The sequence below is a fragment of the Lactuca sativa genome, chromosome 3, assembly GCF_002870075.4.
Source record: "Lactuca sativa cultivar Salinas chromosome 3, Lsat_Salinas_v11, whole genome shotgun sequence".
NCBI classification, from domain to species: Eukaryota; Viridiplantae; Streptophyta; class Magnoliopsida; order Asterales; family Asteraceae; genus Lactuca; species Lactuca sativa.
In genome coordinates, this window is record NC_056625.2 from 313201312 (window position 1) to 313273400 (window position 72089).

The window sequence follows — 72089 nt, forward strand, 5'->3', positions numbered from 1 at the left end:
TAGCTTGAAATGGTGGCCTGTATTTACCAACGGCAGGTTGATTAGAAGCAACAGATTCAGAGTTCAAGGGGTCGTTTGTTTGTTCAGAAGAACTCTCCTTGTTCTCATCCTCTGTTACTTTGCCTGCACAAGAAGTAGCAACATTAGTATCTTCAACATTAATAACTCCTCCTGACACAAATCCAGCTCGTTTTCCATATCGAAGATGTGGCTCCCTGTCAGTTTCGTCCTGTGTCATAGGGATGGATGTGTAGTTATGATTATAAGGAGGAGGTACACTATCATACCCTAGACCCTTGTTTTGATTTTCTTTGAATTTTAATTGGGTTTCATATAAGGACTCGACTGTCTGACTTGACGTAGTATAGTTTTTGAAACTGACATCAGTTTTTCCACACTTAATTTTTAAAGCGTCAAGTTCTTCAGTTACAGCAGCAAGTTGTCTCTTAACATAATCATAATTTTCACACTTGTTGCTATACTCTTCCTGAAGCTTCCTAAAGTCCTTGGTTTTTGCTTCTAATTCAGCCTTCGGGGGTTTCTGTCCTTTCCTGAGTTGATATCATTTATATCTCAGGTCCTCAACTTCCCTTTTTAATAAATCAATTTGTTCCCGAAGAAATTTAATCGTATCTTCACATGATTGAGAACATGAAACTTCACATGAATGAGAACACGACACTTCATTGACCGGAAGGTTTGCGGAACTCATTATTTTTCGACAATTCAAAGCGTTAAGTTCTTCAATTATATCAGCCAGACTAAGACGATTAAGATCTTTTGTCTTCTTGATGTCAGCCATGTCCATATCCCACGATTTCGGAAGTGCATTCAGCAGCTTTTTGTTTATCTCAGATTTGGTCAAGACGATCCCAAATATATTCATCTCAGTAGAGAGTGTAGTAAATCGCTGCAACTGAGTTTCGAGGGTTTCTCTAGGGATATAATCAAACATGTTGAAGTTTTGTCTTAACATCTCCTGACGACTCTCTTTCATGTTTTTCAATTCCCTCGTAAACCTCAAAAACCGTTAAAAGCACAACTAGAAGTTAAAATTCAAACTTAAATTTAAAAATGCCCTTTGACTATAAACCTCAAAAGTCAACCTTAAAAGTCAAATTTAAAAAGTCAAACTTAAAAGTCAAACCGAAAAGCTAAATTTGAAATTTTAAAAGTTAAACGAAAAAGTCAAAGTTTAAAGTCAAAGGTCAAACTTTAAAAGTCAAAATCAAAATTTTAAGTAAAAAGTCAAAAATAAAAATTTAAAATTTAAAAACTAAAATTTTGGTTGAAAAAGGAATTTAAAATTAAAGGAAAATCAATTTTGGGCTGAAAATGACAAAAAATGTGAAAGTTGGATGCGACTGGGAGTGTTTAAGTTTAATATTTTGGAGTTAAGTCACAAGAGGTCTGATGGTGGAGATGGAAAAGGTGCTGACTGATGATTTCAAGGTCGTGAGTTCGATCCTTGCAGCCTTCAAAGCCGTCCCCCCCCCCACCTTTTTTTTATTGAAACGCTGACAGGAGCCGCAATCAACTAAGCTGAGCCGCACCCGCTAGCCGCCGAGCCGAGGTCGCACACCGCCGCCGACCGTGAACAGTTTCCGGCCCGTAAACCCTTCAAAGACCGTAAACTCTCCTTCAAAGACCGTAAACTCTCCAGAAATCGTTGTTCTTGACGAAAAACAACGTTTTTTCACACTTTTTGCTCCAAAACTCGATCAAAAACTTGTTTTTACGAAAAATGAGAAGAACAAACCCCCCTTATTTTTGCGAGATCTATCCAGAAATGCAAAAATATCTTTAAAATAAGATCAAATAAGCTCCAGATCTGAAAAAAATGATTGATACAACCAAGCTTTGATACCAATTGTAAGTCCACAAATATGCTTGTGTATCAATCAGATCCGTTTGATGGTGCGGAATCCCAATCAAACGGATGATGTCAAATCAAATAGAAGAGAAGGAGAAGAAGATGATGAATCTTGTATGTATTGATATGAATGAAGATCCGGATACAAGATTCACACACACTAACACACACTGTTTTTTCTCTCTAAAACACCTTCAAATGCACACACTTAAGCTCATTGGTGTTCATCATCCTATTCCTCACACCCCTCACCCCTATATATAGATACACGGGAAACATGGGCCTTTAAATGGGTTTATGGTCGTAAATGGGTTTACGGCCGTAAACACCCATTGGGCCGTAAACATCTATATAATATTACATAACAAATCAATTTCCTAGAAAAGAAAAAGTATAAGCCATAATATTGAACCAACACAGCACAACGGTGATCTACACTTGCGCCCGTATAATGCTTCGAAAGGAGCAACTTTGATACTCGAGTGATAACTGTTGTTATACGAGAACTCGATCAAGGGCAAGTGGGTATCCCACGATTTTCCAAAGTCTATTACGCACGCGCGAAGCATATCTTCTAGCGTTTGGATGGTTCGTTCGCTTTGGCCATCCGTCTGTGGGTGGTAGGCAGTGCTCATATCGAGTTGTGTTCCTATAGCTTTCTGAAGCGACTGCCAAAAGCGTGAAGTAAATCTACTATCTCTATCTGAGATGATAGACACCGGTACTCCGTGGAGTCTCACAATTTCTTTGATGTAGATTCTTGTCAGGCGCTCCATCTTGTAGGATTCTTTTATTGGCAGGAAATGGGCGGATTTCGTTAGTCTATCAACTATTACCCAGATTGTGTCCAAACCGTCCGTCGTATTGGGTAGTTTGGTCACAAAATCATGGTAATCCTTTCTCATTTCCACTCAGGAATTACTGGATGCTATAGTAATCCAGAGGGCTTCTGATATTCCACCTTTACTTTAGCACAAGTGAGGCACTTGCTCACATAAATGGCAATCTCTGCCTTCATATTTGGCCACCAATAATGTTGCTTAACATCCAAGTACATTTTGTCTGAACCCGGATGGATGGAGTATCACGTCTTGTGAGCCTCATTCATGACTACCTCTCTGAATCCCCCAAGTTTAGGGACCCATATGCGGTTCATGAAGTAGTATGCTCCATCTTCCTTCACCTCCAAGTTCTTCTCCATTCCACACAGCGCTTCACTTGTCTTGTTTCCACCTTCATGGCATCTGAATGGGCCGTTCTGATTTGCGAGGTCAGGTGGGATTGGATGGTTATCGAGAGAGTTTTCACACGACGACTTGAGTATTCTTTCCAACTCAAGGCATCGGTTACTACGTTAGCCTTGCCTGGATGATACTTGATTTCTCACTCGTAGTCGTTTAGCAGTTCGACCCATCTTCGTTGCCTCATGTTTAGCTCCTTTTGATTCAAGATGTGCTGAAGACTCTTGTGGTCAGTGAAGATAGTGCACTTGGTACCGTACAGGTAGTGTCTCCAAATCTTCAGGGCGAAGACCACTACTCCCAGCTCCAGATCGTGGGTCATATAATTCACTTCGTGCATCTTTAGCTGCCGGGACGCGTAAGCTATCACCTTTTCACGCTGCATGAGTACCCAGCCTAAACCCTGATTTGACGCATCGTAGTAGACTATAAAGTCATCCGTTCCTTCGGGTAGCGATAGCACCGGCGCACTGCAGAGTGCTTGGTTCAGAGATCAAAATGCAACTTCTTGCTTGTCCGTCCATACGAAGGGTATGCTCTTTTGCGTAAGCATGGTAAGCGGTTTGGCCGTCCTAGAGAAGTTCTGGATGAATCTCCTGTAATAGCCTGCGAGACCCAGAAACTAGCGAATTTCTATGGGTGTTGTTGGGATTGCCCATCCTTCGATAGCTTGGATTTTAGAAGGATCCACATGAATTCCTTCCTGGCTAACAACATGTCCCAAAAAGTTCACGCTTCGGAGCCAAAACTCGCATTTGGAGAGTTTTGCGTACAACTTTTCGGTTCGCAGGGTTTCCAGGATTTGTCGAAGGTGTTGGTCGTGTTCTTCTTCGCTTCGGGAATATACTAGGATATCATCAATGAAAACGATTACGAAATTATCAAGAAAAGGTCGGCAGATTCGATTCATTAGGTCCATGAATGCGGCAGGAGCATTCGTTAGACCGAAGGGCATTACGACAAATTCATAATGTCCGTAACGAGTTCGGAAGGCGGTTTTTGGAATATCCTCCTCCCGGACCTTGAGTTGGTGGTATCCAGATCGCAGATCTATCTTTGAGAAGTGACTAGCTTCTTGGAGTTGGTCGAATAGGTCGTTAATTCGTGGAAGTGGATATCGGTTTTTGACAGTAAGCTTGTTAAGTTCTCTGTAGTCGATACACATCCTGAATGTACCGTTTTTCTTCTTGACAAAGAGAACTGGAGCTCCCCAAGGTAAGAAACTGGGTCGGATGAATCCTTTATCCAAAAGCTCACTGAGTTGACTGGACAACTCTTGCATCTCCGCAGGAGCCAATTTGTAGGGCGATTTGGCAATGGGGGTAGCTCCTGGTACAAGGTCAATTCGAAACTCGACTTGCCTTTCTGGGGGTATCCCCAGAAGATCATCAGGAAAAACATCTGGGAATTCACAAGCTACTGGAATGTCTTGAATGTTGACCTCTTTCTTGGATTTGTCTACTATGTGAGCTAGGAATGTTAAGTCCTTTCGTAGGTGCTTCTGCGCCTTAATGCACGAGATAAGACGAAGGTTCGTGCTGGGTTTGTCCCTGTAAACAACTAGGGTTTCGCGATTTGGAAGATGAAGGCGAACGGCCTTCTCGTGACACATAATTTCAGCATGGTGGGGGCTTAACCAATCCATGCCAATAATCACATCAAAACTCCTAATGGAAATAGGCATTAAGTTTATTTGAAATACGTGGTGATTTAAGGCTAGGGTACATCCGATATAGATTTCCCCCGTGGATTTTGTCTTCCCATTAGCGATTTCCATCGTGAAAGTTTCATGAAGCTTTTGGTTTTGTTGATTTAACAAGTGTTTTGAATTTATTGCTCACAAAACTCCGTTCTGCTCCGGTGTCAAATGGGATGCATGCATAAGTGTGGTTTAAGAGAAACGTACCAGTAACAGCAGTGGGATCCTGAACCGCTTCTCGCTGACCCATAGCTAGCATCCTTCCTGTTCCTGCGTTCCCAGAGTTGTTGGTGTTGGGGCAATTCCGACGGATATGCCATGTCCTTCCACATCTGTAGCAAGTGGGGCTTGATCCCGTGTTATTGCTGTTGTTGTTGGTGTTGTTGTTATTGTTTCCTTGTGGTTGATTTTGGGGAGGCTAGGTCCTACAATACTTTGCAGTGTGACCCTTCTGATTGCAACTGGTGCAATGCATTTCCCTGCAGTCGCCGTTATGGTGGTAGTTGCACTTGTTTCACTTTGGGAGATTCCCAGAATACTGCCTAAGAGCACTTGGATTAGCTGAGGTTGGAGCATGTGGTGTGAAGGGTACTTGAGTGGTTGCAACGTTGACCGTCACCGTTTGTTTCTTCTTTGCCGATTCCGAGCCTTGTCGCCCTTTTCTCTTGTTGTCCTTTCCTTTCTTGTTGTCATTCTCTTTCTTGCCCTCGATTTCCGCTAGCTTCTCACCCTTTTTGTTGTTGTGGTCGTACAGCTTCTTGGCCAATCTCTTGGCGCTGTCGAACATTTCAGGTTTGGCAGCGATCACATTTCCTTGGATCGGGGAGGTCAATCCCCAGATGAATCGTTCGATTTTCTTTCCTTCTGACGTAATCATGCCAGGGTACAATAATGACAGCTCGCTAAACTTTGATATGTATGCATCTATATTAGAGTTTCGGACGGTGAGATCCCACAGCTCTTGCTCTATCTTATGAATTTCGCCATGAGGGCAGTACTCAGCCATCAGCATTTCCTTCGGCTCCGTCCATGGCATCGAGTTGGCTACAGGGAGAGTCATGGCCTCTATATGTCCATTCCACCAGGTGAGAGCTTGGTCGACAAAGGTGCACGCGGAAAACTTCACTTTCAATTCCTTGAGGCATTCACATATTTCGAACACTGATTCCACCTTCTCAATCCACCTTTTTAGGGCTATCACACCACCCATGCCATTAAAGGTTCGCGACTTGGCATTGGTGAAATCCTTGTAGGAGCATGTTTTGGTCGGTCCTTGATTTATCCCGTTGTTCGAACTTCCTGCCCCTTGTCCGTTGACTCCTCCATTGTTCCCTTGGTGAATTTGTGTCATTGTTGCGGTCACCGTAGCAGACACAGCTGCTTAGAATGCAGCTGCGTCAACCTCTGGAGGGGTTGGTCCAGGGTTACCGCGAGTTGGTCGTCGAGGCATCTTTCTGTCATGGAACGGAAATATGTTGAGTGCCTACGGGTTCGTGAGATGGTGATCCTATAAACTAGGTGTGTGACACGAACTTACGCAATTTCACAATTTAGCATACAATCATGGATATATATAACACATAGCAGATTACAACATCACAGTGGAACACATAAAACTTTTCATTAATATTATCCGCATTTTTGATACATGAAAATTTTGCTTGGAAGAGCAATACATAAGTGGTGCAATTTTGGCAGCATAACGGCTCTATGAGTAGTGTAATCACTTAAACATAGAGTCGGGGTACATAGCATAGATCCTAGTGACATAGTACTAAAGACGGGTATGACTAGTCCCTCGTACGGTGAGACCTATATAGCAGGTAGTAGAGCAGGTCCTATTAGTAAGGATGACGACGACACTCAATCGTCGAGGTGACGCACCAGAAGTTCAGCCAGTTCATCCGCCTCTTGGGTGATTACCTCTACTTTTCGCTCGGCTCGCATAGCCCTTGCCTTGGCCATGATGAGTTGAAGCTTTAGGCTGATAACTGCCTCCTCGAGAGAGCGTATATAGTCTATATCCGCCCCTTGAAACATGCGGAAATTTGACGGGGCTTCCGACTGGTGAGGTCCATTACGTGCCTCCTCTACGCCCTTTTCTTCGTCTGGCTCCCGGTCCAGCTCATCATAATCGAAATCAACTATCATGTATTCGTCCTGTTCCTCTTCAGGTCCAATGTCGTGTGCCCCTCCTTGATCTACCTCTGGCTCATCCTCGATCATCCTGTGTGCTACTAGGACCTGGTGAAACTGGAGGCCCTGGTGTTCTCCTTCCATGTCGATTGAGAAGAGGCATGCGAATAACTATCGTTACTCTATGACGCTTCTATTATTGTATAGATTGATTCGTTGTTCTCTTTTTGGTGCTAAAGGGGTATGCTTTTAGGTTTTCCCTACCATCGCGATTTCCTCGGGACACGTGATAGTTGTACCTTGGAGGAAATGTAGTTGATCAGGCTACATCCTCTCCTTAATATAACCGTGAACAGTCCCGGCTTACCCGAGATGATAGCATTATCTTGTTTGGTTTGGTATTATATTCTGTTTTCTAATTCACACAGGCAAAGATGTTTTTATAGTTGTGTTTTTATTTGTTTGTTTTGTTCAGAGTTGGGTTAGTCCCTTTTTGGTTTATAGTTGCATACCAATGTGTGGTTAGATATGTTAGTTCACTATAAACAATGCTTTGATACCAACCTGTCACACCCCCAAACCAGACGGCGGAAACGTCCGAGGGCTCGCGTGACTTTAATTGAATATCATCACAATGAATATACATGAATCATAACATAAGCGTCACCACGCATCAATATATTACAACTGGAATTGTTCACATCAAGTACATTGTTTTAACACTACACATTCATAAGCTAAATAGTTTGAGTACATTTAACAACATAACATCTAACATTACTTCTTATAACTCTTCTGCTTACCTGTTACCTGAGAATACAAGTTATTCTCGAAAAACGTCAACATATGAAATGTTGGTGAGTTCATAAGCAATGTTGTGATAAAATGATTTGTGTATTTTGTAAAACCCAGAAAATCCGATATTTTCTAAAAAGACTTTTGTTTATCAAAGTGTGAAGATCCATAAGTTGATGCATGAATGATTTTAAAAACATATATATATATATATATATATATATATATATATATATATATATATATATATATATGAAGGGTATTTTGTATTATAGTTATAAAATTTCGAACGAGTAGTCTTGAGTTCCCCCGGAAAACCCGATGTTTTCCGATGTTGAAATGTATTCGTGATTACTGATTTTTGTATTGTCTTAACGAATGAATTTTGATTAATCCATATTATATATAGTCCTAATTTTGTCTATTTTGATTTCTCGTAAGCCTTAACAAACGAAGAGAAAGGGAGTATTATGTCCCACTACTATCGTAAGTACTTTAGGCTGTCGTGGATGCGAAAGACACGATGGTACAACTCGCACTTGATTACTGTGACCTTACTAGCTTTTCTAACGAGACACTTTGACCCACTAGCACATAAGAGCTATTGAAAGTCCTTTTATAAAATGTTGGGTCATTGAAGGCCCAATAACATATAAACGTAATCCCTTTGGCCGCAAAGATCATGTTGGTGGGCTTGCAAGGCCCAACAAGCATGATTTGAAACTCATAAGCCCAAAGTTTGTAGATTTACTCATTTTAGTCATCACGTATCTATTGAAGTGTTTTTAATTTGATGCTTGTTGTTTTGTATTGATTCGAAACCGGATCAATTCGTTTATAACGATATTTGGTATTAAAGGTGTATTCGTTTTCCGTTTTGTTCGCTAGTCGGGTATCTTGTATTTTGTCTTAATGAATTAATTTGTTTAAAAGTAATATTTTTACCTTCTCACTACCTTTCTTTTATAAAAATAACACTTTTAGTCATTTATATAAAAGAATTTCGTTTTTAGTCCTTAAAACATTTTTCTTGACACTTTTGTATCATAAACTTGTTGAAAAGACATATTTAACCCAAAATTTATTTTGTAAATAGATTTAGCCCTTCCAAAATGGAGTTTCTCGGTTAGAACTCCTTATTTTGCAACTTTTACAGTTTTGGCCCAAAATATAAAAAGTTTACATTTTTGATCCTTTTTGAAATTGAAAAGCATTTTTGACCTTTGAAATAGTTTTAGTTCTCTCCTTATCCCCTGTTTTGCAGAATGTTACAATTCAGCCCCTTAAAACTTCAAATTTCACCAATTTTGGGCTTATTGGGCCGAAAAGCCCAAATTTAGCCCATTAACCTAAATTTTTGCATTTTTAGTCCTTTGAAAATTCTAATATTCAGGAATTTGATTATAGAAACTGTTTTGGCTCTTTTGACCCTCAAAAAACCATGAGTTTACAGTTTTTAACCTAAGTTTTGTATTTTTGACAATTTAAGTCCTAAAATGGGTTTTATGTTGGAATATGTTCCTCATAACCTTATAAGCTATTTTTCTTGACTAGATTAGTGTAAAATAACTTAGATTATGTTTTTTTCCTTTCTCATGTCATAGATCTCGGGTTAATACCCCTTTTGGTTGCATTTTCATCACAAAAACACATAAAATCACAAACATACATGCATAAAATCACACATAGCATACATATACACAGATCTACACATTTTCTTGTATTCTCCCCCATAAAACATATGAAAACCGAAAAAATATGGGTATGAAGCTCACCTTGAGTTGTAGTTTCGGTTTTGAAGAAGAATAGAAGAGGAAATTTCGATCCTAGCAAGTCTTCTTGGAGGATCTCGAACTTAGATGCTTCTAAGGTGCAAGATCACAAGATTGAACGGATTTAGAAGAGATTTTTGGATGAAATGAAGTAGCTAGATCATGGATTTAACATCAACTTACATTAGATGATGTGTTTGTGGGAAAAATCCCCTTGAAAGCTTCCTAGATCTCGAAAAATTGGAGAGGAGTGGAGAGAGTTTCCTTTGAGAGAGTTTGAGTGAAGTGTGCGTGTGTGTGTGTGTTTGGGTTCGGTCAACTCTTTCTTTCTTTGTGGGCTTGGGCCGAGATTGGAGAGGGAAAGAGGAGATTTTTGGGCTTTTTGTCCTTAAGCGCATATTCTAGTTAAGTTAGATGATGCTTGACCCAAATAAATCAAAGTATAATTTTTATGATCTATTAGGGCTAAATTAATTTGGTTGTGACCCATTAAGGCCCAAAATATTATGTTTCATGTATATGGGTCCATTTAGGGCCCATTAGAGAGTTCTGGATTCAAGATAGACAATTTGGAAGTTTATTAGTCCATTAGGCCCAATAAGGAACTCAAATTGGGATTTCAAAGGTTTCCAATTCTTTGTTGACCATTTGTAGGGCTAGAATGTAGTATTTGATAAAGTTTTGTTGTTATAGAATGAGCATCATGCATGCTTTCATGTTATTGATTCATAGTAGTTATAAGTGTTGTAGTTACAAGGCGCCAAAATTTCTAGTTGTGATATCCTCCATCTATTCCTCTCCATAGTCGCCGACAACAACCACCATCGCCACCTCATCAACACCATCACAACAATCATTGATTTCCCTCCCAGCTTGTGTCATTCACTAGCTCTGCCAGACCCATTCAAACATCGACCAAAAGAAGAAACGAAACCATATTCATTCGTAATTACAGTAGGTATGAAACGTATGATAATAATTTACTGTTTACCGTTTTTAGCCTTGCAAAAATATAATTTTAAAGATATCGTTTATAAAAAAACAATAATCCATAATTAGTTATTTGAGCCTATTGATCATATTGGCGTCAATAACATTGGTTTATGGGCAAAATCCAATTATTCTACGAATCCCAAGGTAAACAAAGTATTGCGTATATATTAGCTACGTTGGTTTTCAAATGCCTATTGTCCATATATGGCATATTATGTGTATGATTCTTACCATTAAGTTACCACCATACAAAATTTTTAATTCATTTGGGATGCTTTTCTTGAGATACCCTAAATTTCACATTCATTTGTTGTCTTTTAATAATAGTCGTATAAATTCTGATTTTGTACTTATATTGGTATAGTTAATTACATCCTAATAAAATATTAGTAGAGGTTGTATTTTACACAGATTTTTGTGTTAAGCTTTTTCACATCTTATTCACCTCATTGGATTTAAGAGATTCAATTTTTGTGATATTTATAATCTATTTTCGCTATAAAAAAAAAAAAAAGGAGTCCAAGGGTGCCTTTCTGCAGTTCTGACAGCAATTCTGCCCGAATGAAATCTCGAATTCCAATTTCGTCATAATGGAATCTCGAATTCGAAGTGAACATAAGTAGGGAATTACCAAACACAACACATACTAGTATTTTGTAATTTCATTTAACTATCAATTTGACTATTTGGTTACTTTTTTTCGAATTATAAAAGGTGTAATATGTTTTGGGATTTTTTTTTTGTTTTGAATTTTTTTACTAAAATTTTGTTGGTTGTTGCAGTGTTGGATTGGTTATGCATTCGTCTTGATCTGTAAGCAAAACATTTTAGTTTATACTTTACTTGTATACCTTTTTTAAATTAGGCAATAACATAAACTTTTGTCTATTCTTTTGTTTGAGATTAACCTTCTTTCAATTTCACTACAGCCCACAAACTAATTGCTATGGTTCTATGCCACCGTTTTAACTAGAGTAATACATTCTTGATAATACAAATTCTTTAAGAATATTAAAAACCATTCTGCAAGAATAGTTTATTCTATAAGAATATTATTGATGTATTCTGATAGAATTGTAGTTAATTATTTGTATGTTTAATATGCAGTTGGTACAAGTGTATCACTACAAATTATTTGGCAATAAATTTCTGATAGAAATGACTTGAAGACCTGATGGGAAAGACTCATCTGTATAAAATTATTCTCATGCAATACGATTCCGACAGAATGTCAATCTCATAGAATGCTAGCATATTTTGAAGTGGCTTAGAGGTCAAACATACACAAGACATCTAGAAACGAAACAAGAAAGTGAATGAAGATTCTTTCAAGAATGTCGATATTTTTTTACAAGAGATTTCAAGAATGAATGTAGTTTATGTTCATAGTTGTATTCTTTAAGATTGAATGTAAATACTTATTCTAAACTATTAAACTTTATCTTATATAAAATTTGTATTCATTAAAAGTTATTGGTCTTGATAATATGTTTTTATAATATTATGTTCATAGTTATATATCATTCTGACAGAATTACAGAATATCATTCTAACAAAATAACATTCTGATAGAATAAAATCAGTTTATGTTTACAAATTACGTTTGAAATTGAATTAATTTGAAAAAAAAATCATATTTTTTAGATCAAAATCATTAATTATCCCATAAATCTCGATTTTTTCTTTTTTAAATTTGTCTCAATTGACTACAATGTCCTCATGCTGAAATTTGTGTGATTATATGGTACATATTGCCCTATTGTACTATCATAGACCCTCAGATCATGACTTTTGATTATATTTCTTCCGATGGTCCAGATCTGTGCATTCTGGCACACAATAGTTATTAGAAACAAAATAACCTAACCTTATATATATATATATATATATATATATATATATATATATATATATATAGTATGCCTGAAAATTTACTCATATTTAATTAATTTTGTTTTAAAATTCTATAAGAAAACTTACTTGTTTTAATAATGGTGAGCAGAGGGAAATCGTCCCGACGATGATTGTGGTCCGGCACCGCGACTTACGTCCTTATCTGCGCGCTTTACGCTAATCCAACCAATCACTGGTCTTGTCTCTGAATCATGCTTATTAAAACTTATAAATTTCTTATAGGATACTAAACCAAAATTAAATAAATTTAAAGTAAATATATCATGCATATATGATACTAAACCAAAATTAAATAAATTTGAAGTAAATATATCATGCATATATATCATGCATAACCATCCCAAAATCTTTTCTTGGCTTTGATACCATCAATAGATATGGTATATATTTCTCGAAGAAATTATCAATTAGAGATTAGAGATAATAATAAATATTAGAGATAATTATCAATTAGAAAACAAATAGTTTTGTTTTTAGATAACATATCTGCTTGTAACGAATTTTTATACTTGCTCTTATGAATCGTCTAACATCAAGAATATGATTATTGTTTAAATTTGTACCTTGATTAGTAGTTTTATAAGAATCTTTAAGATTTTGCTCAGAGTTATTTATAGATTCTTGGATTTGCTGTATTTTTAAAAGAATATTTCTATTAGGAATACAATTCATCAAGATTTTGTTAGACATAATTAAATGATTTAAGCATGAATTTGATTAATTTGATTATTAAAAACGATTACTATTTTAAAAAAAATTTCAAATCTTGTAGAATTAATAGTTAGAATAACTTGAAATGAAATTATCATAGAGAAATAAAAACAACACAACGATAAAATATTTTAGATAATACCTTCTTGAATTAGGCTTGAATTACAATCAGCTTATAAAGCTCATAATAATACTCAACTCCAAATTATTAATATTATTACTTCTGGTTTTACTGGCAGTCTTAAAGGCTGGTGGGATTTCTATATTTCACAAGAAGAAAAAGATTATATTTTATCTGCTAAGAAAACTATTATAAAACAAGAAAATAATCAACAAATACAAACGTTTGAAGATGATATGGTTAACACTTTAATTTTTGCTATTATCAAAAACTTTGTAGGAGATCCTACTACTTTTCAAGAAAAAACTTCAGAAATTTTAATGAACTTACATTGTAGAAAACTTACTGATTTTAGATGGTATAAAGATAATTATCTTGTTAAAGTTTTTTCAAGACCTGATTGTAAAGAGTCCTATTGGAAAGAACGTTTTATTGCTGGCCTTCCAAAACTCTTTGCGAAAAGAGTTAGACAAAAATTAAGAGAAAATTTTAATAATACCATCCCTTATCAAAATTTAACTTATGGAGATTTAATAAACTATATTAATAAAGAGGGATTAGCAGTTTGTGCTGATCTTAGGTTTAAAGAAAAACTCAAAAAAGATAGAATTAACAGTAAAAATGAATTGGGAAATTTTTGCCAACAATATGGTTATCAGCCCTTGAATAGTCCGTCTACTTCAAAATCTAAAGTATTTAAGAAAAGATCTTCAAAATATTTCAGGAAAAAGAAATATAATCTTCCATAAAATTATAAAAAAGGCAAAGATTACGCTTCAAAATCTAAAAAACCTTATAGACTAAATTATAAAAAATCTAAAAGAAAATCAAAAGATATTATTATTTGTCATAAATGTGGGCGTAATGGTCATACAGCTAGTAATTGTTATGCTAAGACAAAAATAAATGAGTTAAATGTCCCGACGATGATTGTGGGCGTAATGGTCATACAGCTAGTAATTGTAAGTCGCGGTGCCGGACCACAATCATCGTCGGGACGATTCCCCTCTGCTCACCATTATTAAAACAAGTAAGTTTTCTTATAGAATTTTAAAACAAAATTAATTAAAATGACAGAACAAACTTTGTCTATTGGTCAAAACCAACAAAATTTACATTTGTTATCATCACGATCTATTTTAGAGCATAGAACGAAATATAAATTTTTACATGTCGGTTTAGTCCAAATTGCTATCAAGCCTCTATTTAGAATTGGAATAGATGCCCCTGTTCTCCTTATTCTAAGAGACAAGAGACATAAAGATTTTCAAAATTCTATTTTAGCTATGGCTGAAACGAATATTGCTAACGGACCTATTTATTTCAATTGTTATCCAAATTTCTCTGTAGGATTATTTGATAAAAATATTTTAGATACTTTGGTTTTAACTATAGAAACAAAAAAATTAGAATTTAAAGATGATACAAAGCCTTTAGCAATAATTTATCGTGTTTGTTACAAAACTATGACAACTACACTTGAACCAAAAACACGTTTATCAAGTCCTAGAAATGAAACAATTATTTTTGAAGCAAATACTAACCATACCAAAGTTCATACACCGAAAAGATTAAAATGGTCTGATATAACTCAATCATGTAATTGGAACTTACAAAATGTTATTGATCCAAAACCATTAGACTCTTCAAAACAAATCTCAAATATTATTGAATATAATGATGGTTCTGTAGATATAAATTTTTCTTCCTTAAATATTTCATCATCCAGATTATCAACTTCTTTTATCCCAGAAACAGGCTCTTCAAAATCTTCGTTATTAAAGTCGAGATCTTTAAAACTAAAAACTGTTGACTATACTAATTCTATTCCCAAACCATTATATCAAGATGATCAAAATAGTGAAAATAGTCTTCCTAGTCCTACTAAATCAGATTTTATTGATGAACTTCAAAATTTTAAACAACAATTATGAGTTCTAAAATACAAATTAATTGTTCACAAAATAATAAGCTTTGGGCTAATATGTTAAAAAGGCATTGGAAGATAAATTCTAATATATGCAAAACCATTCAACATTTAGAACAAACTATAACTCATGAAAATTATAATTTATACAAACTACCTCCATATGCTAATAAATATAATAAACAAATAGAAAAAATTTCTAGGCTAAAGATAGGCATAAAAAAATACGAAAAATCAAGAAGTCATAATTTAGAATCGATAAAACATATTTCTTCAATCCTAACAAAAACAACCTGTTAAAATGAATTTCTCGAATTTAGAATATCAAGTTGATTTTGATTACTTAAAAGATATTGAGTATTATAAAGATTATAACCATAAAAAAAGAGTTTGGCACGAAGAAAATTTTTCATACTACTTAAGATTTCTCCATTTAGGCTTTTGGGAAGATTATGTTTTATCAAATAAAATTCATTCCCCTTTTTTTCAATGGTTTGAATTAATTTATGCCCCTAAACATAAAATAAATTACCCATTTAAAAATGATTCTATCACTCCCATTTTTGAGAAAAAATATAAAGATATTATTTCTAATAAAGAAATTATTGCTAATTTTCCACCAAAATGAGAAATTATTATTAACGATATGTTTATTGCAACTCCTTTAGTTCAAGCCCCAAACCAATTAACTACTGAAAATGGTCTTCAAAAAATTATTTACCAAAATAATTATGCAAATGAAACCTTATCTAGTATTACCGAGCATTTAGTTAAAATTGAAGAAAAAATTTTCAAAGATAAAAACGTTAACAAGCATGATATGGCAAGCACTAGTAATTTAAGTTTTGTTCCTTGCCAAATCGATGGTAATTTTAATCTAGGAAATACATATTTAATTAACGAATTAGAAAAAAGACTTTCAAAACTTCATATCTCAAACACTAATAATATTAATACTCTTACGAATGAAGAATCTGAAAATAGTGATATTAATAGTGAAACAAATTTTGAAACTCTTGCTCAACAATTTGATACAAATGATGACATTAATCAACTCACTAATGACTTTTCAAAACTTAATAAAATTCATCAATCAAAGCAAAGCACTTTCGGAAAAAATCCAAAACCAACCATAAGAAATTATTGGAATAGACCCTCTCTTCCAGATGTTCAACTTGAAGAACGAACTTTTCAATTTGATCGTTCTCAATATGATGGTAATTCTGTTTATGAATGGAATATTGATGGCCATTCTGAACATCAAATTATGAATATTGTACAAGAAATGACTATGGCTGCTAATGCTTATAAAGCTCATAATAATACTCAACTCCAAATTGTTAATATTATTACTTCTGGTTTTACTGGCAGTCTTAAAGGCTGGTGGGATTTCTATATTTCACAAGAAGAAAAAGATTATATTTTATCTGCTAAGAAAACTATTATAAAACAAGAAAATAATCAACAAATACAAACGTTTGAAGATGATATGGTTAACACTTTAATTTTTGCTATTATCAAAAACTTTGTAGGAGATCCTACTACTTTTCAAGAAAAAACTTCAGAAATTTTAATGAACTTACATTGTAGAAAACTTACTGATTTTAGATGGTATAAAGATAATTATCTTGTTAAAGTTTTTTCAAGACCTGATTGTAAAGAGTCCTATTGGAAAGAACGTTTTATTGCTGGCCTTCCAAAACTCTTTGCGAAAAGAGTTAGACAAAAATTAAGAGAAAATTTTAATAATACCATCCCTTATCAAAATTTAACTTATGGAGATTTAATAAACTATATTAATAAAGAGGGATTAGCAGTTTGTGCTGATCTTAGGTTTAAAGAAAAACTCAAAAAAGATAGAATTAACAGTAAAAATGAATTGGGAAATTTTTGCCAACAATATGGTTATCAGCCCTTGAATAGTCCGTCTACTTCAAAATCTAAAGTATTTAAGAAAAGATCTTCAAAATATTTCAGGAAAAAGAAATATAATCTTCCATAAAATTATAAAAAAGGCAAAGATTACGCTTCAAAATCTAAAAAACCTTATAGACTAAATTATAAAAAATCTAAAAGAAAATCAAAAGATATTATTATTTGTCATAAATGTGGGCGTAATGGTCATACAGCTAGTAATTGTTATGCTAAGACAAAAATAAATGAGTTAAATGTCCCGACGATGATTGTGGGCGTAATGGTCATACAGCTAGTAATTGTAAGTCGCGGTGCCGGACCACAATCATCGTCGGGACGATTCCCCTCTGCTCACCATTATTAAAACAAGTAAGTTTTCTTATAGAATTTTAAAACAAAATTAATTAAAATGACAGAACAAACTTTGTCTATTGGTCAAAACCAACAAAATTTACATTTGTTATCATCACGATCTATTTTAGAGCATAGAACGAAATATAAATTTTTACATGTCGGTTTAGTCCAAATTGCTATCAAGCCTCTATTTAGAATTGGAATAGATGCCCCTGTTCTCCTTATTCTAAGAGACAAGAGACATAAAGATTTTCAAAATTCTATTTTAGCTATGGCTGAAACGAATATTGCTAACGGACCTATTTATTTCAATTGTTATCCAAATTTCTCTGTAGGATTATTTGATAAAAATATTTTAGATACTTTGGTTTTAACTATAGAAACAAAAAAATTAGAATTTAAAGATGATACAAAGCCTTTAGCAATAATTTATCGTGTTTGTTACAAAACTATGACAACTACACTTGAACCAAAAACACGTTTATCAAGTCCTAGAAATGAAACAATTATTTTTGAAGCAAATACTAACCATACCAAAGTTCATACACCGAAAAGATTAAAATGGTCTGATATAACTCAATCATGTAATTGGAACTTACAAAATGTTATTGATCCAAAACCATTAGACTCTTCAAAACAAATCTCAAATATTATTGAATATAATGATGGTTCTGTAGATATAAATTTTTCTTCCTTAAATATTTCATCATCCAGATTATCAACTTCTTTTATCCCAGAAACAGGCTCTTCAAAATCTTCGTTATTAAAGTCGAGATCTTTAAAACTAAAAACTGTTGACTATACTAATTCTATTCCCAAACCATTATATCAAGATGATCAAAATAGTGAAAATAGTCTTCCTAGTCCTACTAAATCAGATTTTATTGATGAACTTCAAAATTTTAAACAACAATTATGAGTTCTAAAATACAAATTAATTGTTCACAAAATAATAAGCTTTGGGCTAATATGTTAAAAAGGCATTGGAAGATAAATTCTAATATATGCAAAACCATTCAACATTTAGAACAAACTATAACTCATGAAAATTATAATTTATACAAACTACCTCCATATGCTAATAAATATAATAAACAAATAGAAAAAATTTCTAGGCTAAAGATAGGCATAAAAAAATACGAAAAATCAAGAAGTCATAATTTAGAATCGATAAAACATATTTCTTCAATCCTAACAAAAACAACCTGTTAAAATGAATTTCTCGAATTTAGAATATCAAGTTGATTTTGATTACTTAAAAGATATTGAGTATTATAAAGATTATAACCATAAAAAAAGAGTTTGGCACGAAGAAAATTTTTCATACTACTTAAGATTTCTCCATTTAGGCTTTTGGGAAGATTATGTTTTATCAAATAAAATTCATTCCCCTTTTTTTCAATGGTTTGAATTAATTTATGCCCCTAAACATAAAATAAATTACCCATTTAAAAATGATTCTATCACTCCCATTTTTGAGAAAAAATATAAAGATATTATTTCTAATAAAGAAATTATTGCTAATTTTCCACCAAAATGAGAAATTATTATTAACGATATGTTTATTGCAACTCCTTTAGTTCAAGCCCCAAACCAATTAACTACTGAAAATGGTCTTCAAAAAATTATTTACCAAAATAATTATGCAAATGAAACCTTATCTAGTATTACCGAGCATTTAGTTAAAATTGAAGAAAAAATTTTCAAAGATAAAAACGTTAACAAGCATGATATGGCAAGCACTAGTAATTTAAGTTTTGTTCCTTGCCAAATCGATGGTAATTTTAATCTAGGAAATACATATTTAATTAACGAATTAGAAAAAAGACTTTCAAAACTTCATATCTCAAACACTAATAATATTAATACTCTTACGAATGAAGAATCTGAAAATAGTGATATTAATAGTGAAACAAATTTTGAAACTCTTGCTCAACAATTTGATACAAATGATGACATTAATCAACTCACTAATGACTTTTCAAAACTTAATAAAATTCATCAATCAAAGCAAAGCACTTTCGGAAAAAATCCAAAACCAACCATAAGAAATTATTGGAATAGACCCTCTCTTCTAGATGTTCAACTTGAAGAACGAACTTTTCAATTTGATCGTTCTCAATATGATGGTAATTCTGTTTATGAATGGAATATTGATGGCCATTCTGAACATCAAATTATGAATATTGTACAAGAAATGACTATGGCTGCTAATGCTTATAAAGCTCATAATAATACTCAACTCCAAATTGTTAATATTATTACTTCTGGTTTTACTGGCAGTCTTAAAGGCTGGTGGGATTTCTATATTTCACAAGAAGAAAAAGATTATATTTTATCTGCTAAGAAAACTATTATAAAACAAGAAAATAATCAACAAATACAAACGTTTGAAGATGATATGGTTAACACTTTAATTTTTGCTATTATCAAAAACTTTGTAGGAGATCCTACTACTTTTCAAGAAAAAACTTCAGAAATTTTAATGAACTTACATTGTAGAAAACTTACTGATTTTAGATGGTATAAAGATAATTATCTTGTTAAAGTTTTTTCAAGACCTGATTGTAAAGAGTCCTATTGGAAAGAACGTTTTATTGCTGGCCTTCCAAAACTCTTTGCGAAAAGAGTTAGACAAAAATTAAGAGAAAATTTTAATAATACCATCCCTTATCAAAATTTAACTTATGGAGATTTAATAAACTATATTAATAAAGAGGGATTAGCAGTTTGTGCTGATCTTAGGTTTAAAGAAAAACTCAAAAAAGATAGAATTAACAGTAAAAATGAATTGGGAAATTTTTGCCAACAATATGGTTATCAGCCCTTGAATAGTCCGTCTACTTCAAAATCTAAAGTATTTAAGAAAAGATCTTCAAAATATTTCAGGAAAAAGAAATATAATCTTCCATAAAATTATAAAAAAGGCAAAGATTACGCTTCAAAATCTAAAAAACCTTATAGACTAAATTATAAAAAATCTAAAAGAAAATCAAAAGATATTATTATTTGTCATAAATGTGGGCGTAATGGTCATACAGCTAGTAATTGTTATGCTAAGACAAAAATAAATGAGTTAAATGTCTCTGAAGACTTGAAAGAACAAATAAGAAAAATCATTTTAAATACTGATTCAGATTCCGATGAAAGTATTTCTGACTTTCAAACAAATGATTTAAATATTCTCGAAAATCCTACTTCAAGTTCTGAAGATTCTGATATTTGCGAGTGTATTGGTAAATGTCACTGTAACAATTTAATCAATGTAATTACTAGTAGCTCCATTAATGTTCTTTCACAAGATGATAAAGATCTTTTAAACTCTCTTGATTCTATAAAAGATAAAAATATCCAAGAATTGCTAATAAAACAGATGCTTAATAAAACTAATAACATAACTCCTGCTAATAATGAAAATTTTAATTTAAAAAATATATACGAAAGATTTACTGAAGCAAAACCAATTTCTATGCAAGAACTTCAAGAAGAATTAAAAATAGTAAAACAAGAAATAAAAGAAATAAAAAATAAAATTTTTATTTTAGAAAAGGAAAAACCTTCTACTTTCAAAAAAAATATATAAAAATTAATAACGAAGAAGAAAATAAAATTGAAAATGTAACTATTGGTACTTATAAATAATCAAGTTTCTCAAAAATGGAACACTCAAATTACTTTAGTCAAGGATAATTTTAAAATCAACTTAACTGCTTTAATTGATAGTGGTGCTTATATGAATTGTATTCAAGAAGGAATTTTTCCTACACAATTTTATGAAAAAACTACATCTAGACTTACTGGTGCCAGAGGTACAAAATTAATTGTAAATTATAAAGTTTCTGATGTTCATATTTGTAATGACAAAGATTACTGTTATAAAACTCACCTAATTTTAGTAAAAGATCTCTCTTCTCCTTTAATTCTAGGAACGCCTTTCATTACAAAACTGTATCCTTCTATGGTTCATGATGATGGTATAAGAACCAATGTCTTTGGAAAGGAAATTATATTTAAATTTTGTGAACCTCCTCTATATTCAACGATTAATGTCCTTAATTATAAAACGCAACAAGCCAAATATCTTATTAACGAAATAAATAATGTTCGAATAACTAATCAATTAAATGATAATAATATTCAAAATAAAATAACAGGTTTAAATTTAAAATTTGAAAAAAATGTTTGTTCTAATATTCCTAATGCCTTTTGGAATAGAAAGCAATATATTGTAAAACTACCATATATAAAAAAATTTTAATGAAAATGATATTCCTTCAAAATCTAGAGCCATTCACATGAATAATGAATTGGAAAGTCATTGTAAAAATGAAATTCAGGATTTAATAAATAAAAAACTGATAAGACCTTCTAAATCACCATGGTCTTGTTCAGCATTTTATGTCATGAATGCCGCAGAATTAGAAAGAGGATCACCAAGATTAGTTATCAATTATAAACCTTTAAACAAAGTTTTAGAATGGATTCGTTATCCTATTCCTAATAAACGAAATTTGCTAAAAAAGCTTTATGATTCAAAAATATTTTCAAAGTTTGATATGAAATCAGGATTTTGGCAAATACAACTTCATGAAGAAGATAAATACAAAACTGGTTTTAATGTTCCCTTTGGGCATTTTGAATGGAATGTAATGTCTTTTGGATTAAAAAATGCTCCTTCTGAATTCCAAAATATTATGAATGATATCATAACTCCTATAAGTAGTTTTGCTATTGCTTATATTGACGATGTCCTAATTTTTTCAAAATCAATTGATCAACATTTTAAACATTTAAATCAATTTCATGACTTAATTTATCAAAATGGTTTAGCTGTCTCTGCAACAAAAATGCATTTATTTAAAAATGAAAGTCGTTTTTTAGGACATGATATAGTCAAAAACACTATTAGACCTATTACAAGAAGCTTGCAATTTTCTACTAAATTTCCTGATGAAATTAAAGATAAAAAGCAACTTCAAAGATTTTTAGGATGCTTAAATTATATCCATGATTTTTTCAAAGATTTAGGGATCATATGTAAACCACTTTATAATCGATTAAAAGACAATCCTGAACCATGGACTCAAAAACATACAGATATAATTAAATATATAAAACAAAAGGTCCCTACTTTGCCATGTTTAAATTTACCTCATCCCAATGCCAAAATCATAGTTGAAACCGATGCTAGTGATATTGGATTCGGAGGAATTTTAAAACAAAAATTTGTTAACTCAACTGAAGAGCAATTGGTTCGATATTACTCTGGTGCATGGAATGATACATAGAAAAACTATTCAACTGTCAAAAAAGAAATTTTAAGCATTGTTTTATGTATTAAGAAATTTGAAGATGATTTATTTATGAAAAGTTTTTTATTAAGAATAGATTGTCAATCTGCAAAAACTATTTTGGAAAAAAAAAAATGTAAAAAATATTATTTCCAAGCAAATTTTTGCTCGTTGGCAAGCCCTCTTAGGTAACTTTGATTTCGAAATAGAATTTATAAAGGGAGAAAATAATTCGCTTCCTGACTTTCTTTCTCGAGAATTTTTGCAGGGAAAATGGGTTCGTCGTCCTCTTCCAAACATGATGACAAGAAGCCAGTCTCTCAAAATCTTGTTCCAGTCTCTCAAAAGCTAGTTCCATTTCAAAATCAAAATCGTTTTTCTCCTTTAACTCCTACTTCTAAGAATTCACAACTTTATTCTAATATCCTTCAGTCAAAGCTTGTTACTCCAACAGTTACTTCAACCGACACAATAAGCCCTTTTGCAAAACCTATAACTCCTCAAACTCAAAAATCTATTACTCCTAGCCCTTCTACAAAAACTCCTTATGTTCTTAATCCAAATTTCCTAAGAGTTCAAATTCTTGAAGATTTTCAAATCCATAAGTTACACCAAGGTTTTCATGTTCTCACAAATCATCTCTTTGGACAAGGGAAAACCTTTTATGTTGATTCGTATAAAACCCGAGAATATTATCAAGCTATTCTGCAAGAATCTGGTTCAGTCAATTTTGTTCATCGTTTTAATTCTAAAGAGGGAAACATTGATTTTAGCAAAGCTCATATTATCAAAATCATTTCTCCAGAAAGTTGGGTTCCAAACCTTCACTCTGCAAAACCTCTTATAAGTTATCCTGCTTATCCCAGATTTTCTTACTATGATTATCAAGACGCCTGGACTAAGGCATTCTTTATTCAGAATTATTCACATTCATGGTTTATCTTCTTTGATTTGAACCTCAATTGTGAATATCCAAGATGGTTTATCAATTGGTACAAATATATAGGTATTCTTCCAAATTGTTTGCCAAAAGAAATTTACGCTGGATATCTCAAATTTAAAGAATTGTTTATTCAACAAATTCCAGAATTTGAATACATGTTACAATTCACCATGATAATTAAAGTTCCATGGATAATGTCTTGGACTTTTCATTATCAAGAAGCAAAGGATTCCTCTCCTCCTTAGCTTAATCGCCAATTTCGCTCAAAATGGTGGGATAAAATGAAGATTTCCCAAGCCAGTGAACAAGCAGTAATTAAACATTATCAAGAAATATATATTCAAAAACCAGAAGTTGAAGCCACTTTTATCAACAGTCTTCCCAAAAGTGATGTGGATTGAATTGCAAGAATTAAAGATGTTGCTACCTCTTCCCCTGAAGAACTTCAAAAATTACTTCAAGAAATTCGCCAAACTCCATCAGTTTCTGACGATTCTCCAAAATCTATAAAGAATGATTTATTTGAAGACACTCAAGACCCTTTTGATGATCCTTATGAAGAATAAGAAATCATTATCCATAAATTTGATGTAATACTTTAAATGTAGGATATTTCGTTTCTTCTATTATCAAAATTTCGTTTTTCAAATACGTATGCATGTATACTATGTAGGTATTCATGTATTTATGTATAAATAATTTTTATCAAAATTATTATCAAATCTATAATCAATGATGATATGAAGACAAAAAACTTTAGAAGATGCTCTATAATGGCTTGCTTTATCAAAAGAAGATGGTCATTAATTACAAACGACAATTGTTTCAAAAGATGAATGACAACCACTTTCAAGGACAACCACTTACAAGTAATTATTTCTATTGATTGGCTATGGGTTCTTACGGTGAAAAATATCACTAGATGATTTCAAGACTTTGAAGACTCCAAGATGATTATAAATAAAGACTATCCTTTATTTGAAGACAGAAGAAAAAAATCATTCAAAAAAAAAATGTTCATCTCATGCCTAAAAAATCTCCAAGAGTCTCTCTTTCTACTAGTAGATGTTCAAAGTCTTTAGATTTTCAAATAATTCTTTCTCCAGAAGTATGTACTGATTGTAATTCAAGCCTAATTCAAGAAGGTATTATCTAAAATATTTTATCGTTGTGTTGTTTTTATTTCTCTATGATAATTTCATTTCAAGTTATTCTAACTATTAATTCTACAAGATTTGAAATTTTTGTTAAAATAGTAATCGTTTTTAATAATCAAATTAATCAAATTCATGCTTAAATCATTTAATTATGTCTAACAAAATCTTGATGAATTGTATTCCTAATAGAAATATTTTTTTAAAAATACAGCAAATCCAAGAATCTATAAATAACTCTTAGCAAAATCTTAAAGATTCTTATAAAACTACTAATCAAGGTACAAATTTAAACAATAATCATATTCTTGATGTTAGACGGTTCATAAGAGCAAGTATAAAAATTCGTTACAAGTAGATACGTTATCTAAAAACAAAACTATTTGTTTTCTAATTGATAATTATCTCTAATATTTATTATTATCTCTAATCTCTAATTGATAATTTCGTCGAGAAATATATACCATATATATATATATATATATATATATATATATATATATATATATATATATATATATATATATATATATATAGCCAGGTTATAATGTAGATAGACAACTATTGTGTGGACGTGTGGATAATGCTATTTTATAAAAATTACTAAGAGAATATGTTGTTTAGTAATATGAATACGTTCAATCTCACAAAACTATTGTTATTTTAATAGATTCTCACCAATTTTAATTTATTTTTGTTCTCATTCATCGTTTTTTATTAATTTTAATTCTTACAGAATACGACTCAATAAACATCATGATAACATTCTGACAAAATGAGAATAATTAAAAAAAAAGTGTATAATAACCTTATGGACGATTTAATTAATGAAAATGCATAATAATTAAAATAATTATATAAGATTGAACGTATCTATATTATCAAACAACATATTTTCTTTGTAATTCTCATAGAATAACATTATCCACACGTCAACACAATAGATGTAAATCCACATTTGAACCTCTCTCTCTCTCTCTCTCTCTCTCTCTCTCTCTCTCTATATATATATATATATATATATATATATATATATATATATATATATATATATATATATATATATATATATATATATATATATATATATATATATATATATATATATATATATATATATATATATATATATATAAACTGTTTCTACGGGTATTAAGCTAATGTTGAAACAAAAAGATAGGTCTCTCATGTATTTTATTCTTTCCGGAATGAAAAAAAAAGATGTACCCCCATCATAATGAACTTGTCCTTTTAATCGAATGAAATACAAGAAAAAAAAAAGATGGTTCGCTATGATTGGACGTACTCTTTTATCCTATGAAATACATAAGGGCCCATCGTTTTCTACCAACATGCAACTTGGATTGATGGATTCACATGGGGCCTAAGCCCTACTTCGGTAACTAAAAATGACAAAAACTTGATTGAGAAGTGTGAGAAGGAGATGAAGATTCAAAAAAAAATCAACGCTTAGCTCAAACAAGAAGCTACAAAGTCAAGTCTGGAAGATAGGGCTATAAACGAATCCAACGAACACAAACGGTGGTTGTTCATATTTGTTCGTTTAAGTTAGCCGAACAAATGAACGAACATGAACAGATAAATAAACGAGTTTTCTTGTTCATGTTCGTTTGTTTAACAAATTACATTGTTCATGTCCGTTTGTTTATGTTCATGAACAATTTAAATGTAAACGAACAAACATAAACAAACAAAAATACAAAAAAAAACATAATTAAACATATATGAATATATATGAACATAAATGAACATATAATATAGTAATGTAATCAAACACGGTTAAGCATATATGAACATAAAATGAACCTACATTAAAAAACATAAACGAACATAAACAAACGTAAACAAACAATATAAACGAACGTTCACGAACATAATTGAACGAACGAGACCATTGTTCATGTTCGTTCGTTTAACTAAACGAACGATAATTTATGTTCGTGTTCGTTCATTTATTAAACAAACAAACATAAACGAACTTCCTGCCGAACGGTTCATGAACGTTCAGTTCGTTTACAGCCCTAGTGATAGAGGGAGTGGAGGTCTAAAAGTTAGAATATAACACGATGGGAAGGGTAGGCAACTACAATATGTCAATTAATATGTCAACTAAGCATTAAATACGTCAGATAAGCAACCAAGTTAGTATAAGGTGTGATATGAACGAAACGTATATTTGGATGGTATTATACGTACAAAGGCTTTACTTCTCGAGTATTTTTGTATTGACAAAACTTGAATGATGTTTTTTGTACAAATTTGAAACTTAGTTACCTTTCTAAGATATTTTTCCAAGCGAGTATTATTAACGCAATCAATTTGAACAAAACGTGTAATTGGACGACATTCTACGTACAAAGGCCTTAGTTTACTGGTATGTGGTATTTTTTATACCGACTATTACTTAACTTAAATAGTACTTTTTGAACAATTTTGAAACTTAATTACTTTAATAAGTCATTAATTTATACAAATCAAGAGAAATATAATTTTGCTCACCATTAATCCTACATACATGAGGTGACCAATAGGTGGTTTACCCAAAACGAACTTTTTTGTATTATTTTTAATTTTTTTATTAACAATTAGTATATTAAATATTATTACAAAAACTATAATTACAATAGTAAGCTTACTTTTAATATAGTTATTTATGATGTATACATTAAACATATAATTTGGACACATTAGAATAAATAGATGTGTCGCTCCATGATGGAAATCGATGTTTTTATACATTTCATGGGTGACAGAAACTGAAACAACATAATTTTCATGGGACATAATATTAAATTATTAGCACATACTTTAAAAATAATAATTACTACAACAAAGTTGCATTCGTATTAATCAAGAACATAACAAGCCAATAACTTATATATACTGCATGAACAAGAACTCTGCAGGAATACTATTTCAAAAACAAACCCTAACAACTTTTATTTTCATCACAAAGAGACCATCATTCTTATGATTATGAAAATGCAAAGATATAATTAGACAAACAAAAGTGGGGAGTTTGTCTAAAAATCTTTCATTCTTGACATTTTCATAAGATCAATGGTCAATTTGCAATGAAAAAACAAGAACTATAGCTTAAAATTCGTTTTGAAAAGTTATAAACTTACATTGTATAGAGAGAGAGATATACATACTTGAAATCCATTCTTTAAATCTTCTTCTTCATTTTGTATGATTCTTGAAATTAAACCTCAACCCCATTAGACTTTGGAAAGCTAGATTTAAGATCAATTTCAGACACATCAACGGGTACTCTTGACCACCCAAAAGAATCTTTGACCTCAGTTTTTCTTCGCATAACCAGAAATGCAATTGCCAACAAACATACTGCACCAGTCAATGATAGTAAACGACTCATTTGACCATTTGACCTGTTCTTTGACTCCAACTGGTCAACACACACTTCACCATTAAGACTCCTCCATGAATTATCCATCTTAAATATCTCTAACCCGTTTAAGATACCATCAACAGCATGTGATCTGCTCAAATTTGAAGGCCCGATTTCAACTCTTATTGCATCAGAAAACTTCTCAGGGTCAACCACAAAGTCAGCATAGAAAGGTGAAGCTAGCACATAGTTTGTGAGGGTTGAAAGATCCACATTCTCATAAGCTAAATTCCCGTTTAGATACACATTGAAATATATCATTCCAAGAGAAATGCTTGCAATATCACAGAAATGTAACCTCACAAGATAGCTAAAACGCTTTTCTACAGGGAAAACCCATGTCATATTCAGTTTTGGGATTGAATCATTCAAACTAGAAATCATTCTTGCACTGTTGTACATGTTATCAGGACCAACTTCACGGCTTGCACCACCTAAATGGTACTGAATTCGACCATCAAAGTGAATTTTACTGTAACTTTTTAAAGAAGCATCAGAAAGTTTCAAGAACTTATCATCAGGAACCCAATTTCTCCATAAGGAATCATTAAAAGGAGTTACTTTTACACCACCAACATTGATCCTATACATAGTCTCATATGCGTGTCTGATATTGATCCTATCATTTTGATCAGAACTCACATACTCATCGGGAATCAAATCTTTAGGAGCAGAAATCACCTCAATCGCGTTAACAAATGCAAAACTAGATCTATCTGCTGGCATAAACCTAATCACGAGCTCATCATCATCAACCCAAATCAAAAAGTCCTTAATTATAGGGCTTCCTTTTGGGGCAGCGAAATTGTGTAATAGCACGTATCCATTAGCAGAAACATGAAATTGATCATGACAAGTACCACCAATATTCTTGAAACCGAATCTATGAAAATGAATACGTACCAGGTGCGTCCCTTTTTCTTTGATTTTGAACTTGTAATCTGAGGGTTTCGTGAAAACCCTAGCAGTGTGATAAATTGGGGACAAACTGGGATCTGGGTTCGAGTTCTTTAATCCGAATGATTTCGTTGCTGAGAGTACCGCAGACGATCCATCTTGGGTGAACGTCCGGTGGTCTAGGTCAACCACCGTGGGTTCGGTGGTGCCACAGTCGATGAGGTAGTGATCAGCGGGGGAGAAAGCGGAGACAACGGCGAGGGAAATAAGAAGAAGAGATGTAATTCGGATCGACATCGCTAGCATTTGATGATTCTGAATTGGAAAATTTAATCAAAATTTGTTGAAATTTAATCGATGTGAAGAAGAAATTTGGGGTCTTGACGCGTTGTTTAGCTTCACTGTCATTACCTGTAGACTTTTTCAACTTGAGCGGTTCTTCTACGGTGGCACCTTTTTCTCCATTTTCAAGTTTGGCCACCATAGTTTTAAACTTTACAAAATAGACACGAATTATTTTCGGTTGAATAAGAATGCGTTTAATCACTAGTTTTCTCAAAACAGATTATGATCTTTATTTCTCAACTTCTTAGATTTAAAATAATCAGTTTTAGATAAATTTGTAAGGTGGTGATAAAGAAAACGTACTATCAAAGATCAAAAAAGGACAAATGCAATAACTTGTTACATACTTTCACTTCATTTCTTCTTTTGTCAAGGACTTTAAAGTTTAATAGTAAAACAAATTATATTTTTTAAAATAGTTACATGGGTGTATCCTACAAAACTAGTCAAGTTGTAATTGGAAACCGATAATTGTTAGTTATCACTAACCAACGAGTAAAAGAAATGAGCTTATAAGTAAACTAGATATAAAAACCATGTATTATATGGGTTTATTTAAAAGAAAATTTACATATAAAATTTAAGAAGTTTGAATTTATAAGAAAAAATTTTAAAATATTGAATTATTAAAATTAAAGTGTTTTTTTTGTTTTAAATTTAAAGAAATAATTTAGATAGATAAACAAAGGAGTTAAATTAAAATTTTGAAATTGAAAAAAAAAAGTCAATTAATGAAATTGATATACATTTATTATTACATTTATTATAACTAAATATTATGTAAAATTTAATGAAATGGAAAAAAAACCACAAAATATCACATGGAAAAAAATTTAATTGAAAATAATCACAAAATAACATGTGGCTAAATCAATAAAAATGTGACATATAGCAAAAAGATTTTTATTTATTAAAGTAGATTATTAGAATAGATTTCATATTTTATCATTAAAAGACAAAAATACCCTCCATTTGTATAAATACAGAAAAAAAAATTCAAGTAAGGAGGTGTTTGGCTTATATTTTTGGGAGCCAAAAGTTTTTTTGGCAAAAGTTACAAAAAGACAGCTTTTTCTGACTTTTTCAAAAATTCATTTTTCCTTATATAAAAAATCAAAAAAGTAGCTTTTAAAATGGTGTTAGCATTCTATCTTTTCCAAAAAGAACTTTTGGCCCCTCAAAAGATAAGCCAAACACCCCCTAAAAAGATTAAAATTTACACATGTTTTATCATTAAATTTTCATTTCGTTTCCTACCAACCAACCAAAACACGTAACAAATTACAATTCCTTCATATAGAAATTCCTTTAATAGATTTCATTCATTCTACAAACATTCTGCAAACCAAAAGCCATGTAATTATCACTTTACATTCCTCAAAACTGAATCTCATTCGGTTCTGATGCCTTCGGGTACCCTTTATACTCCAATTTCATATTTAAAGTTGCACAAATAGCCCGAAATTTCAACCTTAACAATCCCATAATATCCGTTACATTCTCATTTTCAGGGTCCAAAATCGGATATTTTGACACCAATTCATCCATTTCTTTAATCTTTTTTTGAACCCGGGTCGAGAAACATGTGGGTTCAATTTGAATCACAGAGGTCCAAACATCAATGCAACCTCTATAAAACCCTAATTCTTCACCAGTTATGAACCCGGTTTTTATTCCAACTTCATGTCCATCGTCTTTTCCTGAAGCAAAACCAGTCTTGTAGCCTTCTTGATAGCCTTCGTTTAAGTGGGTGTCTTCTAAATTTAGTGAAGGACCAAATATGTCATCAAGATCCATATAGCAAGTGCTAATCTGTTGAATATGTTGAGATAAATGTGATTTACTCAAGGGTAAAATGGTCATTTACAGTTATTGAGTTATTCAAACAGTTTATTTGGTCAAAATAAAGAAACAATGTTTGTTCATATTGAGCTTACAGAAACAAGGCCTGACTTCATTTTTGATATGTTAATGGGGTGAATTGCTGAAAATAGTAGCATACTTTACCTAGCTAATACAAATCAAGTTTTTCAACAATAGAAGAGTATCAAACTTTACATGATCAATTATAATGAAAATCAGAATTATAGAATGGGTAATTAGATAAGGCTTAAGCATTTCAACAAACACTTGTAAGGCATCATCACCATACAATCTGTTGTCATTTGTCAACCATCGCACCTCAAAAAATTACCCACGATCAGAACAGAAAAAACTAAGATACTATTGCATCTAACAGATTTACAATCAAAGTACATACCAATTTTTTCAATCTAACAGATTCAAGTAAACTTTTTTAATCTAACAGATTCCAAAAAGCAGCAATCAGAACGTATGATCCACAATCAATAACATTATTCCGAAATAATCCTAGAAATCAGAAATTGAGATTCCATTTGATAGATTGACAGTCGATTTTTTCAGAACGGAGAAAACTAAAAGATGTGAAACTGAGGAGGGAACCGTACCTGTAAACTTTGTATTGAGCTTGGGACCGTAAATGTTTTGTAAGCAAATGGAAGAACCAGACGATTGACGATTGACGATTGACTGGATCGATGGCAGCGACGAAGACGAGACGAAAGAGAAAGGGTGGAACTGGAATGGATGAAGCAATGAGAGGCGTAGAGATGGAGAAGGGTATTATTGTTATTTCTTTCGGAAGCTATTCTGATTTCCTAAACCCTTTTTTCAACATATTGTTTTTTAAAAAGCAATAAATCAATAAATAAAAAGTTAAAACACAAAACTAAACACGTATTCATATCATTAGGCTGAGGAGGACCGTTCACTATTCGGATAAACCGAATTATCTAATTGGATAATTTTGATTGGATTATTTGGTTCGGATATTTGGATTTTTGGATTGGTTTTCAACAAAACCGAATTATTGTTTTGGATTTCGGATTGATTTTGGTTTATAAAATAAGAACCGAATAGTCAAAAAAACCGAATAAACATTTAATTTTTATCTATTTATAATATATATCTATAGTTTTTTTATTAATTTTGTAATTTATTTTTTTCAAATAGGAACGTTTCACCCGATAAAGAAATATTAATATGCATTTTCACTCAAAAGTTTTCTATCTATAAAATATTTAACTATAATATATCTTCTTATTAGTTGTTTATAAATTTCAAATCACAACTAAGTAATTTGTTTTTGCTTCTTGTGTAAAGTTTAGTAATATTATAATTATTTGTCGTTTTAAAATGTTTCGGTTTTTGAAAACCGAATTATAAAAACCGATCCAACCGAACTGTAATTGGATCAGATCGGATTGGATTTAAATTTAGTTTGACTATTCGGATCCATGTTTTGAAAACCGAAATCAATTTGGATTCACTTGATTGGATCAGATCAAACCGATCAATCCAAAAGAACACCCCTAAGGTTGAGTGCTTCTTCTAGTTGAAGCACGAAAAAAAAATCAATATTGGAGATCGGTTTTAAAAAAGACTAAGACAGATCGGTTTTAAAACAAGACTAGGTCGCTTCCAAATATGTCTTAAAAAAAATTAGACCTCAGACTGACACAAGACCGATCTCAAAAAAAAAAAAAAAAAAAAAAAAAAAAAAAAAAAAGCTTATAAACATATCATTATTATGTCAATTACACATTTTTAACAACAAATTATCCAATTTTTCCTTTCCCATTTTTCTTTTACTAAATTTTTGTATATAATTGTTACTAAATCTTAATGTACTATTGTAGTGTTTATCACATATTTGTTAATGGGAAAACTAGAAACTAAAAAAACAAAACAAAATAAAACCGAAACGAAAAAAATCTTTAAAACCGAACCGAAAGACACACGCAAAAACCACGAGACCAAAACTAGTTCCAGAAAGATGGCCCCGAACCAGTCCAAAAAATATCAATCCGTTTCAAAACCGAACTACTACTACGAGACGGTTCCAAGACAAGTCGGACCACCGATATGCTCTCTAGCTTCTTCCATATTATTTTGTTATTAGTTGGGCAAAATTTGAACATGACAGGCCTGTTGGGCCAAATTTGAACATGGCATACCTTCGTTATCATTGTAATTATGAGCCTAATATTTGTTTGATAGATATCGATGAAAGTTTATCCACAAACTAGCAAATTAAGGGAAATCAATTACATTAATATATAAGATGTTTAATAACCAAAACTAGATGAAGGTCACCCGCGTCATTGGCGCGGGTTTGAATGGTCAGGAGTTTAAAACAAAATGTTTTTTTTGATACATTGAATAGAAAGCTGGTACATAAAAAATGATATGTAGGGCTGTTTGGTCCAAAATTGTTAGGTCTAAAACTGTTAAAATCAAATTTTTTTAAGTAACAAAGCAATATGTAGGGGCAGTTTGGTCCAAAACTATTAAAATAATTTTTTAAGTATAAAAACAATATGCAGGGGCAGTTTAGTCCAAAACTGTTAAAATAAAAAAAAATAAGTATACATATAGTATGCAGGAACAGTTTGATCCAAAATGTTAAAAACAAAAAAAAATTAAATATAAAAACAATATGTAGGGGCAGTTTGATCCAAAACTGTTAAAAATCAAATTTTTTTTGAAGTATAAAAACAGTATGCAGGGGCAAATTTTGGACCGAAGTAGCAATGGTGAATGAAATACAGGGACTAAGCTTATAACTACAGTAAAAATAGTAGATTCCAAATATTCATAGAACACACAGTAAAAATAGTAGATTCCTAATATTCATAGTTTTTTAAAGTAAATAAAAGAAGGACAAATTACATCTAATAACAATATACTTTACACTCGCTAGAATTTTGGGTAAATAAGGGTAAGTACATTGCTATTATGGGTAAATAAATAAAGCGCAAATAGCCATAAGTTACTCTAAAAAGATTCCAAATGTAGTATTTATAATACAAGAGAATTAATTAATAAACACCTGGCCTAAGTCGGGGTCCTCAACAACAATGTCATTGCAGCTAGGGTGAGCAAACCCATACCAAGAAACCGACTAAAACTGACGAAACTGAAACCGAAGCAAAACCGACGGTTAGGGTTTGAGTTTTTTTAAAACCGAAGGTTCGAGTTCGATTTTTACCCAGAAACCGACCCATCCAACCAGAGAAACCGACCCATACTTAAAGCCTCAAGAAACTGACCCATCTAATCCGAGAAACCGCCAGTGGCGACGCTAGCTCCAGCGACCCTACGGATCACAGATTGTCGACAGGGCAAGCCAAATACTCCTGTGGTAAGGAGCTGAGCCTTCCAGCTGACCGCCGAGGAGGCGCGTGTCGCACCAGATGTGGTGACGGGTATGTTTCTTCTCCCTATCTTTTATTGTGTTTCAGCTTTGATATTTATGTTCCATGTATTCTGTTTTAGGATCGTTCCATGTGAACGGTATCCCAGTGCTGATGTTATTTGACTCGGGAGCTACCCGATCTTTCGATTCTCTTTCACTCAACAAGAGGTTTGCTGAGTCTTTAAGCACGTTAGATTGTCTTTTAGAGGTCGAGATTGCAGACGGGCGATCCATCCGGGCATCAGAGGTTTATAGAGATTGTGTCCTGAGGATGTATGACGAGTGTTACCTCATAGATTTGGTTCCCATTCCTTAGCGAGGGAACAAGGTCATCATAGGCATGGATTGGTTGAACCCTAATTAGGCGATGATTGACTGTAAGCAGCAGTTGGTTCGGGTTAGGATCCCAAGTGAGGGGGAGCTGGTGATTCAGGGTGAGAGACCGCAGCGTGGACCGGTCATGTGTTCAGCAGCGAGAGTCAGACGCTACCTTCATGAGGGATCTACAAGTTTTGTCGCCTATATTATGGATACCCGGGAGGAGGGTAAGGCCACCGTGAGCGATGTGCCAGTTGTGCGGGAGTATCCGAATGTGTTCCCAGAGGACTTGTCTAGGGTACCTCCGGAGAGACAGATGGTGTTTAGGATTGACCTAGTTCCGGATGCGGTTCTGATAGTCAATGCACCATATCGACTGATTCCTCCCGAGATGCAGGAGTTGTCTACATAGCTGCAGGAGCTGTTAGACAAGGGATAGTGTGCATGTCGGGATTTCGTGGCCACATATACCACGATGATGTTCGTCGTCAGTATACCGTTTGGTCTTATTGTTTTTCTTGACAACCGAATTTCATTGTAGCTATGGGTTTTATATATATATATATATATATATATATATATATATATATATATATATATATATATATATATATATATATATATATATATATATATATATATATATATGGGACGGTTCACTTGAGATTAAAAAAAATAGAGATCTTGAGATTAAACCTCAGCCACATATTTCGCATTTGCCGCTCTAATGCTCCAGTGTACCAGCAGCAACGACGTATGCCTAATCATAAATGATTATATGGCAGAGAGGTATAATCATACATGATTATACGTGTTTATACGTATATGCATAATCATAAATGATTATACATATATGTCTGTTCACAGATTGAGTAATTATAAATGATTATTACAGTTAGTCGCAGAAGAGGTGGTGGTGACAGAGGTGGCGGTGGTATAAATAATGGAGGTGACAATGGTGGGGTCGACCAGTGTCAAAGGTAGTGGTAGTGGTGGTGGCGGTGGCTGATGTGTGAAAACTCACTTAGTTTTAAACCTACTTTTAATTATCAAATAACACACAAAAGGTAGTGAACCTATCAATTGTGGTATAGCTAAATAAGCAGGGTATCGATCACAGGGAACGGTGATATGTGTATTTTTTATATATATTTTTATACACTTTATCTTAATATTTTGGCCTTATTTATTCTATTTTAGAACTAAAAAGTACTCATAATGCTTTGAATTATGTTTTGCAGCTAATTGTTGTCAATGAAGCACAAAAGAAAAGACTGAATCGGGAACCGGGCTTAGAAGCTAAAAGAAATCAAAATTGCTGAAAAAGTGAGTACGCCCCGCGTAAGGAAATAGTACGCGCCGCGTACACCTTTGCACCGGATAGACTTGATCGCGTGATTATCTTGAGTACGCGCTGCGTAATCCTAAGTACGCCCAGCGTACTTAGGTCGGCCACAAAGATTATAAATATCGATTTATAGCTAACCAGGAGGGGAGGATTCGACTTCTAACCTAATTTAGTCGATAATTAACTTCTGTTAAGCCGTTTTGAGGGTCTAGAAGGCGGCCGGAAGGCCGTTAAGCTAACGGAAGCGGAGATCGGAAGGATTGGAGAGCGGATACATGTTGATTATCATATGGTTTGCTGACGTGACCATGTTTAGCATTCTATGGTGGTACTTTTCTGTATTTAGTTTCTGATTTAGGTGTAAAAACCTTTTACTTTGTGTTTATGATTGAATGAAGCTTTGATTATTAGACCAATTGCTATATTAAATAGTTTATTTGTGTTTAATTTATCTTGCCAAGCTTGTTTAAAGATCCTCATGTGTTAATGATGATTATTTTCTGTTAATTGTTAAGTGAATTGAGTTGCTTGAACATCTGCTTGATTTGCTTGTCTCTTATGATTTTTGATGACCATCGAGATTATAAGACTAGAAATAACGAATGTGAAACTAGAATTAACTTGAGAATAAGTAAGTTAATGTGTGAGCCTTGTTTGATGACCATCAACAAGAGGTTGATTAAATGTCTACATTGATTAACTATATTTACAAGTCTTGCTTGATACGAACTGAACACTAGGAAGCATGTTAGTTTAATCAACTGATCACTGTTTGAATTGACTTGTTTGCTAAAGGATTAGTTATAGTGAACGCGAATCTAATCATTTTAGGAATCGGTGAACATTGAATAAATGAATTTGTGTATGCAATTGTCTATGTTTTAAGGTGTAATTTATCTAAACCCAAGTACCTGAAGAGATGTGCTTTCCTGTTAGTTTATCGAGAGTTGTTAATTGATTTATTAAACCATTTTATTATTTTCGTGTAACCTATAATCTATAATCAAATATATTAAGTTAATCCACCGTTCCCTGTGATCGACACCCGACTTACCTAAGCTATACTGTAATCTGACTAGGTACACTGCCTATAAGTGCATAGATAGTCTAAGTTTGTTAGGTTATAAATATTAAAATTAGTGGGTACTTTTGTGCACATCAAGTTTTTGGCGCCGTTGCCGGGGATCCTTTTTTTGTTTTTATTTTGTTTTATTTGTTTTGTGTTATTTTTAGTTTAGTTTAGTTTTTAGTATTTGGTATGTAATTAAACTTTGATTTAGTTCGTTTTTCATGTTGATGCTCTTTGGTTGTTTAGATTTCTGCAGAATTTTCGCCCTTAGGAAGCTGGCAGTAAGTTCAGCAGCTAGGTCCGACTGTTGCTTGAGAGAGCGGTATGAGAGTTGAAGATTATAGTCGATACCCATGATTTGTCATAAGTGTGGGGAGCATATTTATGTCGTGAGCGATCGTTTTGAAGATTGTCATTGTTACGATGTTTTGAATCTTATAATATGGATGAGCAGTTCCCATACTATAGAGTTTTATTTCGACGCGAGGAAGAAGTATCGTCCCGGCTGCCACGACATGGTAGACACTTTCCTATGTTATGGGGGATTTTTCATCGCGAGTAGAGGATGTCATTCTTGACGAGACGACGTGGTCGACACTTTCCCACGTCATGGTTACTATACTTTGCATTTATTTGCAATATTTTGCACCACATTTTTGAAGATGGCGGTCTTGATTTTATTTTTCGGCAAATTCAGAGGCAGCAGTTCCAGTTTTCAGTCTTTCGGCGATATTTGAAGCAACTTGTAGCAGCCCCATTCGATCTCGCCACAACTACCCAGGGGAGTCTGTTCCTTTTTCTCCCTTTTTATGTTCTTAATTCGTTTTAGCATACAATGAGGGCATTGTATGAAATAATTGTGGGGTAGGGGATCGGTAAAAGTAAATTAAAATTAAGAGAAAAAAAATGAAATTGCTAGAATTTAGGAAAATTTAAAAATTTTAAAACTTGAAATAATAGTTTAATTTAGAAAAATCTAGTGATAATTTAAATTTTGCTAATATTGTATGAAATGATCCGATAAGAACTCAAATGTTTAGTTGAGCCAATATACGTTATAGTGCATTTGTGGCCTCCCTTATTTTAGTGAAATCATGGAACAAAAACACAACCCCGCTTGGTTTGAGGGATGCAATATGTTTAGCAGCCTAAACCTGAAATGTATCCAGGAAAATTATTATCATTAACCAATAAAGGTTGAGGTTGAGCGCCTCTGCTTAAGCATGTAGGGTTTTGAGTGAAAAAAAAAGTGAGTTACATGTGAAAAAAAAAAAGAGAAAAGAGAATTGCAAGAAAAGTTGTAAGAATTTTGGAGCAAATAAAGTAAAGATTAAAAGATCAAAATTCTGAAGAAATTCAAAAAGTTGAAGATACCAGAAATCAATTCAAATAAGGTGTTGAATTCAAAAAAATCAAAGATCAAATGTCAAAGAAATGAAGAATTCAAATAAAGCTCCATAGTGGTATCGGAAAGTTGTAATTTTCTAGAATATGTATGCTTAGGTTGCTCAACTAAAAATACCTTGAGGTTAGGAGGTTTTCTGCGGATGGATTCGGAGGGTTGCATAAAATGAGCATTGTTCGGAAAAAGTGGGCGAGTGTTTATGAAGATTGTGAGTATTTAAAATATGGGGGGGTACTTTAGGAAAATATTAGACACAAATGTACGCGTTGAGGTCTTGGCATAATGGCTGAGTTTTAAAAGGATTGTTTAGTGCAATATTGGTAAAATAAAAGTAAATTTGCTTGGGGGCAAGCAAAGGCTAAGTGTGGGGTATTTTGATATGTGTATTTTTTATATATATTTTTATACACTTTATCTTAATATTTTGGCCTTATTTATTCTATTTTAGAACTAAAAAGTACTCATAATGCTTTGAATTATGTTTTGCAGCTAATTGTTGTCAATGAAGCACAAAAGAAAAGACTGAATCGGGAACCGGGCTTAGAAGCTAAAAGAAATCAAAATTGCTGAAAAAGTGAGTACGCCCCGCGTAAGGAAATAGTACGCGCCGCGTACACCTTTGCACCGGATAGACTTGATCGCGTGATTATCTTGAGTACGCGCTGCGTAATCCTAAGTACGCCCAGCGTACTTAGGTCGGCCACAAAGATTATAAATATCGATTTATAGCTAACCAGGAGGAGGAATTCGACTTCTAACCTAATTTAGTCGACAATTAACTTCTGTTAAGCCGTTTTGAGGGTCTAGAAGGCGGCCGGAAGGCCGTTAAGCTAACGGAAGCGGAGATCGGAAGGATTGGAGAGCGGATACATGTTGATTATCATATGGTTTGCTGACGTGACCATGTTTAGCATTCTATGGTGGTACTTTTCTGTATTTAGTTTCTGATTTAGGTGTAAAAACCTTTTACTTTGTGTTTATGATTGAATGAAGCTTTGATTATTAGACTAATTGCTATATTAAATAGTTTATTTGTGTTTAATTTATCTTGCCAAGCTTGTTAAAAGATCCTTATGTATTAATGATGATTATTTTCTGTTAATTGTTAAGTGAATTGAGTTGCTTGAACATCTGCTTGATTTGCTTGTCTCTTATGATTTTTGATGACCATCGAGATTATAAGACTAGAAATAACGAATGTGAAACTAGAATTAACTTGAGAATAAGTAAGTTAATGTGTGAGCCTTGTTTGATGACCATCAACAAGAGGTTGATTAAATGTCTACATTGATTAACTATATTTACAAGTCTTGCTTGATACGAACTGAACACTAGGAAGCATGTTAGTTTAATCAACTGATCACTGTTTGAATTGACTTGTTTGCTAAAGGATTAGTTATAGTGAACGCGAATCTAATCATTTTAGGAATCGGTGAACATTGAATAAATGAATTGGTGTATGCAATTGTCTATGTTTTAAGGTGTAATTTATCTAAACCCAAGTACCTGAAGAGATGTGCTTTCCTGTTAGTTTATCGAGAGTTGTTAATTGATTTATTAAACCATTTTATTATTTTCGTGTAACCTGTAACCTATAATCAAATATATTAAGTTAATCCACCGTTCCCTGTGATCGACACCCGACTTACCTAAGCTATACTGTAATCTGACTAGGTACACTGCCTATAAGTGCATAGATAGTCTAAGTTTGTTAGGTTATAAATATTAAAATTAGTGGGTACTTTTGTGCACATCAAACGGCAAATTAAATTAAAAACTAATTTTATCTAAGTTAATTAGGAAGTAGGGGTTTTGTCTAGTTTTACAAGACTAGAAACTTACTAACTATTACTAATTTAAGAACTAGAAAATAACGACTTAACTAGATTCAATAATTGGAAAGGAACTTCTGTTTAGTTCAACTTGGTTAACTCTATGGTTGATTTCAAGGTAATGGTGCAATGGATTAATTCTTTCGTTGGTTACCGATTCAAGTGATTAGATTCGTATTCACTACCCTAATCCTTAGCAAATAAACTAACTTAAACAGTGTTCAATTGTCTAATTTGATTATATTCACTAGATTAATTATTCGGGTTAAGTTAGACTTGCAATAGTTAACTAATTTATTCTTTTAATTAACTCCTTGTTTGATGGTCATCTTACAAGCTTGCACATGAATTTACTCAATTTTCTTATTAATTCTAGTTTCATATTCATTAATCCTAGACATATAGCATAGTGATCACATAACATATGAGGTTAATAATCAACAGATGTTCATGCTAATCAATTATCTTCCTATTAACAGAAAATTAATTATTATTCACACACAAGGTTCTTTAGCAAGCTAAAATAACAAAAATTCACCAACTTGGAATTAATCCTACCAATCAATCAAACCATATTGTCAACTTTGTATCCCCAAACAGAAGTCTAAAGGGTTTAGCTCATAATTGAAGTAAATAACAGCAAACAAACAAAGTCAAGTTGCTTAACCATAATGATAAAACAAAAGAATAAATGGAATGATGAAATTTTGCCTCAATTACTCTCCGGAATTGAATTCTAGCTTCTTTCGTTGTCTTCTAGGGTTTCTCTGGCTTCTCAATCGTAGCAAAGTACTTCTGAATCGTCCCCCAACTCTCCTCTATCGATCTGTGGAATTATCTTTAAATATACGAATCGACTCGTCGAGTCCGTCTCACATTCCCCGTATTGTGATAACTCTCTGGGATCCCAAGTCATTATCTTCTCGATTCTTCGATTGGACTCGTTGAGTAGTCGATCTGACTCGCCGAGTAGGTGCCATTTTTAATGTTTTTCTTCTTTATTTCATTCTCGATCTTCTAACTGTTTCTCCCGCTTCCTTTCGCTTCCGAGCTTCAGCTTTGGACTGAAAAACATAATTTAACACTTTTAAGTACCTTTTGTCCATAATATGAAATAATTTAGCTAAGAAATGAGTAAAAATGTATACTTAATATGAACTAATTATGCACATATCAAAATACCCCACACTTGTCTTTTGCTTGCCCCCAAGCAAAACTGAATTTTAAACATATTAGAATCATATATAACAACTCCAATCTAACCCAACCATTATGCCAAGAGCGCAATGCATGCATTTGTGTCTAAAAGTTTTCCTAAAGACCTCCCATACTCCAAATACTCACAATCCTCATAAACATTTGCCCACTCATCCCGAACTATGCTCATTTTATGCAACCCTCCGAATCCATCCGCAGAAAACCTCTTACCCTCAAGGTGTTTTTAATTGAGCAACCCGAGCATACATAATCTAAAATTACAAGTTTTTGATACCACTATGGAGCTCTTTTGAATTCATCTCTTCTTTGATATTTGCTTTGATCTCTTTGAATTCACCACCTTTATTGTTTGATTTTCGGGTATCTTCAACTTTTTTGATTTCTCGGAATTTTGATATTTTGATCTTCACTTTAATTGCTCCAAAATTCATACAATTTCTCTTGTAATTCTCTCTTTTTTTTAACATGTACCTCTCTTTTTTCACTCAAATCCCTACATGCTTAAGCAGGGGCGCTCAACCTCAACCTTTATTGGCTAATGATAACAATCTTCCTGGATACATTTCAAGTTTAGGCTGCTAAACATATTGCATCCCTCGGGCCGAGCAGGGTCGTGTTTTTGTCCCATGATTTCACTAGAATAAGGAAGCCACAAATGCACTAGAACGTATATAGGCTCAACTAAACATTTGGGTTTTCATGCAATCATCAACACAACTCTAACATGGAGTCCTAATTTTACTTTTACCAAAATTTTCTAATTTAGATCCTAAGTAATACTTTTGGTATGTAAAATTTTAAAATTAGCCTAAATTAAGACTCTAAATTTTCTAATATGTAACCAACCCCCTACCCCACACTTATTTGATGCAATGCCCTCATTGCATATTATGTATGACAAAAACATAAAAAAAAAACTAAAGAGGGAATTGGAACAAACTCCCCTGGGATAGCAGTGGATAGGTTGATCACTTCCTTTTCAGCTCCAACTTCAATTGACTTTAGACATGGTATCCATGCCTTGGGTGTCTCGTCTCGTGTGGGTCACTCCAAATACGCGGATAACAGTGTAAGATCTTCAGGAATAAATATGGAAAGAATATATAGTCAAGTGGTACTCTAATCAGCATCAAATCAGCAGCCCCTTCGACATGAAACCAAACGACTCGTCGAGTATATACCAGACTCGTCGAGTTACTTCTGGAAATCTTCGCATTGCTGAGAATTAAGGGCGACTAGTCGAGTCAGTTTAGTGCACTCGACGAGTTGGTCACTGAATGAAAATAATATAATTCTGCATCTGATCCAACTTCCAATAAACTCTCTATACTTTCTATTCACTTCTAGACTCCCTTGCCAACATCTTTAAGGACCGGACTCAATACTTTAACTCTAACGCTCCTCCTTTCTTGACTCTCTTTCTCACTTTGATTCTATAACTCTAAACCCTTTTTGAAGCTAGCACTCCTAATTCAATTCTGAAAATTTGTCAAAGCATCAAACATCAACTAAACATCAAAAGCAAGTTTTAAAAACATCAAACAAACCAAAAAAACAAACACAAAATTAAAAATTGTTCAATAAAAATGCATAAAAAATCAATCCTCCTCATCATCATCAAGCCCTGCTCCACTTCCTCCAGCACCACTTCTTCTTGCACTTATCACTTCTTCCCATGATGGAATATATGGAAAGTTACCACCATCGATGTGTGGAATGTTAAAGTGTTCAAAAAGTCGGATATGAGATTGGTTGCTAAAATTCAAGCCCCGCGCCATTTGATCCTGTAGTCGCCTCATCTCCACATTGTACCAATCCATTGGTACATCTTCATTCTCAACCGGAATCACCGGCGGCTCCTCCTCAATATCCCGCTCTCTCCTTGAACGAACCCTCCTCCCCGGTGCTTCGGGACCAACAACCGGATCATCATTCGGGATGGCATAGTGGCCACCACCATAATCTTCAATAATCCTCGCTCTCTGGAAAAGAATTGGATTGAACGGAGGTGTAGGGATCATCGTCATGAAATTCCACGCACCGCGGTTCATCAACCCGAATGAGTTGGCCAACCGGGTGACAAACATCCCCCCATTAATTCGGGAAGTTTTGCGATCCTTGACCGCACCCTCCGAGAGATATGAAGCTAGACACCAAGGAATGTTGCAAAAAACGCCGGTTATAATGATGCTCCATAAATAGAAAACGTCAAGGTTGGAAACCTTGTCATCATCCTTTCGTTGATTGATGGTGGATGAAATGAGGCGGTGTATGAGGTGGTGTGTTGGGGATCGAATGCTCCCTTCCTGCGCCGACTTTGGAATATAGACCTTGTTACCAATAGTATTCCACCAGCCCGTACTCGTAACTCCTTCGGGAAAGACCATATGAGTTTGTGCCAAAAAGGCCCAAAAGATGGGTGTTGAGACCAAGGGCTGATCATAAACCCCTAATCGACAGGCAAGATCCACCATAGAGCATTGATGAAACTCTCCCCCAAGACAGAAACTGAAGCTGGACGGGTGATAAACATCCACTCCCCCGGTGAAAGATACCGTGGAGAAAAACTCCAAACAAAGCTCCAAATAAACCGGCTCTTGAATACGGAAGACCCGGCTCCACCCGTCACAAACCATTGTTTCGCCTTCATGATGAAACTCCTTCAAAAGATAAGGAGCTAACTCCTCCTCATAGCGAACATTATGCAGCCAATCCCAATCTATCCGGTTGGGCACATAGACCTCTTTCTTCTTGATATCAGCCAGCTTCTTCTTCCATTTCCTCAATGTTGAAGCGGACTCGATTTGTGGGAAGTTTAGCCACGGAAAATCCCCTTGGTGGCCACTGGAACTTTGCCCCCTTCTGAACATGATTTCTGCAAAACAATTACACAAAACCCAGAAAACATAGAATATCATTAAAAACATCTCGCATATGTTCCCCGACTCGACTCGTCGAGTCCAGGATCGACTCGGCGAGTCGCGCAAACTGCACGAGTCAGTCGGCGGGTCGATGAAAATTAGACCATGAAATCTGGAAATTCCGTCAAGGGTTTTGTCTAGGCATACATTATTAAGGTATTAAGGCCATAATAAGCTTTCAAAACAACATAATTCATGAAAAATCAAAACCCTAGAAATTTACTACTTTTTAAAAACGGGTTTTTTCATGCAATTGCTACCATAGATGGCCTTATAATCACGTCTTTAACAGAAAATAAGAAGAAATTTGTTACCTTTTGAGATTGAACTTGAGAAATTTGAAGAAAACTTGAAGAACAAAGATGAATGCTTGAGAGGAAGTTGAGAGAGAGGCGCACGGCGAGTGTGTGAGAATAAACTGATTCTTAGGGTTAAAACCCTAGTTACCGGATGTAAAAGTAATTTTGAAATTATTTTTTTTCTGTAAATAATAGCGACTCGTCGAGTCGGGGTCAGACTCGGTGAGTATGGTCGCGAAGTCAAACTTTCTCTGAAATCCATATTTACTCGTCGAGTCGTGCTCAGACTCGGCGAGTCTCTTGCAAAAATTCATAATTTTCGAAATTTTGTTATTTATTTAAAATCATTTCACCCCACACTTAGCCCATGCACACTCTCAAGCAGACATGTCCGATGAATTGAAGAATTAAAACTAAACTGCACTCGGCCGATGAATAGAAACCCTGGCCGATTTCCTCCCCTCTCCTCTCTCCCAAATCCTCCTCCTTGCTATTTGGTGTTTGTAAGCCATTAGAGGGGTGACAATTGTGACTCTAGAAGCTCCAAGACAACAAGATCAACAAGGAATTCAAAGGTATGATTCTAGATCTGTTTCAATATTGTTATTACACCTAAATAGTTGTTTGAAGTCTTGGATTCAAAGCATGTTTAATTAGAAAGCCTAGATCCAAGCATTAGGGTTTTGCATGCGCACATAGGAAAGTTCTTATGGCTAAAACCCATCAGTGGTATCAGAGCCTAGCTTGGTTTTCATTAAATTGATGCTTATTTGTCTGAAACTAAACTGCAAAATTCGATTTTTGTGTTTCTGAGTCATGGACTCGGTGAGTTCCATAGTGGACTCGGCGAGTTGGCCTGACTCGACGAGTCCCTTGGTGCACTCGGCGAGTCCAAGCGTCAGGAATGGCCAGATTCGGGATTTCTTCATGATTATCTTATGGAAACTTACCTTAATCATATTAGATCAACCCTAATCCGATTTTTTGATATATATGACCATTATCTTGATCTAATTAAAGATATTTATCAACTAATAAAATATTTAATTTCCTTATATGATAATTAATTAATTATTTTGATTATTTTGGTAATTATCTTGCAAGAAATCTTGAATAAATCAAATATAGATAATTAGGAAATTAATTGTTAATTGAAATTATTTGTTATTTGATCCTCCATGTTTTAAATGTTTAAAACTTGTCCTCAAGTTTAGAAATTTATATTTTGTAATTAAAAGTTTTAATTTAGACAATTTAAATTTCAAACCATAGATTTTAAAATGTTTAAAATACAACCCTATACTAATATAATATTACAAGATATATATATATATATATATATATATATATATATATATATATATATATATATATATATATATATATATATATATATATATATATATATGTATAACTAAAATGCTAGTCTTACCGTTAGTAGGCCTCATTCACGAAGCCAATCTATAAGGTGGGTATAAGGTTGCGGACTATAAAATGGCGCTTAATGGGTGTACACTCACACCCACCGCTTGCTTGATCAGTGGAGGGTCGTTATCCGAACGGGTATGATAGGGCAACCTCATCCTCTCATTAAAAGTATAATAGGAAATACAAAGTAACTACACATATTTTAAAATTTCCCAATCTTAGTTACTTTAGGAAAAGTGAATTGATGCAATCCCATGAAATTACACTTTGCACCCTTGCTAAGAAGTTAATGGAGCGTGTGTGGTTTACCGGCACACTAATTGGTTCTAAGCAAAGGTGGCAAAGGGTGATTCATTGTTTATCATAGTTCGATGGAGCGTGTGTGGTTTACCGGCACATCGAATGGGTGATCGTTACAATGAAGGCACCATGTGAATTTGCATGGTAATTCACACCCGCCTTGTGATCCTCGGTATACCAGTCACAAACTAGAGGGGCATATCGAGATTTAAACATGCCATTGAATAGTTTCAATGAATCTCATCCGAACCTAGGAATTCTCAATACATTTAGGACTAATAGTTAGGTTTTATGGTGGAGAATTAGTGAATCGTCATTCACTTACCTTCAATTTATTTGCATGTTAGATTACAGCATCCCTTTTCTAATATATAAATGTTATTGTTGGATCCTAGCCCTAATTTTTCTTATTGGGTGATAATTAGGGATTCATATTCTAATCTATCTTTGTCCTTTCTATTTGTAGATGTCGAACGCAAACAACGCTGCTGCTAGTTCTTTCACGTTGATGAGCCTTTGCCAAAAGGTCACCTTCGATGGAACGAACTTTAGCGAATGGATAAGATACATTCGCACCATTGCTCGCTATGAGGATAAGGAGTATGTCCTCGATGAGAAGCTCGAGAAAATCAACCCTGAAATTGCTACTCCGGCTGAAATTACCGCTTTTGAAACTCATGAGCGAGATGCAACGAAGGTACATTGCATCATGATAGCCACCATGAACTCCGAATTCCAAAAGTCCTACGAGGACATGTACCCGTACGAGATGCATCAAGACTTATTGGAGAGATACCACCAAAATGCGAGACAAGAGCGTTATGAGATTTTCACTAACATGATTTCCGCTAAGATGGGTCATGGAGAATCTCTTACCGTGCACCTACAAAAGATGCAAAGGTATGTCGACCGCCTTCGCAAGTTAAATGTTGACTTTGGGGAAGACTTGGCGATCGACATGGTGCTTCACTCTTTGCCTCCGGTGTACAATCAATTTAGGATGACCTACCACATGAACAAAGAGGAGGTCACCCTAAGCAAACTCCAAGGTCTCTTGAGGGTCGCTGAGAGCAACTTCAAAGACAAGTCTGTTACACCAACTCCCAATCCACCCGCTGCTCCTGTCTTGGCTATTGGTCAAGGAAAGGGAAAGAAGAGAAAGGCTTCGTCTAAGAACTATCGCAAGGTTAAAGCCCGAGATGGTGCCTCTTCTAGTGGGACCAAAGTTGATCTCGCTAAGCCCTGCCCTAACCCGAAGGAGGCAGAGTGCCACCACTGCCACAAGATAGGACATTGGAAGAGAAGCTGCCCGGAATACCTGCAAGCCATCAAGGAAGGAAAGATCAAGCCATCTTTCGCAAGTATATATACAATTAAATCTAATGATTCGAATCATGCTATTTCTTGGGTTCTTGATACAGGTTGTGGTTACCACATTTGTTCTAATGTGCAGGGACTAAGAAGAAGTAGGGATGTGGAGCAAGGAAGAATCAATCTAATCATGGGGAATAGAAGATCATTGCCTGTGACCAAGATTGGAGTGTATTCTTTAGTGCTTAGGAATAAGTTATGTTTAGATTTGAACAATTGTTGCTATTCGCCAGAAATGGCTAGAAACATCATTTCATTTCATGGTTTATATAGACAAGGTTTTAGATTTTCTTTTAATAATGAGAATGGTTCTATTTTGGCTTATCTAAATGGTGTCTTTTACTTTGAAGCTATACCATGTAATGGAATTTATGAAACTATTATGATTGTTGATAACTTAGGAAATGATGTTTTGAACATAGATTCTTCCATTAGTATGGATAAAGCATCCTTGTGACATTGTCGTCTTGGACATGTCAACAAGAAACGCATAGCCCAACTCCAAAAGGATGGAGTGTTGGAGTCATTCGACCTTAGGGAAGATGACACGTGCGAGTCTTGTTTACTTGGAAAGATGACTAAATCACCATTCACAAGTACGTGTGAAAGGGGTGAGGGCCTATTCGACCTAATACATACCGATGTATGTGGACCGTTTAGATCAACCACGAAGGATGGGAACCGCTTCTACGTGACTTTTACCGATGATTATAGTAGATATGGGTATATCTATTTAATCAAGCAAAAGTCAGAAACTTTTGAAAAGTTCAAAGAGTTCAAGAATGAAGTGGAGAATCAATTAGGCAGGAAAATCAAGATGCTTCGATCCGATCGAGGAGGAGAGTACCTAAGTCTTGAATTCCACGATTATCTCAAGGAGTGTGGAATAGTTTCGCAATTGACGCCTCCTAGGACACCGCAGTTGAATGGTGTGGCAGAAAGGCGTAATCGAACCTTATTGGATATGGTTCGCTCTATGATGAGTCGTGCTTCACTACCTATCTCTTTTTGGGGGTATGCCTTAGAGACTGCCGCCCATATCCTTAACCGAGTCCCTACTAAGAAGGTTGCCAAAACACCTCACGAGACGTGGAAAGGGAAAGCTCCCTCGTTGGCACATATCAAGGTTTGGGGTTGCGAGGCTTTCGTAAGACGAGATACTCACGACAAGCTCGAACCCCGAAATGAGCGATGTATTTTCATCGGCTACCCGCAGACATCCTTTGGATATCTCTTCTATAGACCGAAGGACAATGTTGTCTTTGTTGCAAGGAGAGGAGTTTTCCGAGAGCGAGAACTCATAGGCCAAGGAGATAGTGGGAGGCAAATCGAGCTTGAAGAGATTCAAGAGTCGATAGATGAAGTAACCTCTACCACTGGCACTCAACCCGAGGAGGAAACTCTGGTTGAACCGATTGACGAATCCTTACCTCTTAGACGTTCCGATAGAGTTAGAGTTCTACCCTATTTTTATGGTTTTCATATTACTACCGAAGGGGACACGTATATTAGTGATGGTACACTAATAAATCTTGATGAACCTAATAGCTATAAGGAAGCCATGGCAGGCCTGGAGTCCGCGAAATGGAAAGAGGCAATGGATAGCGAGATCCAATCCATGTATGATAACCAAGTTTGGAATTTGGTTGATTATGTGCCCGGACGTTAAACCGTTGGGTGCAAATGGATCTTCAAGAAGAAGACCGACGTGGATGGAAACGTACACACATATAAAGCACGATTGGTTGCGAAGGGCTTTACTCAAACTCCCGGAGTTGACTATGATGAGACCTTCTCACCAGTTGCGAAGATAAAATCTATTAGAGTGATGCTAGCGATTGCCGCATTTCATGATTATGAGATTTGGCAAATGGATGTCAAGACCGCCTTCCTTAATGGAAAGTTGGCTGAGGATGTTTACATGGCTCAGCCAGAGGGGTTTGTGGATCTGAAGTATCCGAATAGAGTGTGTAAGATTGAGAAGTCCATTTATGGACTTAAGCAAGCGTCTCGCAGATGGAATCTTTGCTTCGATGAGAAAGTCAAAGATTTTGGATTTGTACGAAGGGAAGACGAGTCTTGTGTATATGTCAAAGCCAGTGGGAGTATAGTAAGCTTCCTCGTTCTATATGTCGATGACATATTACTCATAGGAAACGACATCCCGACTCTGCAGGAGGTTAAGTCCTGGCTCGGGAAGTGTTTCGCTATGAAGGACCTCGGAGAGGCTTCTTACATTTTGGGAATAAGGATAGTAAGAGAAAGAAGTAAGAGACTAATTGGACTTAGTCAGAACACTTACTTGGAGAAGGTACTAAAAAGTTTTAGTATGGAAAACTCAAAAAAGGGAGAATTACCGATACAAAGTAATGCCAAGTTGAGTAAGACTCAAAGTACGAGTACCGAAGCTGAGGTAGCAGAAATGAGCCGAGTTCCATACGCTTCCGCAGTTGGCTCAATCATGTACGCTATGACTTGTACTCGCCCTGATATAGCCTTTGCTTTGAGCATGGTTAGCAGATATCAAGGGAATTCTGTCAGAGCACATTGGATTGCGGTGAAGAATATCCTTAAGTACCTTCGGAGGACAAAGGAATGGTTCTTAGTCCTCGGAGGGAGTGATGACTTGAAGGTGCGAGGGTATAGTGACGCCAGCTTTCAAACCGACAGGGACAACTACCGTTCGCAGTCGGGTTGGGTCTTTACCCTGAATGGAGGAGCAGTGACATGGAAAAGTTCCAAGCAGGAAACCGTAGCTGATTCAACGTGAGAATCAGAGTACATTGCAGCGAGCGAAGCGTCAAAGGAGGCAATATGGCTGAAGAACTTCATCGGTGATCTTGGAGTTGTACCTGCCATAAAGGAGCCCATGGAGATTTTCTGTGATAACGAAGGAGCGGTTGCCTTGACCAAGGAACCGAGGGATCATGGTAGATCACGACATATCGACAGAAAATATCACTTCATTAGACATCGTGTAGAAGAAGGACAACTCGTAGTGAAGAGGATATCATCAGAAGATAACCCAGCAGATCCGCTTACGAAGGGACTGAGTAGGGTTAAGCACTTGCAACATGCTAGGAGTATTGGGCTGAAGGGTGATATTAGCATAGATTAGATAGTATTAGAAACGTGTAATAGATAAATGTAATTAACATTTGATGATTAAATAAAGGAGTTTTATTTATGAGTAATGTTACTATCTTATGTTAATTGTTTAGCTATTGTTTCACTTTGCATGTTTTGACTTCCAGAATAATTGAGTTTATTAGGAATAATTGAATTGTTCAAATTGTCCAGAATCGTTCATATGTTGGAAGTAGATATGAATGAAGATTGTCATGAATCGGTGCGTAGATTGTCTAAATGGTATTAGACATAGCAAAGGGTTGCTGCGACATTCATGAGTGCTTATGAACTGGTTTTGAGCATTGGAACAAACCCGCGCTTGCTGGAATCACCTTATGGAATATGATATAAAAGGGTGATCGCGAGACGATAATATCATATAGTCTTAAAACCTAGATATATGGTTTGTTATTTGCTAATTGATTGTACATTGATAATGCGAAAACGCATTGGTAACTCAATGTTATAAAACGCATTGTTGTGTATAGTTGATTATTGAATAAGTAAATGCATATAAGTCGAAGTTTATCTGTAACTTTTATCTAAGAAGGTAAAAGCGATATCTCGGCCGCTCGATGATTTGATTTGACTTATGTGCCGGGCCCGGTCAGAACTGAATTGATGCGTTCGATTAAGTTCTATGTCGAATAAATCAGAGATCGAGAAACCTAAATGCTTGACTAACCATTCCATAGGATTGTCAGCATGATATCTAACAGAGGACTATACGATCCCTTATCTAAAGGACAAGATTGATTAGATCAGAGTTTGCCAGCGTCTTTGAGAGCTACGATTGCAAACCGAATTGTACTTGTGCATATAGTTACTAGACTTATCCAAGTGGGAGACTGTTGGAATAGTGTCTAAGGCTGCAACTATATTAGGCAAGTATTTGACCCGGTTGTGCATGGTCCTTTTGGGTTGCCTTCACCATAGCAACTTGATAGGATGATTTATTAAGAGAGAGTAAATATTATTAGTATATTATGAGAATAATATAAAGAATAATATATTGTTATTTGATTAATATAAGTCATAGAATTAATTGGAATTAATTTGGTGACTTAAAGAGATTAATTAAATAAGAGGGTATAAATTGTCAATTGTTTGATAGTTAAAATTTAGACTATAAATCCATATAGATATGGATTGGACGGATTCTAGAAGCTAAAGGATAGCTTGAATCGTCCATTGCTTATCTAAGGAATGGATTTGGATAGCCTTAAGAGAAGATTATCAAATTAGGGTTTAGGTTGTAACCCTTAAGGAGTCTACAAGTATAAATAGACCATATAGCAAAGGGAAATCGGCACTTCATCTAAAGTATAGAAACCCTGGCCGATTTCCTCCCCTCTCCTCTCTCCCAAATCATCCTCCTTGCTATTTGGTGTTTGTAAGCCATTAGAGGAGTGACAATTGTGACTCTAGAAGCTCCAAGACAACAAGATCAACAAGGAATTCAAAGGTATGATTCTAGATCTGTTTCAATATTGTTATTACACCTAAGTAGTTGTTAGAAGTCTTGGATTCAAAGCATGTTTAATTAGAAAGCCTAGATCCAAGCATTAGGGTTTTGCATGCGCACATAGGAAAGTTCTTATGGCTAAAACCCATCAGGTACGCCGAAGGGTTAGAGCGGCAGATGTGAAATACGTGGCTGAGGTTGAATCTCGAGATCTCTATTTTATTTTTAATCTCAACGGAACCTACCTCTCTCTCTCTCTCAATATATATATATATATATATATATATATATATATATATATATATATATATATATATATATTGGAACCCAAATAAAAAAAATGAGACCCCTTCAAAGAATGCAAATGGGAAAATGACTTGTAAGGGTAACAAAGTATTAGACTTGTATAAAAAATACCATTGAACTTTTTTTTGTACACACATCACCAATCAACTATAACTTTTGTACATATATGACCATTAAACTTCACATTTGTTCAAAAAATACCATTATATTACCAGTAATAATAGGTCATTAGCCACGTAGCATGCCACGTGGCATGCCATGTGACTACTGACGTGGATTTTATTGTTTATTATGTACACATTATACCATTAAACTATTTTTTGTACACATTGTACAATTAAACTTTTTTTGTACACATTTTACCATTAAACTTTTTTGTGTACACATTTTACCATTAATGTTATATAATTTATTGAAAAAAAATATCATTTCAAAAAATACATATTATTACATAAAAGTAGGTTTCCTATCACCTGATGTGGATTTGACTGATTTTTTAAATTTTAGTAAACTTATTATTATAAGTCATTTTCCTATCGGTAAACAACGACATAATTTCAATGCACTTTTTTAATCATCGACCATAATCAAGAAGAGGGGGGGGGGGGGGGGAGATTATAATAATGTAACATGTACAAAATGTTTCATAAGTTTATAAGTATGCCTCAAATGTAGTTTCCTAAGAAAATGACTTATAAGAATATGTTTATTAGACATTAGCTAAAATAATGAACAATTGACTATTTCTTCACCGCTCCAGATAAAAATCTCAAGTTCAAACCTTGTGGGTTTCAATTGATGTATGACTAACATAAATTCATAATGTAGTTGTAAAAGAAAGTCCTTAGTATCATTGTAAAAAACAAACCGTTTCCCCAAAACCTTACAAAATCAGGGAGTCACAATAGGTGATGGAAAACTCATTTTATGTAAAAATATGTATTTTTTGAAATGATATTTTTTGAATAAATTATATAAGATTAATGATAAAATGTGTACAAAAAGTTTAATGGTAAAATATACATAAAAAAAAGTTTAATGGTATAATGTGTACAAAAAATAGTTTAATGGTATAACGTGTACATAATATACAATAAATCCATGTCAGTAGCCACATGACATGCCACGTGGCATGTTACGTGGCTGGTGACCTATTATTACCGGTAACATAATGATATTTTTTGAACAAAGGTGAAGTTTAATGGTCATATGTGTACAAAAGCTATAAATGATTGGTAATATGTGTACAAAAAAAAAGTTCAATGATATTTTTTATACAAGTCTAATACTTCGTTACCCTTACAAGTTATTTTCCCAATGCAAATTGCTTAGAAAAACCGATTTGTTGAAGTATTTATTTAGTGGTAAATTATTTACAGGCATGTGGAGCATTGGAATGTACCAAAGATGGCATTATTCAAACAACTTCTAAAGCCTAGTAGAGGATTTTGGGGCAACAACAAACTTGGTTAAACTTTGGCTATTATTCATCCTTTATATATAATTATATATGATATAATTTTATTCTACGTAACTCAGAATTCATGGATATATATTTGGGCATATTCGGTTTTGCTATATAGGTCGAGCTTTTTACTTAGAAATTTTACTTAATTCTTCCTAAAATGACAACATATTAAGTAAATGTAATATAAATTTCTTTCATATATATATACTTGGAAGCGACCAAGTTGATCAACTTATAGAAGTTGTTATCATAAGTCAAATCCACGTTATGGTTACAAATTTCATTTTTCATTATCGTGGAAGGAAACATTTATGAAATGCTGTTATGCCATATAATTGATGTTGTTACTAGTATGCCTCCAGACGTGGTAACATCGTTGGTTGTCTAAATTTGCACATATCATTCATTCACAGCTGGTCAAACATGATGCATTTAAGGTTGTAGTTTATGCAGTGAGAGTTGTAGATTGGTCAGGAATAGGAGAAAGAAAACAAGTAATTGGCAATGAGAAGGGGAAGCAATGAGGGAGAAAGAAAACTCTGGCTTCATAAGGCGACTGAATATTACAAGAAATGGAATCAGAAATTTAAAAAAAAAATGATATGAAAAGTAAAAACCCCAATAAGCCCATTATGTTTTTATTATTGTGTATGTCGGTTGTTGTAATAAAGAAGATTATGGGAGGAGGAGGAGGAGGGATAATACAGAGTAATTCTAGCATATATAATTTGTTGTTGGTAAGGTAGGTGTACAAGAGAAGAGAAGAGAAGAGAAGAGATGAGATGAGATGAGATGATCTCAGTGATTTGGATGGTCAGGATTGAATTTGACAGACTCCCTCCAAATAAGCTCTTTGATGTGTTCTTCAGTGCATGAAGGCTGCTCAAAGTCGAAGCTAAAAGGATGAGGGCACACCGGCTCATCGTTGATTTCATGAAGAGGTGCCAAATACGGGTGACATAACGCCTCATCAACTGCAATATTTATATTTAAACATGTTAATTTAGTATATAAAAAAAATAAAAATAAATGGTAAAAATACCTGTAATACGCCTGTTTGGGTCAAATACAAGCATCTTTTCAAGCAGATCTAAAGCTCCAGGGGATTTATTTGGGAATCTGGCAGAGAATTGTTGTCTTGGATACTGAGGAAGCTGTCTCACATATCTTCTTGCATTATCGCTTCTTAGAAAGCCAAGACTTGCATCATCAGGTGAACCAATGAGCTAAAAAAAAAAAAAAAAAAAATCAAACCAAAATTACTTAATTGCCCTTTCATTTGTGTCGTGATAATAATTAATTAATTACCTCTGTGATAAGTCTGAGCTGATGAACATAATCTTTGCCTGGAAACAAGGGCTGTCGAGTGAGGATCTCACCAAGGATGCAGCCGACGGACCAGATGTCAATGGCGGCCGTGTACTCGGAACAATTTAAGAGCAATTCAGGGGCGCGATACCAACGAGTCACAACATATTCGGTCATGAAATCCGTTTCTGAAGTGGTTCTTGCAAGCCCAAAATCCCCAATTTTTAGGTCACAATTTGCATTCAGAAGTAAGTTGCTTGGTTTTAGATCACGATGCAACACGTGTGCCGAATGAACGTATTTCAGTCCTCTTAGAATTTGGTAAAGAAAATACTGCCATCATCAATTTATCAAAACATCACGTTTCAGTTTTGGACTAAACATAGTAAAAATCAGAAAGCATAGGGACCATTTTTGTAATTTAAGAATCATAACAACAAACACATAGTTACCCGACAATGATCATCAGCCAGAGGTTGATTAGAGCGTATTATTTGATGAAGATCCGTGTCCATCAACTCATAAACAATGTAAACATCATTGAAGTTTTCCTTCTGTGGAGGCCGTATGATGTCTTTGATTGCAATAACCTGTACACCTCAAATCACGTAAATACCCTTCAACCCAAATCAATACCATCAAATTAGAGTTTGTAAACTCACATTTTCATGTTCCATGTGACGAAGAAGCTTAATTTCTCTTAGAGTCCTTTTCGCATCTATTCTGTTGTCAAAAGCATTCCCAATTTTCTTTATGGCAACTTCTTCACGTGTCTCCGCATTCGTTGCAGCACTGGAAGAAAAAAAAAAAAGTCAACTTTATTCGAAACAATGAGAATTAATATCAGTAATCCCCTGTTTCTTTTTTTCTTTTTCCATTTTGTGATGTTTAAAATGTATCCAGGAAAATGGAAGGAAAAAATGACAGACATATTTGTAAAAACTTAGGACTTAATGGGGGAAAACTCCTTACTCTAAAGTAGCTGAATGGGTAATGATGTGTGTCTGTATATAAAGTGTTGAATACATAACGTATGTTACTTTCCTAGACTAAATGACCATTTTATCCTTACATTCCAAAAAAATTCACAACATTCATCAATTTCAACATGATAGTAAATAGGTAAAGAGTCGGTATCTTAATACATTAACCCATGGTTTTTGGCTGAACACATTAAGTCATTCTGTCCAGAAGTCAAAAAGAAACAACACGTAACTATTTTCCTATTTATAAACAATAAACAATAGTAAATGATTCTAAATCTGGATCGTGAGCTCAAGATTCTACTAAATTAAGAGAGTTTAAACCCTAATGATTATAAGCTCAAGTTACCCGTAAATCAGATAACAAGCACCATCAAAATGTAGTTGAATGAATTCAAATAGGATTATAAGATCAAGTTTCCTGCAAATCAATCGCTGATAAACCCTAATATGATCAACCACTACATCTAAGAGCCTTACGATGATGATCAAATACAAATCGCCATAACTACAGCACGTAATTCCACGATTCCCCAAACAAAATCGATCAACATCACAGAATAAAATCAAACATAATAACACCAAATCATGGTAAACGTTTCAAAAACTACCAACAGAATTCGAGTCTTACCAAACGATTCCATAAGCGCCTCTACCAACAGGTCTGATCGGAGGAACATACTTCCGGGAAACTTCGAAAAGATTACCGTACACATTATACTGAACGTAACGACCGCCATGTGTAAGAACCCCCTTAACGTTACTCTGATCCGCTGTAGTAGCAGAGCTTGACTCCACCACAGACATAGCTTCCTTCAGCGACTTTCTCTCTCTAGATCCAACCTAAATTTTGGGATTGAAGAAGAAGATATGGTCTTTGACATTTCTAAATTTAGAGTTGTTATGACTCATGACAATGAAGACCGAAGAGAGAGAGAGAGAGAAACTTTTGAACTGGAGCTGATATGTTGTTACCCGTGAAGAAATTTTACCTTTTTGTATAGTGCTTTTTGTGTTCGTCTTTTGTGTGGTTGAATTATAAATGTGTGTATGGTGTAAAACTTTTTTGATGGGTGATTCGATCACCATACACCTGTTACGGTTTTCATTATTTCACAAACTCCATCAAAGTTGAAATCATTTTCATGGTGGATCATTTTCTCGAAGAGCTTGTATTTTATGGTGGGGTGAATTGCATTTTACAGAAACAATACTTTCGTACTATGAGTATGTCTGACTTATTAGTTTTTGAAACGTAAAAAGTCATTTTTTGTAAAAATTGGAAAAGTCATGATTACTTGACTTTTCAAAAAAGCGTCATTTTTTCTATTGTAAAAGTTGAAAAAGTCAGGATTACTAAACATGTTTTTGACTTTTAAAAAAAAGATAAAAATGAAAAGTGACTTTAAAAACTATGTCAAACACTTTCTATTTATTAATTTTGTAAAAACTTTTGGTATAAAATTTTGACGAATTTATTTACATATAAATCAATTTGGATGGTAATTTACTTTGTATGCTGAAAAATTATTTAGCCGGTTATAAAAGTCTACGTGCACAGAGCATGCTTAGGTGGATGGTGAGTCACTTAATGAAACTTATATATATATATATATATATATATATATATATATATATATATATATATATATATATATCATTCGTTCGTTCGTGCCCTAAAATCGGACCAAACAAAAATTGAAGCAGGAGGAGGAGCCACAAATGTTGTCTTCATCTTCTGCAGGAAGCAAAGGTTCAAATTGAAGAGTGATGAATCGACTGAGAAACAGGTGCTATTGTGGTGATCCCGTTGGAAAATGGACTTCGTGGACTCCGTTTAACCCAGGAAAAACGTTTATAGGTTGCCCAAATTACCAGGATGAACTCAAAGACTGCAAATTCTTCCATTTGGTGTATCTTCATCTACCAAATCAGTGATATACAAATCTCTTACTAGAATTTCACAACAATGTTAATTCAGAGAACAATGTAATTTTCGGGGACTTTGGAAAACAACATGTTGAAGGGAACTTTTTTGGGGACATTGTGGAACAACCAGTGGCACAACCACCAGTGGCAAATCAACCCGTGGAGGAGTAGTCATTCAAGTCCAAAACGGAAAAGAAGGTATAAAATGGAAATCTTTTTATTTATGTGTTCATGGTTTCTTTTGTTTTTGTGTTGGTGATGTTGAAGGATTGGTAGGATAGACAGAAGATGTGTGGAAAGTTGTGTTTTGGTGTGTTTGATGTGTTTTGGTTGTGTATGTTAGGGTACTATCAATGTCTTAATTGGTGTGTGTACTATGTACTATGTTGTCTCCTTTTGTCAAGTGAAATGAATTAACAAGTTTATGTTTATGTACGAGTCATAAGTACTTCCAATGTAATTATGAGTGAATAGAATGGATAAACAACGAATAGAATTAAACATGAATGGCATCATTAATGAATTGAATCAATAAAAAATAGAATGAATATAGAATATAATCAAACATGTTTAATAAACAATGGAATCAATAATGATTGGAATCATTTGTGACTGGAATCATGCATGACTGGAATCAAGTATAGTTGGAATCATGCATGACCGGAATCAAGTATGGCAGGATTCAAACATGGTTGGAATTCCAGTTAACTTAACAATGTAATCAATCACAACATTAACATACATAATAGAATCAAATCAAACACAACATTACCATACATAATATAATCAATCACAACATAAACATACACAATTTAATCAACTTAAAGATACATTTACCATGTTTATCATAGAACATGTAATATTAACCAAAGCAAAAAGTTTGAATGGCTAGTTGTGTAAATGCCCAAAACATAATCAAGGGGCCTAAAGCCTATACCTTATATGGCTATCAACAAAATGGGCTATGAACAAAAGGGGTAATCAACAGTTGCCCAAAGCCAAAAGGGGCAATCAACAAAACTTTTGCCCAAAGCCAAAAGTTTGTACATGTTCTTCACAAAAGCATTGGTTAGAAACACCCTAATCTAGACTAAGTGGTGGGATGAACTCATCCCCTTCCCATTTTTAACAACCACCACTTTCTTCAATTGTATTTTTGTTATCCTCTCTGAAGGATTCCTCTTTCACAGCCACTAGTCTAACACTATCACACTTCTTGAAACAAATTTTATAACCCTTATAGATGGAATAATTTGTTAAACATAATTTCAGTTGATGTCTAGATTCATACCTTTCTCCAATAACCGGTTTCATCACATTCCATTTGACCTTCGTATTATGGATGGAGTATACGATTTCATCTTCATCACTATCTTCCTCACTAGATTCTTCAGTGTTTTTCTCATCATCTACTTTCACTCGAGCATTCTCTCCTTCACCTTCCAATGATTCGTCATCACTGTCTTCACAAAGAACATTAAGAAATTAATTTTTACATCTTGAAACTGCTTTGGTTCTTACAAAATCATCAACTTGAACGTCAATTGTGATCAGACCAAATACTTCATCCATCGCCAAAGGAGACAAGTAGAATCGATCGATCGATTTTTCGGGAATAAAGGAGAGAAGAAAATGGGATTTCTTTAATAACCCTAAATTAATGAGGTCAACGATACAATCACCATTAAGATGCCACGTAATCATCTGTAACCGGGTAAATGAGGGTCACCGGATGATAAGGGCTAAATTGTCCAGTTTATCAGATTTATTGGGCTTTTTCGTTCAAAAAAAAGTTTAGGACTTTTTTGAAACTTTTGCCAAAATATAGGGACTTTATTGTAGATTAATAACCGGTGACGAGCAGGTAACCTGTTTTATCAGGTCACCACTAACCTATTCCACAGCCATCAACTTTCACGAACCATCACTGATAAAGGGTTTCATGCATTCAACAAGGGTTTGGAGCTAAGAAGGGTTTCACAGTCCCCGATTTCGCATTTTGAAGCATCGAAATTGTAGGGTTTCAAAGCACTCCATGGATGATGGCAATGGGCCCCTTTGATGAATTCTAGGTTAAAAGCCCAAGACTTGTCTTTTCCCTATAAATAGTCATGTATTATTCGTTATTAGGGTTAAGAGTGTGGCAAAATGTAGCCGCCACGTGAGGTTTCTTGTAGAGTTAGATTATTATTTTTTAAGTGTAATTTGTTCCTCACATTTCAATAAATCGAGTGATCATTCGACATAATCTTCATTATTGTGTTTGTTCTTATTTTCCGCATCTTGTTCATCAAATCACAATTAGGGTTTTAATCCCAACAAGTGGTATCAGAGCGGGTCTTTGAAAATCTATTGATTTTTTGAAGTATCGGTTCTTGATTTGGTGATTTCCTGCACATATATCGAAGATTATTGGTGTTTTGGCGGTATGGAATCAATATTTTGTTCAAGCTACTGCTCATGGAAATTCATGCTGTTCATCACTGTTCATCTATTTTTTTTTATTCGTTCTTCTGTTCATCTTAGATCTGGTGATTAGTTTAATCCAAATATCAGTCGATTTTAATCATTTGTTTTGACCCATTTGAATCCATTCGTGTCTTATCTTGATCTGGCCCAATCCTTTGGCCGATTCACTGTTCATGATCCAACTCTTTTTCTGTAATATCACATTCGATTTCCGTTTGCGTCATTTACTTTACATGCTCAATTCACCCATTTATTCATTCTCTCAAAGATCAATCAAGATTAACAATCGTTGCTTGTATCGCTGTCGACTAAAGATTATTGATATGTCTTCATCAATTCTGATGAATCGATTTGTGTGTGGTTTAATTCAAGATCAAACCTTTCATCGATTTTCTCATTCACACTCTTAAGATCGGTTTGATTAACTCATTTTGAACTTGGATATTGTTTGATGATATTGTTGTGATTTATCTCGATTTTTGGAAGCAGCGATTATATGGTTCTTGAGTAGAAATTTTGAAGACCTGTGATGTACAGGTGACGAACGGATGTGAAAAGTGAAACCAGAATAGGTCAAAATTGGAATGCATAAAAGATGTGTAGCGAATTCGGTATTTCTTTTGGAAGCATTCGGAACTAGAAACCGATTCCCTGTTGGTAAAATCTTGATTGGATTGAGCAGATGTTCTTGTGAGTCAAACCTCAAAAGTCAAAATTAATGATGTTCACTGCAAACGAATGAAACTGGAATTGGAAATCAATTGGGAAGAACAATTATCAAACGAAAGTCAAAATCGCTATGAAAGCCTTACCTGTGAATGCTCGTTTACTGTTCTTCTCTTTGGGGTATAATCGTCAAAATTGAAGCTAATCTATGACTGGGTTTGTTTGTTGCCTTGGAACGAAAGAAAGGAAGACAGAAAGCGAACTTGGGTTCGGGTGCTAGCTCTTGGAACGAAAAAGCTTGAAGTGAATGTAGAGTGGAACTATAAGCGAACCTGGGAATGGAGACTCGCCTTGGGGTATAATCAACGGAATTGGAACGAACCTCGATCTGACATTGGGTTCGTGTTTGAAATTGGTTCGCTTTGGGTGAGATTCTTGGTGTTCAGAACTTAGGGCTCGGTATGAAGGCTTATGCTCGAAACGAACGTGAAATAATCTTGGGGTCATTTGTTAGCACTTGAACGAAAGGGGGGAGATTCGCTTTGGTAGCTATTGGAACGAACCTCGATCTTGAATCCGCGTGTTTAAGCTAGGTTCGATTGTTAATGGTTGGAGCGAACGAATGATGAACCGAAAGCGAAAGGGGTTTCGCCTGATGATGCTTGATTTGAAACGAACCGAACGTTCGGTTCGCGTGATTACATGGCGATCTTGAAACGAACCTTGGTTCGGTTGCTTGTGGTTGAAACGATAGTGGCTCAAATTCCCGTTCGCTTGAAATCACCTTCCAGTCGTGTTCTTTAAATTGGGGAAGATGACTTAAAGTTTCTTTTTTTTTGTCCCTACAACACCTACGATTTGTCAATTCCGGTCCCTATACTTTTCATGCCTTGGCAGTTTTGGACCATTTGCAGATTTTGTTACATATAAAAGGGTTTGTTGATGCTGAATTACCATTCCAGCCCCTGTCTTTCAGAAAGTGACAGTTTCGGCCCAATTTTCAGAAAAATTACTACATTGAGGGCCGGTGAACAGTTTTGGATTCTTTAACGCTCATATTTTTTTTGTGAACAGCAAAATAATGATTCCATCAAGTCTTGGCGGTTCGGAAAGTCGTTTTTTTTTAACGTCAAGTTTTCACGATTTTTCCGGATTTTTTTTTATATCTTTTTGTCACGGGGGAGCATAGTAAATTTTTATCCATTCAAGATCATTCTCATGACCATTTGAAGGCTTTATAATCATGTTTTTGATTATAAATCGGGGGAGAATTTGGTATGGCCATTCGAAATTGGATTTGTGACTTTTCAAAGTTGAAGATTTTTGATAAAGCTTGTGGGAAAATTATGAAGGTAGCTTTTTTACAGAGTTCTTCATCGAGCTCTGCTAAGGTTTTTACAGAGAAGTATCCTTTACAGCAAGAGTTCTTCATCGAGCTCTGCTAAGGACTTGTTATATCTCCGACTTCTTGTATTTTCTCGATCAAGTGGCGTTACGAATCTTAAAGTTTGGATTGTTACATGATATTTTTTTTGATGGCTTATATCATTAGCTTATTTGAAGATCGTTGTGACTTGGAGGGGGAGCTCTTCAAAGACAAGAAGTGATTCAGTTTCTCTGTTCTGAGATGGGTTTTATGGCGGGTTTGGTTTTCATGAAGATTCTTTGGGATTACATTCGAAAATGAAGTTTAAAGACATTACTTCAGTGCTTGATTTATATATCCTAGAGCCCGTGTTTGAAGACCATTGAAGAATCAAGATTCGTGGATTGCTTCATATATTCCTCGTTGCAGATCTTTTTATTTGTTAGATGCTTGTTTTGGAAGTTAAAGCATTGTCATCCATTCCATACTTTGAGGGGGAGATTGTAGGGTTTCAAAGCACTCCATGGATGATGGCAATGGGCCCCTTTGATGAATTCTAGGTTAAAAGCCCAAGACTTGTCTTTTCCCTATAAATAGTCATGTATTATTCATTATTAGGGTTAAGAGTGTGGCAAAATGTAGCCGCCACGTGAGGTTTCTTGTAGAGTTAGATTATTATTTTTTAAGTGTAATTTGTTCCTCACATTTCAATAAATCGAGTGATCATTCGACATAATCTTCATTATTGTGTTTGTTCTTATTTTCCGCATCTTGTTCATCAAATCACAATTAGGGTTTTAATCCCAACAAGATCTATAGTTTAGAGATGCAGATCTGACCTTAGAAGGTTATTTGAGAGTTTTTATGAGAGTAACTCGCCGAGTCCATAAGTGGACTAGATGAGTCGAGTCGGGTTTGCCCCGCGATTCGTTGCAGAGTAACCCGGCGAGTGGAGGAGGGACTCGACGTGCCAAGTGAGGCTTAGAAGGATTCAAGGGACCCATGTGGACTCGCCGAGTCGCCCGTGTGCACTCGACGAGTCTGGTCAAAGTTGACCATTGACTAGAGTTGACTTCGTTGACTATTGGGGTTTAGTCAATGTTTGGACTTTTTGAGCCATTGGAGGGGTAGAATGGTCTTTTACCCTCCTTAGAGAGCTTAGAGAGGGATTAGCCTAGTCTTTAAAATTCGTATTGATTAGATTAATTATTTTATGTGATTAGGCGGAGGCTAGATTAGTATTTCCGAGTTATCCGAGGTGAGTCTTCTCACTATACTTTACCTAGAGTGGTAATTAGAGTTATGTGACAGAGTATGTTGTATGCTATTATATGATGTGATATCTATGTGATTATGTGCTATATGTGATTCAACGCTTACAAAGTTAGGACCAAAACGTCCACAAAGTTAGGACAAGATGGTCCACAGAGTTATGGGACTGGAGGGTCCCACTGAGACACTTTGACCAGATGGTTATACAAAGTTATAGCCTAGAGTGGCTAATTTTGTGTTGTATGTGGTGTTTTGGGGAACTCACTAAACATTTATGCTTACAGTGTTTTGTGTTATGTGTTTTAGGTACCGGTGAGGATCGCAGGAAGGCGCCGGCATGATCAGTACACATTATCGGAGTTTTATACGTTTTGATCTTGGGATGTGTTTTCATGGTTTTGACATGTGATACAATGAGATTTGAGATTATTTATGAATGAAATTACATTTTTAAAAGTGAAAAATTGTTTCGAAATTTACGTTGTTACAAGTTGGTATTAGAGCCTTGGTTTGAGGGATTCAGATGCACCTTCGGGCGCATTTGAACTCAAACTGAGGATTTGCGGAATTTTTCGAATTAAAACCAAATTTTTTCTAAAAGATTAAAAAGGTTTTGGAAAGAGCAGAGCATAGCAATTTGTACGATCAGCCAACGCTCGAACGGTGATTTCCCAAAATACCCTTATATTATGTGTTATGAGATATGATATTATATGTTATGCATGTTAGATCCTAAAGTGGAAGCAAGAAATGCTCACAAGAAGGAAGTTAGGTCTAGACAAAACTCTCAATTCCTTGAAAACTCCAAAAAGAGTGCATCTCGGAACTCTAGCTCATCCGCTCCTAGAAAAAACTCTTTTTCTCCCACTAAGATACTCAAAAGACCATCAAGTTCTCCCAGTTCTGCACAATGCACGACAGGACTCAGTACCACTCTGTCCAAAACTCATGAAAATGCCTCACCTGTCCGAAACACTCCCTCTCGGAATGTTTCCTCGGTTTTCATCGCTAAAATTGATGGCACAATTTTTAAATCAAATTCTTCAAAATCCAGTGTGCCGTCTAACAAACGAAAGAGTACTCAGAACAAAAGTTTCTCAAAATCTTGTAAACAAAATCTTGTATGGAAAGTCAAAACTCATTCTAAAGTAAAAAAGACTCTAGAAAATTCAGTTACTTCCACCACTTTGGAAGCTCATGTTCTGAATCACGATGCTTCGGAAGTTCATGTCATTGAGTATGACTATTGGATTGATGAAAGAACATTATCTTTCTGCTTGTTCCCTAAGGAATCCTGGAATAAGTCTTCTAAATCTTTTGTTGCTCATAAGTCCCTTTCAAAGTCCAAGACTCGTCTCCTTGTCCCAAAATCGAACGTGGAGCCTAAAAACTCCATCATTCACTAATTTTTTGCAGGCACTATGTGCCTAGGAGCAAGAAACACTATGGTATATTGATAGTGCTTGCTCCATGCACATGACGGGGAAGAAGAACTTTCTGCGAGATCTAAAGCTTTCATCAAATGCTGGATATGTAACATATGGCAACAATTCAAACTCTCAAATCTGAGGTTATGGCATCCTTACAAATGGAAACTTCTCAATCTCAAATGTGGCATATGTAGCTGACCTAAAGCACAACCTGATAAGTGTTGCTTAACTCATTGTTGCAAATCGTCGAGTTGAATTTTGCAAGAAACACAACTACATCATAACCAAAGACCAAAGCTAGTGTTTGATCAAGTCTGACCGTAACAAGAACATGTACCCTCTTGATATCAACATGATCATTGGCAAGCCGCAACTGTGCTTACTCTCCAAAGCAATTCCTGATGTTAGCTGGTTGTGGGACCGAAGGCTTGCACACTTAAACTTTAGATACATAAATAATCTTGTGTCAGGAGAAATGGTCCGAGGTTTGCCACTCCTCAAATTTGAGAATGATCATTTGTGTGCTGCATGTGAGTGTGGTAAGCAGTGAAAGAAAGGTCACCCTGTCATCATTGAATAATCCATTTTAGAACCTCTAGAACTTCTACACATCGATCTATGTGGACCATCAACAGTGGAAAGTTTACATCACAAAAAGTACATTCTTGTGATTGTGGATGATTTCACTAGGTTCACTTGGGTTTTCTTCCTCAGGCTAATGTCAGAAATAGCCTCCGAACTCATCAACTTTATCAAAGGAATAAAAGTTCTCATCAAGCTCCCAGTATAATGTATCCGAAGTGACAATGGTTCGGAATTCACAAATTCCTCCATTGAAAACTTCTTTTCCGACAAGGGTATTGACCATAATTTCTCTGCTCCATATACTCCTCAACAAAATGGTGTAGTTGAACGAAGAAACAGAACTCTTGTTGAAGCTGCTCGATCAATGCTTAATTTCGCAAATCTTCCACTCTATCTCTGGGCTGAAGCCTGTTGAGAGAAAAACTTTGAGACACACTTGAACAAAAGGTTAGAACAAGTATATAGCGGAATAGTTAATCTCGAAGGATCTGTTAGCTCAACAATAATATTAACAGTTAGAAGTTAGCGAGTTAGATGCGGAAAGTAAAGTAATGTAGATGACAACAATTGTTATATCAAGTATACACATAAGTTGATTCATAATGTGGAATGCATTCAAACCAATGTTAGTAAGTGAGATCAAACTTAGTGATTAAGTCACAAAGACTTGCTCCGAAGAGTGATTGCAATCTGCTATGTAACAGTAAGTAGTATGGTTGAGTAAGAAAGAGATAGAAAGGATAAATCCAGAGAAAATGTATTAGAAAGTGAAGATGCATATCTGATACAAAGAGCATGGTCTTTATTTATAGAGACACAAGAGTTACAACACAAAAGTTTTCTATGAGTAGCCATGAAAGGTCTACTAGACAATAGAGATAAAAGAGATAAGACAATATAGACTGAGTACAAAATCAAGATTGCTGATCCTTGGGCTTCGGTTGTGGATGACTGAAGTAGAAAATCTTGGCTGCAGCTGCGGTGCTGACTGCGGTAGGGAGAAGTTCAAGAGGGTCACTTTTAATGATTCAACAATTCCCCCTAAGTGACCTCTTTAACTTCTGATCATTTATCAAGACAAAGATATTTGATCAAGATCCACCAGAACTTCCTTACATTCTCTAACCGGGTGATTCTCCTCAGGATCTCAAAGTTGACCTCTACGGTAGTGAATTTGGATTTCTCTACTACAATGCAGCAGATGTCAAGCTGCTTCCTGGTGAGCCGATGCATGGCACTCATAGGAATAAAGTATTTGACATTGTCGGTCTTCCTCTTGAAAATGATGCCAAGCTCTGGGAAGTTAGTTGCACCTAAAGATCTGTCAACAAAGCCTTCGGTGGGCATCGGTGCGGGGTCAAGAGGTGGTAGATTATCCTTCTTGGAAATGATGGGATAGATGTTCGCATCAATTTTGGAAAAGTCGTACACAGTTTCCATCAAGAAATTGTTGGCCCAATCGAGTGCAGTCTTCATTTTTGGATGTTTCTCAGCCTTGTTCTGAAACACTTTGGCTATGAGAAACACTTCCTTCGGGTTCATGTTGGGAAAGTCTGCTTGGGTGCGAATGTAGTCATGTCCCCTTCGGGTGAGGGTGTACTGGAAGAATTTTGCCTTCATAAATCTCCGAACTTTGTAATTTACAATTGCGGATGGCTGGTCATTGGACCATATGTGCCCTATGGGGGAGGCATGCTTAGTAAAGAATTATGCAAGTATCTCAAAATCCATAGGTAGTCTCTTGGCATCAGGAAGGCTTTGGTCAAATTGCTCAAATATCGTGAAGTATCTGGCATTGGGTGAAATGGGAACATCCCAGTAGCCATCCGAAGGAGGTTCTGCATATGTGAGGCGGGGAACATAATCTTCATCTTGCAGCCTTCGATGGGGATTAACCCAAGAATTGATAAGGGTTTCATCCATGAGCGTATCGAAGCCACTTAGTCTCCAGATCTCTTTAGCAAGTTTGGCTGACCTCCAGTCTTTCTTCTTTTGAGGTGTGGCAGGAGAATCGATTGAGCTTGGAGAAGACATGTGTTCTGCAAGGAGTTTGAAGTGTGGGGGAAATTCAGGTTTTTCTGGAATATGAGGTGTAGAGTGATGGGATGGTTGCGGTGAAGGAATTTTCTCAGTGATGATGGGAGGACTCTGATGTGGAGTTGGGATTTTCTCAGCAATAAAAGGGAGAGATTGATGTGGTGAGATTGAGTGATGGGAGCGATGAGAGTGATTTGAATGATGGGATTCTTCTTCATCACTTCCCCCTCTTGAGGAACACATCCCTGGAGTTTCCTCAAGCCATGAACGAAGGCCATCGACCTTAGAGAAAACCTCTTGGAATTGGAATTTCATGGCATCAGCCAGCTGCTGATTATTGGGAATAGAAGGATTGAAAAGAAGTTTGTGGATTTCTTTGAACAGAAGAAGAATCTCAAGACCATGGAAGTTGGTAGTTATTGAGCGCTGCAACCAGTTGATTGTGGATTGAAGAAAAGTGATTGCGGACTCATAAGCTGAGTGAGTCTCGACAATCAATCTTTTAGAATCGGAGGCTTGATCCGAAATGGCTGCCTGAAGATCCTTTTTGACTGCAGTTACTTTAGAAATGAGTTGATCAACAGTGGCCAGAAATTCCTTGTGGTCAGCTTTGCGATTATTGTCAAGGGAGCGGATCCCCATTTCAACTTTCAAGGAGATACGCTCTGCTGCCAATCTTTCACGTGTTTCTAGTCGCTCAATCCTTTCAACAAGTGACTGCGGTCCTAGAATATCATCTGGTTGTGGTTGAGTTGGCTTTACCGCAGCCGGGATTTGATCAACTTTGGCTTGGAGAGATAAAAACTCTTTCCTGGTCACCGCATTCTTCTTCTTCTTCTTCTTCTTCTTCTTCTTCTTAGGTTTGGAGGTGCAGTGGTGGGAGCCACTTGATTCTTCACCTTCATCAAACATCATTAATTCATCATCTGAGGGAGAGGGTCTGTTTACCTCCTGAATGTCGTCATCATCCAGACCGAAAGTGGGAGCAGAGCTGATTTCGATCTCAGGTCCTTCATATTAAGAAGCTTCAAAAATTGGATTAGGAGGAACTTTGGATGTTTGTTAGGCAGCTGCATCTACCTGTTGTTGTTGAAGAGATGCAGCCATTTGATCCATCCAGCTTTGAACTTTGAGGATGGTGGCTACGGTATTGGCATTCCTGATAGCATTTGCCCAATACTTAGCCACGACTTGGAGTTCTTGTTCTTTCTGTTGTTGCTGCTTGATTTGCTGATCTTTATGGGCTTGGAAGGTCCTTCTGAAATCTTCATACTTCTTGATTTCAGCTTCGGTAGTTGGTTGATAACGGCTCCAAGAATCACTAGAGTCACTACCGTCAATTCCTTGATTTCGCACCATGGTGTCCCTTGGGTTCACGGATCCTTGCACATTAGTGCTCACCATGCCTAAACCACCTGAAACAGATGTAAGTAGAGTAGGATTTCCTGAGCGTGCTTGGTCTCCTTGACCCATGGTCAAGTCGGGCCTCAACTCAGTTCTGGCATGGACAGAAGAAGCGCCCTGCGGTTGGGAATGTGTATGTAGTGTTTAGGTGACGGATAAAAGGATGGAGTTCAACTCCTCAGCAAAAAAGAAGTGCAGTCGGGAAGCACTGGAGACCTTAGAGCGAGAACCAGTATCATCCCTTTAGGGTGATATTGGTGGGGTGTCTCCACGCTCTTGATGAGCTTGAGTGGGATTCGATGGTTGCATTGAATGGGTCTGCGGCAACCCCAAGGACTACCAGAGCCTGTTGAGATGCTGAGGTATCAGTCCGGTCATGCATTTGGCCAGTGGTAGTGGTTTTTCTCTTTTTGAGAATGGAGATAGGTTGCGCATCCTCACCGGAATCACTGTCAGATACGACGACAGTTTTTGACTTACGCTTCTTTGTGGGTGTTGTTGCCTTATGAGCATTCTTCTTGGGAGTTAGAGGTGTTTTCTTTGATGCTAGGTGTTTTCTTCTCCCAGAGATATTAGAAAGAGTGGTAGAAGAAGGGACTGCGGTACCTTCAGGAGCAACAACTGCGGATGGAAGAGGCGGGGTAGGTGGGTATGGGTCAATACCCTCCATAGCCTCTATGTGGTCAGAGAGACATCAGCAGTCTCAAGACCAAGGATTGTAAGTATGCAGTTTGGGAGTCTGCGAATAGGTCCAAAGGGAGTTTGATCAGATGAGGGAGAGTACCTTTTAATATCCTTAGTGAAGAAGAAGTTGATGTCGTCTCCCATACTGATACCTGCATCAGAATGAAGATCCAAGATGCATAAGGACGAAAACCTAGAAAAAGTGAGCTCAGTTGGTTTCCCCTTTGGGATTTCCTTAGGAATGTACTGAAGGAAATCATCCCAAAGGATTTGGCCATAGATCATGGTCGGTGAAAATACTCCATACAAGTTCCAGTAGTTTAAGACCCATATTAGCGATGCCTCCGATTCTACCGGAGAGACTGCGGAGGACATAGTGGCACACGTATTGCCACACGGCGGGCAATTGGTTCTTCTTGAATTCGCCGATGCCCTTAATCTTCTTTTGGTATCCCATCTGATAGAGAGCAGATGTGATGTCGGCCATTGACGGGGTGAAAAACTTGATGGATGGGTGAATCAAAAGATTGACAGCGTTGAGAAACTTTTCTTTTGACAACATAACCAGGGAATCGTCAACTAGGTTGAGATGAACTTCTTGGAGATTGTTGAGTGGTCGATATGCAGAAAAAGCGCATTTGAACCACGTCTGTGAAAGCATCGAATGGACCATACAAAGGATGATTCTTTAAGAACTTGATCATCAACTTGAGTGGGGCATTGTATGAGGGATGATCATCGAAGATTGCTCTGAAATTACTGGAAGCAATCGTGGGAGAGTCTGTGGGGTTGGAGCTTCATTATCCAGAGGGCTTAGCTGGTTTCTTTGACACACTTGATTTCACCATTGTTGAGTTTGAAAAAGCTTAAAGAATTCAGAGAGAGATTGAGGGTTTTGAGAGCGTAAAGGTTTCTTTGTGAAGAGGAAAAGGGTTTTATAGTGATTTGAAGGAGCGGGAAACGTTAAGGTTTTGACCTAGGTGAAATTGGGTAAAAGAAAATGGTTTATCTGTGAAAAAGGTATCTTTAATCTTAACCACATGTTGACAAAAAAGGATAAAGATTAAAATTGGGATTAACCAAAAGAACGCTGCATTTAATGAAATGTCAGATCACGTCTTGAGAACGTGTGGAGGGGGTGAGAAAAATCCGTTGGATAAAGTAGAAGTTGTAATGGATGGGATGGTTTGGGTAATAGGAAGAGACATTTTAGAGGATTTGATTTGGAAAATCTTTTATTTTGTCATCATACCTAAAAATAGGTCTGACATGAGGTTTTGGGAGAGAG

The 72089-nt window shown here is 35.1% G+C and overlaps 3 protein-coding genes across 5 annotated transcripts; all 3 read right to left on the bottom strand.

Annotated features, from left to right (window-relative positions):
- Positions 1-28064: 28064 nt before the first annotated feature.
- On the bottom strand, positions 28065-29465 carry LOC111907541 (probable receptor-like protein kinase At5g24010). Its single transcript, XM_023903336.1, has one exon. The coding sequence runs from the start codon at positions 29463-29465 to the stop codon at positions 28065-28067; it is 1401 nt and encodes a 466-aa protein (XP_023759104.1).
- Positions 29466-30787: 1322 nt separating this feature from the next.
- On the bottom strand, positions 30788-32204 carry LOC111907543 (uncharacterized). 3 transcript variants are annotated; one of them, XM_023903340.2, is made up of 3 exons: positions 31982-32204; positions 31451-31520; positions 30788-31325 (listed from the first exon to the last, which is right to left on the bottom strand). In XM_023903340.2, the coding sequence occupies exons 2-3, from the start codon at positions 31511-31513 to the stop codon at positions 30891-30893; spliced, it is 498 nt and encodes a 165-aa protein (XP_023759108.1). In that variant the 5' UTR covers positions 31514-31520; positions 31982-32204; the 3' UTR covers positions 30788-30890. The 3 variants fall into 3 exon arrangements, with proteins under 3 accessions (XP_023759108.1, XP_023759107.1, XP_023759109.1); XM_023903339.2 differs by having other exon boundaries at positions 31451-31524; XM_023903341.3 differs by lacking the exon at positions 31451-31520 and having other exon boundaries at positions 31982-32198.
- Positions 32205-55271: 23067 nt separating this feature from the next.
- Positions 55272-57930, bottom strand: LOC111907542 (mitogen-activated protein kinase homolog MMK2). Its single transcript, XM_023903338.3, has 6 exons — positions 57591-57930; positions 56639-56768; positions 56429-56566; positions 55977-56309; positions 55711-55894; positions 55272-55642 (listed from the first exon to the last, which is right to left on the bottom strand). The coding sequence occupies exons 1-6, from the start codon at positions 57764-57766 to the stop codon at positions 55467-55469; spliced, it is 1137 nt and encodes a 378-aa protein (XP_023759106.1). The 5' UTR covers positions 57767-57930; the 3' UTR covers positions 55272-55466.
- Between the last annotated feature and the right edge of the window lie 14159 nt (positions 57931-72089).

Excerpts from the sequence above, each read along its gene's own strand:
- LOC111907541 (XM_023903336.1), bottom strand. The coding sequence starts at position 29,465 with ATGTCGATCCGAATTACATCTCTTCTTCTTATTTCCCTCGCCGTTGTC.
- LOC111907543 (XM_023903340.2), bottom strand. The coding sequence starts at position 31,513 with ATGCTACTATTTTCAGCAATTCACCCCATTAACATATCAAAAATGAAG. Across the intron at positions 31,326-31,450 it reads TGAAGTCAGGCCTTGTTTCT|ATTAGCACTTGCTATATGGA; the intron begins GTAAGCTCAATA and ends CATATTCAACAG.
- LOC111907542 (XM_023903338.3), bottom strand. The coding sequence starts at position 57,766 with ATGTCTGTGGTGGAGTCAAGCTCTGCTACTACAGCGGATCAGAGTAAC. Across the intron at positions 56,769-57,590 it reads GGCGCTTATGGAATCGTTTG|TGCTGCAACGAATGCGGAGA; the intron begins GTAAGACTCGAA and ends TTTTTCTTCCAG. Across the intron at positions 55,643-55,710 it reads CCCAAACAGGCGTATTACAG|TTGATGAGGCGTTATGTCAC; the intron begins GTATTTTTACCA and ends TAAATATTGCAG.